The sequence below is a fragment of the Toxorhynchites rutilus genome, chromosome 3 (assembly GCF_029784135.1).
Source record: "Toxorhynchites rutilus septentrionalis strain SRP chromosome 3, ASM2978413v1, whole genome shotgun sequence".
In the NCBI taxonomy this organism is placed as follows: domain Eukaryota; kingdom Metazoa; phylum Arthropoda; class Insecta; order Diptera; family Culicidae; genus Toxorhynchites; species Toxorhynchites rutilus.
The window spans coordinates 5,909,909-5,976,385 of NC_073746.1; the positions used below are offsets into that span (position 1 = coordinate 5,909,909).

General features: G+C 36.2%; 2 pseudogenes; both read right to left on the bottom strand.

Annotated features, from left to right (window-relative positions):
• Positions 1-46,882: 46,882 nt before the first annotated feature.
• Positions 46,883-48,046, bottom strand: LOC129779408 (NADH-ubiquinone oxidoreductase chain 5-like; annotated as a pseudogene).
• A 553-nt stretch (positions 48,047-48,599) lies between these two features.
• On the bottom strand, positions 48,600-49,861 carry LOC129778551 (NADH-ubiquinone oxidoreductase chain 4-like; annotated as a pseudogene).
• Between the last annotated feature and the right edge of the window lie 16,616 nt (positions 49,862-66,477).

Here is a 66,477-nt window from a genome sequence, read left to right on the forward strand (position 1 = left end):
TCTGAGGGCATAAGCTTCCCAAAAATGCAAAAATCAAAAATTCTTTTTTTTCGATTTTCCAGATCGGGGTCCCTCCTTAAACCTGCGGGCTGCGACTCTTGTGATTGGCACATCTGGTGTTACTTGTGTCATCCACCTAACGACCAAACGGCAGCGACTTTTTCAAAGCCAATTTCGAATGAGCTGAGAAATTATAAGCCTTTACAAATTCAAACCATGATGATCATCATTACTCAAGTCACAGTCTTGCTCCAGCTAGCAAACAGCAGTATTTCTCATTGCTAATGTCATATATCGCGCACAGTGCAGAGTTTGACGAATAGAAGCACAGTAGAAGAAAAATATGAAATAAGACGACCGCGTTAGTTTCCAAACCGTTATGTGGAGAGTGGCTGTGTATGATCGTATCACACATACGAATACCCGCGACATCATGACTAACACGTGTTTGTAGCTCCTCTGAAAAAAAAGTTGAGTACCGCTGGTGTAATCAGTGACAAATAGTTTTTGAATGTTATCTATAAATACAGAGTATTCGATAGCTGTGTAGAAAGCTTATTTTTTCATAGTGAAGTTAATGATTCAATCACTCAGAAATCTTAGGTCAGATTTGTCAACAAGAACGTGTCAACAAGAAATCCAAGAAGCATTTCTGTCTATTTTAGCATTGTTCATTTGATTCAATCCAAGACCAGCTATCTTTGTGTTGTTACAGAATAACTACGTCCACGCAACAATCATCAGCGATTGAGATAAGATCGAAATAAGATCGATTCATCCATACAACTGCTCTGCACTGCAAGACACATCGGGCTGCTGTTCTATAAATAACTCAACAATGATCAATCAACTGTCTCCGCTGTCCGGTCTACCTGGATAATGGAAGAACAGAAGGAAGAAAACTCTTACGCCTAAATGGCTACTGTGTAAATGTGTACCATATGAAATGGTATAGAAAGGAATGCTCTAACGCCGAAAAATGGCAACTTCGTAGTGTGCTTATTATAGATATGATAAACATGTGACACGTACACGATTAAAATTCGGCTCTGTTACAGATAAAAGGCTAATGAGCCTAAAATAAACAAAAAAGGGATAAAAAATTAAAAAAAAACAAATTCACAATTTTTTCAGTGGTTCTGAACACAGCATTTCACGCTATTTTATATGTGTGAGTAATTTTCGTGTACGATACAAAAAAAAATCTAGCTCACCTGTAACATATATCAAACCACGTTGAACTTAAACAAAAATACATGCATACGTGATACATGAGAGACAAACGAATTCATCTTGGAGAAATATGACTTTGCCGAGTCTTGCCGAGAGTTATTGAACTTCTTATTTATTTCGGGCTCTGTTTGCCTTAAACTGGCTCTACTTCAACAAATACGCTACCTAGGACGATTCTTTCATTTGAAAGATGAGAAAATTTTGTACAGGATATAGTTGTGAAACATCAAAATTAGTAGATTTCAATAACATTTTGGGAATGAAAAACTTTAAAGTCAATGATTTTTATAGAGTTACTAGCTGACCTGGCAAACGCTGTTATGCCATATAAATTATTTCTAGTGGATATTTTGGTTGTTAAATAAAAAATAACCAAAGTATCTTAAGCGGGTTTGAAAACATTCAAATGATCTGTAAAATTGATCGAATGAAAATGATTTGAACGAAAGCGTGTTTGGTGTTTATGCTGCCGGAAACGACGCATTGTCATTCAATAAACAAATCGAATACATCGTTGCGGAGCAATTCAGAAATATCAGTGTAAACAAGCATGTCATGTAGTATTTTTCCGAACCCGGGTAGGACCACGCAGCGGTTTACGACATCTCATTCATACCAAGTTTTTTGTGTATTATTTCATAAGATTCCGTCGAACCATTTCGGACGAGTTCGGCAACGAACATCGTGACACGAGATTTATACATATATATATATATATGGATTATTAAATTTATCCCGAAAATCCATAATAAACTTGAATGTATCAAATTAAAGCTCTCTAACCACTCTACAATTTCATCTTTAATAGGCAACTTCTATCTTACTTAATTTCGCTGCAATATCATTTTAAAAAATACTGGTGAGCCTTACGGTTGAAGTTTCGGTTGTATACCAAAATGTCAATTGCATTCTGTTGTTGAGATGAGGAAATTGGTTCAGTATCTACTACATGGTACGACGATGCATCTGAACTATTAAAACTTACGACCTCTCCTTGGTGTGGAGCTGTGGACAATTCCTGTATATCGTTAGATGCGTTAGGTGCAGTGAAGTTGTCATCATTCGGATTCTGTTTATCTTTGCTCTCGTTGATAGTTGAACTCACATTATCTTCAGGAACGTTTAACTTCGTTAATGATACACCTCCTCAAACAAAGTGGAAACACCTACAAAAACAATAAACAATAAACAATTAACAAGACTTGTGTTACGCCGGGATGTTTTCATTCCGGGGAAAATAAGATTTCCTGCATGAATATCACCCCTATTCTGCATTACGCCGAATCTCATTTCGATCGAGTTATAAGTTGACATTCTCTATTTGTTTTGCCCATTTAATGACACCCGAGGCGGACCGCTACATCCTTTCGAGGTCAAACCTAATTTTATAATATGGTGTAAGATTCGCACGCATTTTCGCAACAGTACCATAAACACTGGACAGCGTAGTCGTGTAAAACCAGTGTCTTAGAATATCAACAAAAATTCACGAATAACGAATATGATTTTGTTTCAGTGTAAATAACTTTTTATCAGCTTGAAACACACTGCCCTCATTATATTGATGACAATGAAAAAGAGTTCATTCTGTTCATATCGCTGAAGCATGAACAAATTTGCTATAATGAACGAATGCAGCATTGAGTGGGGTTCATAGCTTCGCTGTTATTTATACTTTGAATATCTAAAGCAACAAATTGATATTCATTACATTCGAAACGATATTCGTTCTGGCATTGATTTTGAGTCAAAATTCAAAAATAAAAAAAAAATAATCAGGCTGGACCATTTAGAGAACAAAAACGCCAGAGTTCGAAGAAATCACGCATGATTTTGTTTGGCGAGACGGTAACAAAGGCATAAATAAAAACCAACCGCACACGGCTGCCTCAGGTTAAAAGTAATCATTTGGCTAAAATGAAATTCAATAATGGAATCTTGAAGAATCAAGATGAAAATGACACTGGGTGGAAGAATAAACTTCAAAACATATTGAAGAACAAAAGTTCATTTGCTTATATTCACTGGTTGTCTGGATCTGTCATTTTGATTTTCGTTTGGAATGTATAGGTTTTCGATGCAACCTAGCCCGAAAATCTATGCAGTTGAGCTTAGCGAAGATGATTTTTTTTCAACACCGTGTAAAATAGCCCTAAATTTCAGCCGGCCTCGTTTGATCCCTGCTTGGCATCGTATGGAATTTATTTTTTTGTACAATTCCAAGCTGGCTCTCAGTCTGAGAGCAAGAAAAGTCTGCTCCCATACATACAAACATTTTGAAATACTTTTTTGAATTTGTTCGAAAAAGCACTTTTTCTGCCAAAGATGATATTTTTTTCTACCAATGTAGCCATATTTCCAAGTACACCTCCGTTTTTATGCCGTTTCTGCTATTGATGGGGTTGTTACGATTGTTATTCCTGTGGTTGTTGTTATTGTTATTGCTCCTGTTGTTGTTGTTGTTGTTGTTATTGATTTTTTTGAATTGTTGTTACTGTTGTTATAACGGTTGCTGTAGTTGTTGTAACCGCTGTTGTCGTTGTTGTTAAAATTGTCATTGTTATTGTTACGGTTGTTGTGATTGTTCCTGCTCCTGCTACCTTTGCACAATGGTCCAATAGATGCATTTAAGTGGAAATTGGCATTTAGAGCTCGAGGGTTATTCTCTAGACAAAAACTGTCTTCGACAAAGTTGTCACATATGATAGAGCGCTCATTTTTATGTTATCAAAATTAGGTTGACCAAAACTGTCGATGAAATAAAAAATCTAACTTTCTTATCTTTATAGATATAGTTGAACATAGTTAGGTAAAGTTGTAGCCCCAATTATTTTAAATAACTTTGTGGAACAAAGTTTTTTTTTCTTTTCCAAATTCTACATCAACAGTGTCTTCATGCGACTTTTAGAGCTTATCAAGACCAACATTTTGCGATGCATAACTTGTTTATTTCTTAATTCTACTCAAAGTTATTGATGCTTTTTTATCCAAAAACTCATGATTTCAATTTTAATTACTCAAACACGAAACATAACATATTTTTTTAAATCAAACATCATGTAGAGTGAACTATGGTCTTTCAAATGCCGCCATTAAAGTTTGCTTTTTTTTGCCCCATAAAGAATGACAAGCAATTCAAGAGAGAGTATTTTCTGGGAAGAAATATTAGTTGAGATATTGACATGTATTACATCGCAAAACGTTCGTATTAGTAAGCTCTAAAAGTCTTTCGAGGACAGTTTGTATGTAGAATTTGAAATATAAAAATTAGAATATAAAAACCGTTTTTTTCTTGGTGACCCTAACGCAACTAAGAAAAAAGGCGGTATATCGGTTATTTCAAGAGATAGAAAAAAACTTTGTTCTACAAAGATGTCTCAAATAACTGGGACTACATCATGTTTACAACTATGTTTACCTCTATCTATAAAAATAAGAATGTTAGATTTTGTATTCCATCGACAATTTTGGTCACTTTATTTTCGATAAAATTAAAATGAGCGCTCTATCATATGTAACAACTTTGTCGAAGACAGTTTTTGTCTAGAGAATAATCGTCGAGCTCTAAATGCTAATTTCCGCTTAAATGCATCTTCTGGACCATTGTGCATTGTTACAACTATCGTTGTATCTGTTATTGTTTCTGCCTCTTCTCGCCGTTTTAGTATACGGAGTGCGTCATACTCAGACCAATCTGGCTTCCATCTCCTTAATGAACCCAGAATATTCCAGCCTGAATTATCTATAGTGTAAAATGGGGGATTAACTGGAAGAGTGAATTTTGTACATAATTCCTCAGTACTGAACTCCGGTGGAGGTGGTAGCTTATGTTCAATATTGTTTCCTTATGAAATGATAACGGATGACAACGTACTTAATTCCTCTAATATTTCAATTTCGGCTTGACTCTATCTTGTGGGGGTTGATTAATGTTTCCCACTGTTTCCATATGATTCTATATCGCGATCGCCGAGAGAGCGCTGTTTTTATTTGCGCACAATTCGTTTTTTTAACACGACGAACTGACTTTCAAGTCTGCCAACGGCTTCATGTACAACACTTGCATTTTGTTGCTGCAGTGTCTACCGATGGATGGATCACTTCCGCGTTGTATAGCAATTATTCGTTAATTTTTTTTCTGCACACTAAAATCAAACTCGGTGCTCACATTATCCTGGCCCTTATTACAACATGGCAAACCATATGACAAATGACAAATGACAAATTTCTTTAAGTCCAATTTTGTTTACGTTTGAGTCGTCTGAATTCAAATTAACTTATTTACGTTATCGCAGTTCTTCATTAATATGAAAGCTATATTTTTATTTAAAAAATACTCGTCGCTTTTATGAACATAACATTCATATGCATAACATATGCATATCGAGAAAAATATGCCGAGCAAATGATTCCATACATATGAAGTTCATAATACTTTGTGCGCCATTTTGAAGACAGATAAATGAGCATGAAAAGTGAATCACATCAACAAACAAAAAACCACATTACAATTCATCGCAAAATCCTGTCCAGATTCTCATAAAAAAGCGGATAAAAGGCCACCGACAATTGTTGTCCAATATTAACCGTGAGTATGCAAAACAAGCAGTCTCGAAATAATTAAATAATAGCTACCCCAAGTTCCCTACATTGTTGTTCGCACTTCGCTCTGGCGGGGAATCATTTTCCTCCCAGCGAAACGTAATCCTTCCCCCGCCGAAAGGAGGATGGGTCACCCCGACAAGCCCAGCGTCGGAGCATCGTATTGTCCCATCCCCAGCCGTATGCCGTCGAGCAAACAAAAAAAATGTTCCCAATTTGTTAAGAAATCGGTGTTTCCTAACAACATAAAAGCCTATTAAGGTGAATTCGAGAAGGAAAACAAAAACACCACATCTCGGCACGATCACGAGCGGAGGATATCTCATCTCGGCTGTCCGGCTCGAAATTGTTGGGAAACCTTTTCTCATTAGGGAAATAAGCCAATCCACAGCAATTCGATGCTTTATTTGGTCCACGTAATCCGACTCCTTTATTTGCACACACATAAACCTAGGACAATTCGATCCACGTCGACTCACGTGGTGATGTTTATGTGTTCATACCGGGCCAACAGAATGGAACAGTTTTCCTGCTCTGTCTGTCCATAACATGATGCCATAATTTGCTGCCGTCGCTGACTTGGCTGCAATTTGTTCCTGCTCCCGAATGGAATAAAGGAGATCGACAGCGCTCGAAACTAGCCTCAGGACATGCAGCATTTTTTTCGCAACCGGATCCGACTGTAATTTCAAACCACAAATGCGATTGCTTCCCATTGCGATTATCAGGCAACAGGAATAAGCAAGCAAAAAAAACAACATTGCTTTCTGGTGTCGACAGGCGGAAGGTAAGATTTCCTTGTTTCACACTTTTTTGCTCCTCAGTTCGAACGCAGCAGCATTGTTTCACAGCGTGGAAGCCGGATGGCCATTTTTGCGTCAGATTGCACTAAACTTTCGTGGAAATGAACGCCAGATCCGATACGATTCAGCTGAAACCTCAAATCTGTTCGACTTATTCGACTCTGTTCCTCGGAAATCCATTAGCAAAAGTTTGCACTTTATTGGTTTACTGTTAGTGCTGCACTGTGCAAAAGATGGTTATCTGTTTATGGGTCCGGGAATGGTGTGAAGCTGGAATAGATTGTGGAATCTACCACGCGCATCGCCGTGACTTTGCGGGAATGACGCACGTCATTCATAATGGCTACCATTGCAACCGGTCCTGTTGGTAAACGATGGCAGCTGTGTTTCATTGACCTTGCACGTGTCGCGATCCACGAATGCACGAAAAACGTGTCGGCGATGATATAAATAAAATCATAACCATTACAATTCACCATTGGGTGATTTGCTTGCGAGAAGTGTAAATTGAGAATAAATTGGAGCCAATGTTGTTCAGGCAAAATGTGTGCGACTTGAGTTTCCATAAATTGTTGTTAACATAATAAACAAACGCGGTTTGCAAGATTCGATCAATTCAACGTTCAGAAAGAGATCGATCAACATGATCTCAGTATCTGTCCTCCGATCGTGTGCTTTGAGAAATCCGCAGCAATCGGACAGATCGAAAACGAAACATCCATCCTCGACATCACACAGATCGAAGGCGTTTATTTACATTTATTTTTCTCATGAGCACAGTTTGATATCATCGATTCATCATTTTCTACTCCTCCTGTTTCGTCTCCCGTTCCACCCCGGGCTGGACTTCCTTTTGTCGAGCGCGACAGGAAGCCGATCCAAAGGAGTGCAGCAGGAGTGCTGCTTCGTTCCACGAAGTCTCTCGTGCATATCTGCTGCTATCATTCCCAATAATGTAGATGTTACCTTCTCTATCTCTCGCTCGCTTTTTTTTTCCATACTCATCGACAGAACTCAGCCAAAGAAGGAGAAATAAGAATACAGACGTCTCAACGGGACGGGGGACAGGAAGAGCTTGCAGCAGGCCATTGAATCGTCGCATCCACGAGTGTATGCAAGTGTCACTCCACCAGAAAGTCTCCCGCGGCCTGTGCCGAGAATCCGGACGGAATACACGCTGCACACTCGGGATGTTGTCATGTCCTGTGGGGAGGAGGCACTTTCTAAATGATACATCATTCGGCTGTCACAACTTGCCATTGTTTTCCGGTGTTAGTGGGTCCCGAGCGTGTGTTGGCGCAATTGTGATTTGCTCGCTGCATATGGTCTCAGGACATTCCTCCAGCGAAGGAGAGGACAGGCGCAGTGTGCATGTTCTGTTTCTTGTAGCAACACACCAGAGACAACACTGTCAGCGGTGGCTCTTGGGTCATTTGCATCGGAATGGAGTGCTCTGTGGCATACCGTTTTGACTTTATTAGGAATGCTACCCACCGAGCGGAGACGAACACAAAGCCTTGTTTTGGACATGCTTCAAGATGGATTGCGGGAAGAGAACCAAACAAACAAAATTCATCAACATCGTATGTTGCGTATCTCTCTACCAAACAAATTAGCATTTTTACTTACACATATTTCGCTAAACATTTGATATTTAATAGTTTAGAGAACCATTTCCCCATTTCACAAACATGTTATTTATACGCTATGAAGGCTTGATACTTCACCATTCGAAAACAGTTTTACCACTGTACTGATAATTAGTTTTGTCTATTAGATGATATAGCTCCGATAATTTTTTTCCCGTTCGTATTCTTCATGTGACACGTAACAAAATAACATTTTTGTTAAGAAATCAACCATTTTCTGTTAGCCTAATCAAATAACTCAACTTCTGGTGGTAAAAAGTCAGTTGTAAAAATGTTACCAGATAGCGTGTTTTCGTATTTTATTTCAACCTATCTACAGTACCGACAGATAAAGTGCTTTATTTTGATATCTATCTTATTCACAGTGCTAATACATTGATGTTCGGAGAAAATTTGTTGTTTGAAGCAAAAATAAAATACCCCGAACGAATTCACTCTGTTACAATACAATTAACGTTAATCTTAATTTCTAAAATGGCAGACAAAGGCATTCGAAAAAAAAATAAAAATTCTTCAAAACAATACACGTTGAATTCGATATTTGATTTGATCTACTTTTTGCACACATTGCACAATGGCCCAGGAGATGAATTTAAGTGGAAATTAGCATTTAGAGCTTCACAGTTATGTTCTAGACAAAAACTGTTGTTACTCATGATAGATCACTCGTTTTTATGTTGTCAAAAATAGGGTGACCAAAATTGTCGATGAAATGAAGATCTAACTTTCTAATTTTCATAGATAGAGGTAAACATAGTTCGACAATGTTGTAGCTCCAATGTTTTGATACATCTTTGTAGAACAAAGTTTTTCTCTATCTCTTGAAATAATTGATATAGCGCCTTTTTTCTATGTTACGTTAGGGTCACCATGAAAAAAACTGTTGTTTTGCTCTAACTTTTATATTGCAAATTTTACCTACAAACTGTCTTCGAAAGACATTTCGAGCTTACTAATACAAACATTTTGCGATGCAGAACTTGTCTATATATCAACTTTACTCAAAGTTATTGATATTTCTTCCCAAAAAAACACGCTCTTTTCATTTGTTTGTCATTCTTTCTGGGGCAAACATAAAAAATGTTTGTTGACGGAATTTGAAAGAACAGATTTCACTCTATATAATATATGATTTACAGAACTATGTTATTTTTTTGTGTTTGAGTAAAATTGAAATCATGAGTTTTTGGATGAAACCCCATCAAATAACTTTGAGCAGGATTAAGACATTGACATCTTCCGCATCGCAAAGTTTTGGTATTGATAAGCTTTAAAAATCGTACGAAGACCATTTTGATGTAGAATTTTAAATATAAAAGTTAGAGCAAAAAAGCTCGTTTTTTCATAGTTACCCTAATGCAACTCAGATAGAAAGCGCTAAAAACAACTTTGTGGAAGATATTTATTGTTTGAACAAAAACTGACTTAGACAAAGTTGTTACTCATGATAGAGCGCTCATTTTAATGTTATCAAAAATAGGGTGAGCAAAATTGTCGATGAAATGAAAAATCTAACTTTCTAATCTTTATAGATCGAGATAAACATAGTTCAACAATGTTGTAGCCCCAGTTATTTTAAACAACTTTGTAGAACAAATCTTTTTTCTATCTTTTAAAATAATCGATTCAGCGCTTTTTTTCTAAGTTACATTAGGGTGACCATAAAAAAAAACTTGTTTTTCTGCTTTAACTTTTATATTTCAAATTCTAGATCAAAACTGTCTTCGTACGACTTTCAGAGCTTATTGATACCACCATTTTGCGATGCAGAACTTGTCTATATCTTAATCCTACTCAAAGTTATTGATGGTTTTTTACCCAAAAACTCATGATTTCAATTTTAATTTACTCAAACACGAAAAATAACATAGTTTTAAAAACCACACATCATGTAGAGTGTAGAAATATGCTTTCACTCTTTGTTTATGTTTGCCCCAGAAAGAATGACAAACAATTGAAGAGAGCGTATTTTGTTCTACTCAGATGTCGCAAATAACTGGGACTACAGCATTGTCGAACTATGTTTACCTCTATCTATTAAAATAAGAATATTAGATTTTTTATATCATCGACAATTTTTGTCACCCTATTTTTGACAACATAAAAATGAGCGCTCTATCATATGTAACAACTTTGTCTGAGACAGTTTTTGTCTAGAGAATAACTGTCGAGCTCCAAATGCTAATTTCCACTTAAATGCATCTCCTGGACCATTGTGAATTGGTATCGTATAGCGATAGTTCTACAAAAATGCCGGATTTTTGCCAAAAGGATCTCATGTTTATGTTTTGATATTGAAAACTAGCTGATCCGGCGAGCTTCAGTATAAAAAACGTACCAACCCTTTCGAAGAAATACTGTATCTCAAAACCTAATTTATAATTTCCAAATTTTAGAATTACAAAAAAAAATGTACCGCACAACTCTCTAAAATTCTTTCGAAATACCAAAAAAAAATACTATGCTGAATTTTCGATGGATTATTTCCACAATATGTCGCGGTGCGCAATAGTAATCATTGAGAATGGTCTGTCTGTCTGTCTTTCTGTCTTTCTGTCTTTCTGTCTTTCTGTCTTTCTGTCTTTCTGTCTTTCTGTCTTTCTGTCTTTCTGTCTTTCTGTCTTTCTGTCTTTCTGTCTTTCTGTCTTTCTGTCTTTCTGTCTTTCTGTCTTTCTGTCTTTCTGTCTTTCTGTTTTTCTGTCTTTCTGTCTTTCTGTCTTTCTGTCTTTCTGTCTTTCTGTCTTTCTGTCTTTCTGTTTTTCTGTCTTTCTGTCTTTCTGTCTTTCTGTCTTTCTGTCTTTCTGTCTTTCTGTCTTTCTGTCTTTCTGTCTTTCTGTCTTTCTGTCTTTCTGTCTTTCTGTCTTTCTGTCTTTCTGTCTTTCTGTCTTTCTGTCTTTCTGTCTTTCTGTCTTTCTGTCTTTCTGTCTTTCTGTCTTTCTGTCTTTCTGTCTTTCTGTCTTTCTGTCTTTCTGTCTTTCTGTCTTTCTGTCTTTCTGTCTTTCTGTCTTTCTGTCTTTCTGTCTTTCTGTCTTTCTGTCTTTCTGTCTTTCTGTCTTTCTGTCTTTCTGTCTTTCTGTCTTTCTGTCTTTCTGTCTTTCTGTCTTTCTGTCTTTCTGTCTTTCTGTCTTTCTGTCTTTCTGTCTTTCTGTCTTTCTGTCTTTCTGTCTTTCTGTCTTTCTGTCTTTCTGTCTTTCTGTCTTTCTGTCTTTCTGTCTTTCTGTCTTTCTGTCTTTCTGTCTTTCTGTCTTTCTGTCTTTCTGTCTTTCTGTCTTTCTGTCTTTCTGTCTTTCTGTCTTTCTGTCTTTCTGTCTTTCTGTCTTTCTGTCCTTCTGTCTTTCTGTCTTTCTGTCTTTCTGTCTTTCTGTCTTTCTGTCTTTCTGTCTTTCTGTCTTTCTGTCTTTCTGTCTTTCTGTCTTTCTGTCTTTCTGTCTTTCTGTCTTTCTGTCTTTCTGTCTTTCTGTCTTTCTGTCTTTCTGTCTTTCTGTCTTTCTGTCTTTCTGTCTTTCTGTCTTTCTGTCTTTCTGTCTTTCTGTCTTTCTGTCTTTCTGTCTTTCTGTCTTTCTGTCTTTCTGTCTTTCTGTCTTTCTGTCTTTCTGTCTTTCTGTCTTTCTGTCTTTCTGTCTTTCTGTCTTTCTGTCTTTCTGTCTTTCTGTCTTTCTGTCTTTCTGTCTTTCTGTCTTTCTGTCTTTCTGTCTTTCTGTCTTTCTGTCTTTCTGTCTTTCTGTCTTTCTGTCTTTCTGTCTTTCTGTCTTTCTGTCTTTCTGTCTTTCTGTCTTTCTGTCTTTCTGTCTTTCTGTCTTTCTGTCTTTCTGTCTTTCTGTCTTTCTGTCTTTCTGTCTTTCTGTCTTTCTGTCTTTCTGTCTTTCTGTCTTTCTGTCTTTCTGTCTTTCTGTCTTTCTGTCTTTCTGTCTTTCTGTCTTTCTGTCTTTCTGTCTTTCTGTCTTTCTGTCTTTCTGTCTTTCTGTCTTTCTGTCTTTCTGTCTTTCTGTCTTTCTGTCTTTCTGTCTTTCTGTCTTTCTGTCTTTCTGTCTTTCTGTCTTTCTGTCTTTCTGTCTTTCTGTCTTTCTGTCTTTCTGTCTTTCTGTCTTTCTGTCTTTCTGTCTTTCTGTCTTTCTGTCTTTCTGTCTTTCTGTCTTTCTGTCTTTCTGTCTTTCTGTCTTTCTGTCTTTCTGTCTTTCTGTCTTTCTGTCTTTCTGTCTTTCTGTCTTTCTGTCTTTCTGTCTTTCTGTCTTTCTGTCTTTCTGTCTTTCTGTCTTTCTGTCTTTCTGTCTTTCTGTCTTTCTGTCTTTCTGTCTTTCTGTCTTTCTGTCTTTCTGTCTTTCTGTCTTTCTGTCTTTCTGTCTTTCTGTCTTTCTGTCTTTCTGTCTTTCTGTCTTTCTGTCTTTCTGTCTTTCTGTCTTTCTGTCTTTCTGTCTTTCTGTCTTTCTGTCTTTCTGTCTTTCTGTCTTTCTGTCTTTCTGTCTTTCTGTCTTTCTGTCTTTCTGTCTTTCTGTCTTTCTGTCTTTCTGTCTTTCTGTCTTTCTGTCTTTCTGTCTTTCTGTCTTTCTATCTTTCTGTCTTTCTGTCTTTCTGTCTTTCTGTCTTTCTGTCTTTCTGTCTTTCTGTCTTTCTGTCTTTCTGTCTTTCTGTCTTTCTGTCTTTCTGTCTTTCTGTCTTTCTGTCTTTCTGTCTTTCTGTCTTTCTGTCTTTCTGTCTTTCTGTCTTTCTGTCTTTCTGTCTTTCTGTCTTTCTGTCTTTCTGTCTTTCTGTCTTTCTGTCTTTCTGTCTTTCTGTCTTTCTGTCTTTCTGTCTTTCTGTCATTCTGTCTTTCTGTCTTTCGGTCTTTCTGTCTTTCTGTCTGTCTGATTCTTATCGACTCGAAAACTACTGAACCGATCGACATGAAAATTGGTATGTAGGGGGTTTTTTGGGATCGGGGAAGGTTCTTACGATAGTTCGAGACCCCTCCCCCTAATCAAGCAAATGGACTTAAGTTTGGCATGTAAAGGTTTTAGAGGGTAAGAAACGTTTCTATGGTGATCAGACACTCCTCCCCCTCTCGACAGGGGGGCTGCCCTACAAATGAAACACAAATGTCTGCATTATTCGAGAATTAATCAAGCAAACGAAACCAAATTTGGCACGTAGAGGTTTTGGTGCACAATGAATGTTTCTATGGTGATTAGACTCTCCTCTCCCTTCTCTAAGGGGGGGCTGCCATACAAATGAAACACAAATTTCTGCATAACTCGAAAACCAATCAAGCAAATTTGGCCTCTGAAGGTTTTAGGGGGCAAGAAACGTTTCGATGGTGACCAAACACTCCTCTCGAAGGGGGAGCTGCCATACAACCGAAACACAAATTTCTGCATAACTCGAGAACTAATCACGCAAATTGAGCCAAATTTCGGTATATGGAGATTGTAGGGGGCAATACACGTTTCTATGGTGGTTTGACACTCCAAATATCCTCCAAATCCTTTGTATCATTCTAATTCGGGTGAAGACAAACTCACAAAATACATGGAAGACGCAGGTCTGATCAGTCGTTCTCCAGTGATGATGGGTTATACGTACGTGGGAAAAACTTTGTTTTATATATAAGATGATTTTTTTAGGATTCAACTAATTTTTAGGTATTTCGATTTTTTTTTTTTTAATCGAACATTGAGCTCCTAAGGATTTCAGGAATGTGTAAAGTCGTTTGGATGAAACACCTGACAGGTCGTGTCCGAACGAATTGAAGTCGGTTGACAGTATAAGAAGGGAAGCTGATCGCAAAAGTTGACTCGAAAAGTTGCTGAATCTCGACACTCATGTACAACGGTTGAGTGATCTGGCAAAAAAAAATTGAGAAGTCATACTGAACGTACGAAATGGCCTGCCGATAATCGTATGTTCAGAAGAAGTTCTACAGCTGCTTCAAATAAAAAAAAAACAAATGAGCTCCATACATACAAATCAAATGTAAAATTTCGTAGTTCGTCATTGTTCGGTTCGTTTTAGGGAGTTTTTCTATACAACTAAAGATATTCAGGCTAGTATATATAAGCCCTTTTCAGAATAATATTGCCACCAGTAAAATAATTAGCCAGTGACATACATCAGAAATGCGTGCAAAACTTCATAGTTTCATTCATTTTGAACAGTTCATGATGATGCATGCAAAATCCCAGCTCGTAAACAAAATGTAGATAAACGCAATCAAACGATGCGGATCTAACATATAGCGACAATTTGTAACGGTCCATCTAAAATCGCAATAAATAAGCATAAAATCCTAATCTCCACAATCGCTCATCACCCGTCTCGGTTGCAAAGCGGAGCATCAAACGCCGACTGAAAGTGAATACCCAAGGATTTTATAAATGTCCAACAACACACAAACGCACACCAGGAGCCCCGACTTTCCATAGGGCGCCGCGCTGTAATGTGATACTTTATTACAAACATTGCCATTTTTTGCTTACCTCAGTCGCGTACACTTCCAACGAGAGTCAAATACTGGAAAAAATAAAACAAGATTACCAAGATTCTCTCATATGGGAGTGTGTTTGTGTGCGCGCTTTTGCGTTTGAACAACTTCCTGGATCCGGAAAGTGACAATGTGACATTGTTATTAATTTGTAATTTTTGTTGTCCCTCTCCCGAACGCGAGGAGGGTACTTTGTACTTCCTCCTGCTTTCGAGGGGTAACAATTTTGACAACATCATCAGGGGTGATCGGATCCATTTGCGCGACTAAACAAGAGGCACAACTTGTACTTTCTGCTCTGAATGGAAGGGTGGCTCCGAATTCAAACAGATATTTACTTCTTGCAGAACGTGTCGGAGCCACCCTAGGCAGATCGTCCATAAGTTCGTGACGTTATTGTTGTTTGCAACCATACCGAACAGACGCAATCCCAGGAGGGAAGAGTAAGTGAATAGTTCGGTTTAAGTAATAAATATAAATTTGATTCAAATAGTTGATTAGGTGCATTTCCATCCCTCCGAACCAGATTCGCAGATACGATAAGCGCGGGTACCAACCGACTGAGAGGGGACCACGCGGTTGCCGAGTTCAGTTTGGACGAAGAAGAAAAACAAACAATTGGTTCGATATCAGATTACAATCAGGCTAGTTAGAGTAACGAATCACTCTCTCTGGTTCAGCAGATTTTCGCTAGGCAGCCAGCAGATCTGTTTGTTTTCGGTTCGCTATCCTGTAGGCAGGACATTGTTCCGATACTCTTTGGTTTTCATGATGTAGAAACAACACCACACAATATTGTCATTCCGGGCTGAAAACTTGCCTTCGCATCCCCTTCCCACCTGGAACAGCCAGCACAACATTGTAGCACTTTGTTCGGGAAGAAAGTGCATCGGCGCAACAAGGTATCCTTGCCGCAACACAAAAATATCGAATTTCATATTTGCTCGCCGTTTTTCATTTACTTCTGGATGCTACTGCTCCTGGATTCTGAGATGAGGACGGCGGAGAATCCAAGGATGTTTTTGAATAATTTTCACAGAAGCTCTCCATATATGTATGCAGGTTTCCCTTCTCAAGTTTATAATGAATTATCTCAAGTTGCAATGATTCAATCGTTTAAAACTGCGGTATTCAACATTTTTTTCAAAGGTGCCAAAAACAAATGTTAGTCATGGTGTCGCGAGCCGCAAAAAAATAAATATTTAGTGCAAAGATTTGGTAGCACTCACACGGGTCGATGAATAAATATATTAGATGTCAATTTGAGCAGATTCGACGCCAAACACAGATTTGACACTGAGACACTAGACTTACTGAATATTCAAGTAGTTTTTCAGTATCTCTTAGCGAAATTACATTTCCATGACTCCCAAATACAAAGTTGAAAAAACACTCAGAACTGCATAAGAATATCCCTGTGTGGTGAGGTGGCGGCGTCAACAGTATCCGCTGTGAGACAAATTTTTCCTTTTTTCAACCGAAGTATGAAGCTTTCACCGCTGAAAAATATCTTCTTCACTTCCAGCTTGAAATGTGTTGCAATTTGACACCACTTCGAGCCCGGAAACAATGCTCGGATTCACGAAAATTGATAAATCGTTCGGAAAAAGTCACCAATATGTCATTTACGATTCATCAGTCACCCATACGGCAGCGGTAACGAGGCTTCCTCAATAGTGCTTAGTTAGGTTACTTTTCCAAATTGGTCTTTTTTTAAGGCTACAGGCCAATGCACAATGGTCCAGGAGATGTATTTATGTGGAAATTAGCATTTCGAGCTCGACAGTTATTCTCTAGACAAAAACTGTCTTCGACAAAGTTGTTTCATATGATAGAGCGCTCATTTTTATGTTATCAAAAATAGGGTGAGCAAAATTGTCGATAAAATAAAAAATCTAACTTTCTTATCTTTATAGATAGAGGAAAACATACTTCTACAATATTGTAGTCCCAGTTATTTGAAACATCTTTGTAGAACAAAGTTTTTTTTCTATCTCTTAAAATAACCGATATAGCGCCTTTTTTCTAAGTTACGTTAGGGTCACCATGAAATGTTTGTTTTTTTGCTCTGACTTTTATATTTCAAGTTCTACATACAAACTGTCTTCAAAAGACTTTTAGAGCATACTACTACAAACATTTTGCGATGCAGAACTTGTCGATATCTCAACTTCACCTAAAGTTATTGATATTTCTTCCCAAAAAATACGCTCTTTTCAGTTGTTTGTCATTCTTTCTGGGGCAAACACAAACAAAGTTTATTGGCGGCATTTGAAAGACAATATTTTACTCTACATGTTGTGTGATTTTCAAAGGTATGTTATTTTTTGTGTAAATAAAAATTGATATGAGTTGTTGGGTAAAAAAACATCAATAACTTTGAGTGAGATTAAGATATTGGCAAGTTCCGCTTCGCAAAATGTTTGTAGTAGTATGCTCTAAAAGTCGATAAGCTCTAAATGTTGTACGAAGACAGTTTTAATGTGGAATTTGAAATATAAAAGTCCGCTTTTTCATAGAAAAAAGCTTTGTTCTACAAAGTTGTTTCAAATAATTGGGGTATTGTAGTATTGTCTCACTATGTTTATCTCTATCTATGAAGATAAAAAAAATTAGATTTTTTTATTTTATCGAAAATGGTCACCCTATTTTTGATAACACAAAAATGAGCGCTCTATCATATGTAACAACGTTGTCGAATACAGTTTTTGTCTAAAGAATAAATATCTCCCATAAAATTGTCTTTTAACTAAGTTGCATTAGGGTAACCACGAAAAAACGGTTTTTTACTCTAACTTCTATATTTAAAATTCTACATCAAAATTATCTTCGTACGACTTTTAGAGTTTATCAATACCAATATTTTTCGATGCAGAATTTGTCAATATCTTAATCCTGCTCAACGTTAGTGATTGTTTTTCACCCAAAAACTCATGATTTCAATTTTAATTTACTCAAATACAGAAAATAACATATCTTTGAAAATCTTTGAAAATTATATAGAGTGAAATTTGTTCTTTCAAATTCCGTCAACAAACATTTTTTATGTTTGCCCAGATAGAATGGCAAGCAATTGAAAAGAGCGTATTTTTTGGGAAGTAATATCAATAACCTTGAGTGAAGTTGAGATATTGACAAGTTCTGCGTTGCAAAATGTTTATATTAGTATGTTCTAAAAGTCTTTCCAAGACAGTTTGTATATAGAATTTGAAACATAAAAGTTAGAGCAATAAAACAGTTTTTTTTTCGAAATTCGAAAAAATTTACTATGCATATCTTCATAAATAAAAGGAGGATTTTCCCACGTACGTATAACTCATCATCACGGGAGAAATGCTTGATCAGATCTGCGTGGTCCATATATTTTTTTTGAGTTTGTTTTCACCCAAATTAGAATAATAGGATACTTTGGAGGCTATTTGAGATAAATAGGAAAATTCAAAAAAATTGACTATGCATATCTTATATATAGAATAAGGATATTTAAAAAAAAATAGGAAGGTTCGAAAAAAAGAAGTACGCATATTTATGTTTCACATACAAACTCTCTTGAAATGTATTCGTTATGTTTACCAATCAAAATATCCTCTAGAAATAAATTATATGGCAGAACAACGTTTGCCGGGTCAGCTAGTCATTCATAACTGTACTATATATGTCAAGGCTTTCATTGTTCAATCATTTATAACTTTAAATTTATATTCAAAAATTAAGTGTTCGGAATTTGAGACAAAACTGTAGTCATGGCAGAATTCCGACGATCTTTTGAGCTTTTCATATTGTTTAGTATCCAACGCGCCTCATCTGGAGGGATATGACATAAGGACCTCCCGAGTTTGCGAAGCACAAAAATTGTTTATGTGCAGATTCAATTCTGTCTTCGTGTAAAGTTATGTATGGAGACCATATAATACTACAATATTCGAGAATTGACCGTACAATGTTTTTACTGTGTAATGATTTTGGTAATGGTAGCTAAAGCGTTCATTACAGCTCAACATATTATTTGCATTGTACTTTGATGATCAACGAAGGTTAGTTTAGAATCTAAGACAAAATCTATGTCTCTTACTCGTTGACTTTGGTTTACGCCTTGCTTATTCCTTCTTGTTTATTTATTTAGTGCTAATGAGCTTTAGCTGTAACAGAGCCGGGTTTTAATCGTGCTACATGTTACATTTTTAGTTTTCTATAAATTTCAAATTACACAGTAGTTAGTAGCCGTTTAGACGTAAGAGTATTTTTTCTGTACCATTACATTACGGTAAATTACACAGTAGTAGCCATCTAAGCGTAAGAGTATTTTTGACGTAGAATTACGTCTTTCAGGAAGGGTGCCTAATCAGAAAACAGGTCACGTTTTTATGAAATAAAGTTAACATTAATAACTAATATCACTGTGAACGAATTCTCATGATTTGCATACCAATCGAATCGAAATTCTCTAAATTCTCTTGATATGCTATACATTACAATTCGCTAATCTCTAAACGGTTTAAATTGAAAACTGGAAGAACTTCCTTTTTATCCTTACATTTGTTCTACCGATTTGTGTGCTAACCCTACCCGTATTTCGAATGCTTATAACTCGAACATTTATTAACAGATCGGAAAGATATTTGCATCAATTGATAGGAAATATTTCTACGCGTCTATCACAATTAATAAAATATTATTTTTCATGAGATGAACAATTGAATAACTGTAAAATTTCAAGCGTTATCTAAACGCCCTAACTGCCAAGGGTTGATTGGCCCGATTTACGGTTTCTTGATTGATTTGGTTGATTGGTTGATTGGCCCGAATTTACGGACTTCAAATTCAATGTACCTTTGGAAATCCGCTTTGCAAACATACATGCAAGTCGGGGGTATTTTTGTTCCCACCGAGCTGTGTTTCCCTAACACGGACTTCAAAATCAATGTGCCTGAGGGAATCCACTTTGTCAAAACATGCAAGTCGAAGGTATTTTTTGCTGTTGAGTACTTTTGTACTCGCTTGGCGTTGTGCAGACCGGATAATGTTTCCCTAAAACGTACTTTAAAACTGAGAAGTCTGGGAAAATCATCATTTCAGATACTACAGGTGGATGAACTTTTGCGGTTCGAGAACTACGTAAACATAAGATGTGCAAGGGAAATGTAAAATACAATGATCGTTTGACAATTTTTCCGTTTACATATTTTGGTGGTCCTAGGCATCATATCAAACGTAAAACGATGTTCGTCAAATTTATTTGTAATCAAGAACATAATTTATGACAAAAATGTCGATGCATTCTAAAATAATATTCGGAATGGTAAACAAGTGGACTGCATAATATAATTGAGTAGTTCTACGTCGAAAATATGCGGTCGTGTCCTAGATACAACCACTTACAATTTTTTCTGTTCGTCAGTTGTTCAGCAGACCAGATAGCGGAGACAGTTGATACTGATCATTTTTGGGTTACTAATAGCACAACAGCCCGATGTTTCTTGCAGAGCAGAGCAGTTGTATGGATGAATCGATCTTTATTCCACCGTGGATCGATCTCCCTCGTTGACGATGATGGTAGCTTGGACGTAGTTATTCTACAACAAAGATGGTCAATTGAGGGCACTGAGTTATGAACTCACGATCGATCGCTTAGTAAGCGAACGCGCAACCAATGTGGCTACGAAGACCCCCTAACGGTTTGTGCCCTTAACTAACAGAAAAATAATTGTAAAAAGTCATTTTCTATTCTTCAAATTCCTCTGCTCCATGAGCATTATAATTTACCAAACAATTTTGAGCCAACGGTTGAGTTTGGCTCATTGACGAATTAAACTTATTTGGATGAAGGAAAGATTTTCCTACAAGTTCAAATTAAAGAATGGTTGTAAAAATTAAGCAGACATGAAAAAAATATTGTGAATTTATCAAAACTGATTTCGATCATCGAGCCAGAGTAGACATCCATTGAATAAAATGTGCAATCGAGTATCCCTGATGCTTACAAAAGTATGTCATAAAAATGATTCACTCGATCCAACAGTATCCCAAACATATAACTCATGTAACGTTTATTCTCTGAAAAAACTTGTATATGTCACTAAATTCATATAGACACGTTCCACATTTATCACTTTCCCAGTTTGACCCAGATGACTTTGCGAAAGGGTTTCATTCTCAAAACTCAACCAACCGGCATCACGTCCGTCAGTGGGAGGGGACGCTGTCATCTTTATCCATTACCAGCGCAAGAGGGGGGAAACCGTTTCCATCCCGATCGAATCGGAGCAATGTAAATATTTTATCAAACGTTTGGATTTATTTAACGATCATTACGTGTGTCAAGTCGTAACAAACATGGGAAGTTGCACTGTTCAGGAGCTACATCGACCAGAAGCCGAGACGTTTACCCTTTCCTTTTCCGCTCCGCTTCCCAATCACCGGTGCTCCGGTCTTCGATAAATGGTGTTAAAATATAGGAGTGTCCCTGTTCCCGGGATGGGTTTCGGAAAGAAACTTTTTGGGGTGAGAGATGTGTGAGTTTTGCCTAATTTTATGTGTTACTCTGCCGTCAATTAAATGTTTGCGAAGCGGATTACGGTCTGCTGCGTGAATGGCGAGACAGGGGCAGAGGCAGATGATGTTGTCGTAGCTCGTAATAGGGAGTAGAGCTCCCGGAACAAACAGATTGCGTTGTCCTAGGGTACGGCGTAATCAAATTAAGGCACTTGATTTATGTTGCCGCAGCACGTCGGAACCCTTCGGAATGGTGCTCGAATTCGTTCGCACGTTTTTGCCAGCGCGATAGATATGGCCGACGGCATTGTGGCGATTTGGGAGATGACGATTGACAGCTTTGGATGAGAATATTGTTCACTGTAACGTAGATCGTACCGTTTCGTTTGTATTTATTGTTGCAAAACTTGAAATATGCACCGTAGGAAAGTGAATCTTTTTTCTGGATGTGAGGACAACTTGTTCTGGCGGTCATCTTTGACCAAAAACTCTTTGACTAAATCAGAAAAGTTCTAGATTTATAGTGTCTAATATTGAATCATCAATCGAGGATGTTGCAATAATTCGTAGCGGAACTGATTGTGAAATATGTATCAATCAGGTTTGAAAGAAGAGTAATAGAAAAGCAACATTTCCTGCCTTTGAAAAAAAGGCGGTCAAGCCAATCCTCAATTCTAGTCAATGGTTCGTTTTCATCTGAGAGTAGAATGGCAGTTCTCCACAAGTAATTACAGTGAAAGTAGCACTCTGCCAGTAGCAGCACCCGTCCGGTAAGCAGATTTAGATTCTAACCTCCAGATAGACCACTATCCAAACATGATACTTTCGTTTTGGTAGTTAACATTTCAAAGGAAAAAAAGGCAGCTCAAGTGTGGCAAGAAGGGAATAGTCAGTTTTTGGGCAGTTTCCTATCGCGTGGGAAATGAGCCATGAATGAGATTGCAAAAAATTCTCTGCTTGAAATAACATTGCACATTTGCTGCTGTCTGAATTCTTCGACGGATTCCTGGCTAGATTTGGTAAGCTGATAATTGAGGGTAGGAAATGCAAAGAACAACAAATGGAAATGCCAATGAAAAGGGATACTTTTCGAATCTTTTCTTCCTTAACGGGCAGTGACATAAAAATGCGCAAGTAATTAGATAATTACCGGTATGTTGCTATTTTTACTGACCGGTGGTTGAATTTCTAGAAATGAATAAAATGCTATGGACTCGATCTATGTTCCAACGTCTCAATTTCAAACTGTGGGGGAACCCAGGAACAGAGAGTAGCAAACTACTTCAACAATGGTTTTCCATAACTAGTGCTCTGGATACGAAATATTTCCATCTAAAAATAAACAAATAGCACATATTCATGACAGATTTGACGAGATTTACAATGCTCTTAAATTTATAACGATACGCTTTTCAATTAGCAGAATTCGGCTTTTCGATATTTCTTTCATAAGATGTTTTAAGCCGATTTGCTGGGATCTTTCACAACAAGACAACGCGTATCTTATGATATATATAGCGTGTAGAATAAAACGTGCGGGAACATTTTATGACCCCTTTGTCCATCACTGTTTACCAAAAACAGGCTCCAGTAGATCATTCTCAGCTAGTCATCCGATGCCAATAGGAGACGATCTTTTCTGGGATCGAAACCAAGTCACGTGGTTGTCATGGCGAAGACGATCTTTTCAAAGTAAATAAAGCTTCACCAACAACAACGGCAGCAAAAGGAGACAGGTCCGTCACTGGCTTCGTGACGGGAAGATGAAGAATTTATGTTTGATAATCTGTCATTTCAACAAACAAATAGATATAAACAACGCGCAGGGTCAGCCCGGAAGGGAGCTGCGAGGGAGCGAGCGCTTTGTTCGGGGACTCATCTCACGCCGAGAGTCATGAAAACCCGATCGAAAGAACCCAAACAATGCTGTCTCGACTTCGGCCGGAATGTTGCCGGGACGACGATCGGCTTAGAGTAGAGGTGGTCAAACGATAATCACTGAACATATTTTAGCTGGGAGAAAGATAGTCCCTGCCGAGGGTTTCTTGAGCATTCCTCGGCCAGCAACGGCCAGTGGAAGAATAAATCGTGCGACCAGATAGCGAGACATGATTGAACCATCAAATCCACCAAAAAATCTCGTTGACGAGCGAAGATGACGAGCCAAACGACAGAAGAGAAATATCGAAACGAAAATATCGTATATTATGACATGTCTCTATTGTTAATTTTAATATTTATTGTGTGTAATTTATCTTTTACCCGCTTGATCCGTCGTTTGGGAGAGTCACCATGTGTTCCCATCCTTTTACGAGGTTCGAGGTTTATTGATAGCAGCAACCTATTGCTCGCATTGCTAGGTGTTTTCGTTTGAAGGTGAATTAATTCTTCAATGGCTGATCCCGCGGCTTTCTTTCTCGGGATGAATTATGGGTGAGAAAACAGATTTATTCGGGATTCTATGGTCATTCAGACTATTGCACGGGCAGAGCAGCAGGTTGTCATGGCTATTTGATCGGTCCGCTTCGAAAGAGGAAGACTGATTGTCGTTCGAGATGATTTAAGATATGAGATCACATAAAAATTCCAGAAGCATTTGAGGGAAAGCAAGAAGTTGGAACTGATCTATTGTGATACCGACTTTGGAGTTTAACTGATTTGTCGTCGTAAAACTGTCAATCTTAATCACGATTTGATGAACGTCTGCGTTAGCAGCTGTTTTTATTTAATTAATTTTGATAGCCATTATAAATTTCGGATAGGAAGATCAGTAACTTGATACATATCTATTTTTCGAAAAAACTTCAAAACAAAAGCTATTAAAACAAGGGTAAATTGTTTCGTGCACAAAGTGATTCCATACAGTCAAGATATTACACACTTCCGGCAATAAATTAATCATCAAGTACATCACATATTGGGCCTGATCATGAACGTCACTCCACGGTGAAAACGAAGTGAATTGTATACAACCTCATTATGGCTGTCACCGTGTGTATAGAATCCAGAAGAGTTCATCCGTCGTGACAACTTTGATGAACTCGGTGTTATTATGAACACCACGATACTTTCATGTCACGGAGAAAAACTGGTATATTTGTCACTTGTGTTTTAGATCGGAAAGCTAGTCACGCGGAATGGAGTATGGTTAATTTTGTACATATTCAGCTTTTTGCTAACATTTTGAATCTTGTCTTGTCTTGTTTAAGAAATAAATCATAAACAAACAGCAATTTACCCGCCTGGTGGCATTTTTAGAACGAAATTCTGACGTATCCAGAGGATGTAAATTTGTTTATTTGGATTCGGTAAATGCGCTATGGGATGTAATTAAAGATTAAAAATGTAGTTCTCGTAGTCCCATTGAAACATGGCGAAGGTCTACTTCCGATGGTCCTGAATGAACAGAATTTTTTTGTTTCTAATTTTAGGATTATACTAAGAGAGAGTTGCAACATAATAAAATGGCAATGGAGGCCACTGGCCCAAATACGATCATTATGATTGATTATGTATAATATTGATTTGTTGATATTTTGAATAGAAAATAATAACTGTAAAGTTTTTCCAACATTGCAGAGCTAGTTTTTTTTTGTAATTCAAACATTTACAATTGGCGGATCAGACCAGAATCAGGACGATAGTAATAACTTTTTACGTTATAGATATTTTCAACGGTATTGTTTTGAAGACATACTTTGAATGAAAGAATATTAAAAAAGTGATAATAAGTTTCAAACAAGAAAAAAATGAGTCTATCATTGCGAAGCATTCACAAGATACTGTTTTTAAATTCTTTTCTAGTTTTTTTCCATAATTTTGATATCCGTCTAAAGAAAATCTGAATCCGCTTTAGTCAAATTCCTTGAAACCCATCAGATGTTTTCTATGCTTCTGACCGACGCTGCTGACCAGTTTCTGTTTAAATAATTAAATCAAACCACATGTCCCGTATATCAAATTACACGAGAATGGGGAGGATAAGAGGATTAAACTTCAGAATCCCATATAGGAGTAGCTCAGATTATACTAATCGTGAGGTGGATAAATTCGGGTTTTGTTCTGAGATATAGAAGATAATAGAGGAACTGGTACAAATTCGGTACCCCGTGGGTAATTTGGTACCCATCCGGATCTCCGGCGATAATAAGCGCACTCTGGTGGTGAATAAAAAAAGCGTTCTAGTAATGTAGTAACAAACGTCAGAAGCCAAAATATATGTGTTTTTCAAAAAAAAACAAGTTTTGTTGTTTTTGAAATCTCGACCCCTTCGGGCTCGAGGAAGGCAGCCCAATGTGCCGGTGAGAGATGTGTTGGCTCGGTTAGACCTTGATTACATGTCCCAAATATATGTTTTCCTTAAAGATATCGATCTTCGAGTGTGATTGTTCTTACATCCTTTCCCCCCCCATTTTCTCCTCCTTTTCGTCCTTCGCGAGCTATCGGTTCCCTAACATTAGAATAAGTTAAATTGTTAATACATATTAGATGTAAGGATAGTTTAAGAATTCAGTGTGATGTGTGAGTATGAATGTGAAAGTGAGTGTGAGTGTGAGTGTGAACATGGTTACAATCTCCTTACATCCCATCCTTTTCCTAAAGAAAATGTGTCACCCTTCTAAACTCGAGTCGACCGCGAGTAATCGGTTTCCTATTTCATTAACCGTAGAATTAAGAAAACATGTTAATAGTAAAAGTATAGTTGAGAGTTTGGCTTCTTTAAACCTATGTAACTGAGCCTGTACAAATAAACGAATTATAAAAAAAAAAAAAAAATCTCGAAAAAAAATTTTTTTTTTCATGAGCCGATTTTAAATATTAAAGCTGATTTGGATCCAGAAATTGATGTTCTTCAACGAATTCGAGTAAGTGTATCGAGATTTTAATCACAAATTTCATAGATTTCATCCCAAAGTGAAAATTCGGTATGCGGGTACTTTTACACCCCAACGTAAACATAGTGTTGATGATACACTATGCTAAGTATTACATACCCATGCAGCAAAATTAAATTCCGCCTGATTTAGGGATTGATTCGTTTTTAGTTAGAAATAAATCGAGATGAAATTTGTTCACTTTTTCTTGAATAAATCGTTTTTTTTTGTTCTTCTTTGTTTTGTAAAATTGCATGCTTTTTCGTCAAAGTTGAGTTAATTTACGTAAGATAGTATACTTCACTTCTATTTTGTATGAAAATGTCAAAAAATACATTTTCCAGTGATTTCAGGACGATTCTTTTAATTTGAGAAAATTAAAAAATGGGGTGCCAAATTTATACCCAGGCATCTCAGGTACTCGAATTTGAGTTATTTCACTTCTATGCTCAACTCTCCGAGCCAAATCAAGATTTTTGAAATCGGTTTGCGGGGAAATGTCCGCAATAGATCCCTTCATAAGCTGACGTAATATGAAGAAATTCCGAGCATTGGCCAAGAGCTAAGTCCAAAAAAACAAAATGGGGTACCGAATTTGTACCAGTTCCTCTATTATTCATCAAAATTGTAGAAACGGTTCATAAAAAATGATTCTAAATATTTCTCACTATTGAAACGAGTAAGACAGAGCTAAGTACAAGAGTATGCGAGATTTCGATTATTAAACTCCATCATTCCCGAACAACCAAATATTCCTCCTCATTTTTGAGCCAGCATTTGATTCAGCAAACTAATCATCGAGATATAATCGCAAACTTGTCATTCTAAAATATGCGATTAATGAAATGGAATATTATCTCATATGCTGTATTTATTTTACCTACATAACGTTCAAACATCCGACATTATACAACCAACATGTCTCTTATAAACGGGAATGAACTCTTTCACTTCACGGAGTTCATTTTTACACGCAACTGTCCGCGACAATGATGATAGACACAAAAAAATTAAGTGAAGTGTAAATGACGTGAAAGCGTGCGTGGCAGTGATGTTCGTGATCAGGCCCATTATCTAGTACATCACTCCATTTTTCGGAGTTTCCATTGTTTCTGTTGAATTATTCTAATTCGTAGGTCATCCTTAGCTCTCAATCAGTTCAGATAATCCATTCAAAGTGGTTTCGATCAAGCTGCGCCATGCTGTAGTATCTCGTACTACGCAGAAAATACTGCTCGATTAAGCTCTTCAAATCACTCATACTGCTTGTAAGCTGCATTTACTATTCGTTCCATCACTCCTCATAGGACCCATTCCATGAGGTTATGCACCAGAGAACCAAATTTAGTTTTAGGAGAAAATTGAAAACTTTATTTGAATACGCACTAGTCGTATCATATATTCTTTGAAACGAATTTGATGCAAAAAAAACTTCTAGAGAGGCGAGTTTAAAAAGCTACATAATTGTATTTAAAATATTTTAGGTTTTCACTATTTTTATGTTTCTTTAGATATTTCTGCACTTGCTTAACCAAACTTCAATGTCTATATATCATTGGATGGATAATTAAATACTTGTTTGAAGAGCCGTTGGTAGACCTAGGTTTCATTTTGTAATTTATGAGAAACAAAGATTTGAAAAACAGGTCTTTTAAAGCGTTGTCACGTCACAAAAATTAAACATTTAAACATTTTTATACTTGGGTTTCTCTGAGCAAACAATGAGGGTCAACAACCCACAAAATTTGGTTAATTTTGCTCCACAAATAGAGGAGAAACAACTGTCTCCAGAAGTTGTTGTCACGTCACGCAAAGTATACGATCCAATCCAGCGTGATGTGACAAAATTTTGCTTCACCTCAAACCATTTTTCACGTTTTCATGTATAAATCACACAAAATTAAACAATGTTATAGTAAAATTAAGCAACTTTCTTACAAGAGTCATCAGTTGGAGAATATTTTATAGTTAGATAGGTTTGTTGTCAGTCAAATACTTTTGTGATGCTGCAACACCCGGCTTTTAGCTGTTTCCGACTTTTGAACATTAATGTTGTATTCTCAGTTCCGTTTCAAAACATACACACGAAAGTTCTTCTTTGTTTTGCTATTGTTGGCACGTTGATTCAAGAATATAGATTCAAGAATATAGAATATAATCTTGTTTCGACTTCCGGTTTGCTGATAATGGTATTGAATGACAAAAAAAATGAAAACCCATACGATTTGGGTGTTGGTTGCAGGTGTCTTACCAGCGGAAGTCGAATATCGTATTCCGATGTCAGTTTGAAATTGAAGATGGTGACTTCCGATTCATTAAAAGCGGATCTAAACGATCATAGCATGAAATCCCACATTACGAATGGTAAATGGTAACGTTGGCATATAACCGTGGGTACGCGAAGAAGAATGAAAACGAAGAATAAAGTTTGACAGTGAGCAGATAGGATTCAAACGAGAGGGAGATGATATTTAAGTGGTAAGGGGACCCTAGAGAGACGCGTGTGGAGTTAGACAAAGAAAGTGCACATACAAATGCACACTCAAACGTCAACAGTCAACGATCAAAGTCAACGTCTGATAGCAAAATCAGATGCGTTCCCTCGGTGGTGAGCGTCACTCGATGAACCAGGCGTGTGCGAGCCATTGATGGCAAGCGCCAGAGAGAACGTGTAAACAGTCATGCTGTAAAAACTGAGGGTCGGTTTAGGTCCACCCTGACTTTTCCCAAGTAACGACATGCCGTGTACTACAGGTAACAGGTAGATTCAATTTATATAGCTTATTTTGATAATCATACTATAAGCAATTAAAATGGCCTTATTTTTTTCAATGTTCCGCAATCTAAAAGAACATTGAACTCATTTTCTATACAGGTCAAAAATATTTTTCTCTGTTTTCGAAGCAATGAGAACGCAAAATGGCGCTAAAACGCTAGCATGAAGAGAGCCAGAAAATAGAATATTTTTAAATTGTCAGCGTTATGAAACCTTTCATTTGACATCATCGAAAATACGATAGGAAACACCGTTCCTGAGATACAAAGGGAGGTAGGTTCAGGACCACCGGTTGCGTTAGGACCACCTTCCCCTATGAGATGGACTTTTGGAAGGGGAAGGGGAGATCTCTGAGAAAAGTGAGAAGTATTCAGAGTAATAAAAAACACAACAAATAGTATATAGCTTCCCACAACACGACGAAATTCTTATTTAATACAACTTATTGATTGTGTGACGCGACAACGCTTCATGGAGACTGTTTTTCCGCACAGAGCGCGTTGTCACGTCACATAATGTATGACGATTTTTTAAAAGTTCTTGCATTTTTTTTTTTTTTTTTGAAAAACTCAATATACAGGAATCCACGTTCATCTTTTGTTGACGAATCATAGAACAAAGTTTATTTGTATGTTTTGAAAAGGAACATCATTAATGTTCAAAAGTCGGAAACCGCAAAAAGACAGGTGTTGTCACGTCACAAAAGAATTGGGCTGGCAACAAGCGAATTAAACTGTAAAATATTCTCCAACTGCAGATGCTTGTAGGGAATTTTCTCAATTTTACTTTGATATCGTTTTCTATTTGGAAATCGTGTGATTTATACATGAAAACGAAAAATACCCTGTTTTAGTGAGTCAAAACGTTGTCACGTCACGCTGGAGTGGGTCATAAGTTGTTGACAATTTTTGGCATTTTTCAAAATAATTTCCTCAAACGCCTGTAAAGTTACGAGTTGAAAAATTACATGACACCCACTGAAACCCACGAAGTCCTGTCTGTAAAGTAACGACCAAGTATGGAAAGTTCATTCGCTCATTTCTCCACACCTAATCACACATAATCACTGCTTGGAATAATCATGGCGAAAAGAATGCAGCAAGCAATCGTGAGATTGCACGATGAATCATGTTTCACTCTCCGACCATCTTCATTCTACCTATATTTTACTGTGAAAAACGAATGATTTTACAGAGACACTCGCTGGCTCAAGCAAAAGTTTCAAATTTGATTCTCTCACCATCTAACCTAATTTCGAGAGGCAAATGAGGGAATGCAAAATTCTGTGAGAATAGATGAGCGGAATCGAGACAGTATTTTTCCGTCGAGAATGAACTTTGCGAAGATGATAGGTGAATGTTTTCTGTCTCAAATAAAGTGAGGCATAAACGGAGAACAGAAGGGTGAGTTTTATATGTGAATGAGTGTTGTTGAACGAATTTCGATGCGATTTTGTCCATACCTGGTAACGACTGCCGCCAGCAGAGAAATTTGAAGCGAAAGAAGTGGCCGTGTCGCGTACTCGTGCTAGTGTTATGTCCCTCTTTCACTTTCATTAAGTTTCGCGGTCGCATCTCAATTTGTTCGGTTTCCTAGCAACGATGAAGTCCGGTCTGTACGAGAAAAGTAAGGCAACTGCCGCGTGTTATCTAAATGCGGGAATACATCCATACCGTCCGTGGACACGTTCGGCACAACCCTCTTCGCAAACGAAAGCATCCAGCAGTGGAATGAACGTGATAGCAATTGGTAGGCCATCATCTTAACCCAGACCCCAACCCACTGGATTATTCAAATGAAACGAAATAGGAGGAGTGTACCAGCGCACATTCCTCTGGAATGTAATGTAATCGTTGAAAAACTCGGCCAGCGATTGGCATTTTGTCCACGCTTTTACGACTCTGTGTGAAGGCGAAGGAGGACCATTTCAAATTACATTGTCAAAATGAAATAATTTAAATTTAGATTTAGATTAGATACTTTTACAAATTCAATAGCTTTTTTATTTCATTTTGTTCTTCTGTTGTGAATTTTCGAACGACCGCACTTATGGTTATACTAGATATTGTTTTGGTATACCATTTGTTTTTTTATTGGGTTCATCAGCATTTTAGCTGTAACAGAGGGTCCAAATCCCCTAAGGAGGATGTTTGTAATAGATGTTATCCATTACGCAGAGAAATAAATGGGTAAACCCCTGAGCCATTTGGGGAATATTCGAAAAGTTTCTCGACGACCTTCTCAAGTTGCCAAAAATAACCTCGGTCGCCTCGATTTAAAAAAAAATTGAATTGTAATACAATTGTTGATTAGTACAGGGTCTTTCAGATTACACGCTCACGCAAAAAAAATCGAATAGCTCCTTATAATTTTTTTTTCGCTCCGTCGATGCAGCCAGATAGAATCCTTGCGGCGATCCTTGAGACTTCCAGAGATTTTCTCATTGAAATGCATTGCACAAAATTATTTATTGATCCAGTAAGGCTACCCTGTGTTACCGTTTAGAAATTAGTTCTTCAATTAATTAAGTTAGATATAGAATTAAATAAATTAGAGTATAGGAAATTTCAAATGAACTAGGATTTAAGTTAGCTATAAATATAATTACACACACATATACTCACACCGAACACATAAACCTGTTGTCGGGCGAAAACGCCATAAAAGCCGTGGATTGCGCAATAGATATTTGATAAGCGACATCCGAAAAAGGGAACGATGGGAAAAGGAAAGCACTATTGGGTCTACAATAAAAGCTCTTTATCCAAGGCACAACAAAAGCTATTAAAGTGATCCCGATTATAGAAATTCAAATAAAACATTTGAAAACTGCAGTTCGACCTGAAAGGACGGAAGGATCAGGTATGGTTTTGGATAAAGAGCAAGACCCAGTAGTAACTCTGGACTTTCAATTTTTTCCCATCAGGACCCAATATTTTTGCCCTGAATTCAGATTCCCCGGAGCGAAACGATTTTGAGGAAGATTGCTGCCGTCCACGAAGCTCTGCAGCAACGAGCAACTTGAGTTACCAACCCTATAGTAACTCTTCGAGCTACGGCAAAGCTCGCGGCGCCCAGGTTTCGCTCGACAACATCCGGCCGGCCACATCACACTGACATATACACAAATGTAAGTTGAATAAACAAAAAAAAAGGAATCTATCTGTGTTTTTACTTGTGAACTGAATCCTTGATTTGTGCCCAAAAAGAGAGTGAGCCGATCTTGAGCCTCCGAGTGTCAAGCTCGAGCTAGCCGAGTTAAAAGAGGCAGTTGAAAGCCCACCCTCAATGGTCCCCGTGGCTTAGACCAGGGATCGAGGGCTTTTCTAGGATTAGCCCTTCTGGCTAGTCTGACATAAATAAGAGAGAGTAACAAATGGCGCCCAACTAAAATATATGCAAATCAAGTTTTCAGTAATCAAGTAATACACTATAGAAAATAGGGTGATAGTGAGATAGGGACGGTTGTTTCAAAAATCGATTAGAATTTCGAAACGGTAGCGTTGCACGAGCGACTCCAGTAGAATTATCTGAGTTTAGGCTTACTAGTGCGCGTACACTCATAAAAGTGAACAGGTTCTGCTGTAATCACATCAAATACCGGGAGTGAATATTCGCATTTTACTGAGAGGGAATAATGATTATTGGGTCTTGATTCATCTGAGGCAACTCAAATCCATTCTTGTTTTGTTTTGTGGGAGTTTTGTTTATTGTAATTGAATTTTTGTATATATATATAATAGTTTTATTGTTTAAGAATAATTTTGTCCATATACGTTGAACCTAGAAAAAAAAATGTATTAATAATAAAATGGATTTGCTGGAGTTGTACAGACACATACATGTGTCTCACCTTCCAATTGAAGAGGTCGAACATGAACTTTTAATAAGAAATGTTTATTTCGAGTCTGATGAACATGAGAGTACCAAGAGAAGGAAGTTAAAGGATAAAATTAAATTAGAAACAGAATCAAAAACATTTACAGCATCCCAAACACGAAGGGAAATTACTGAGGAAATATTTATAATCAAAACGAAGTTGGAAAGGATCGAAAATTTGCTTGCGCAATGCAAGGTAGATAACTGGCAGCGTCAGAAACTGAAAACACGCCTCACTCATTACCGAGTTAGAGTGCTGTTGCTTTTGAAAGCTCCTAGAGCAGAAAAATATTTGTCAGGGATTGAGTCATTGCAAAAGCAGACTACATGGTTAATGCAAAAATATTATCCTGATATAAGTGTTACACATAAAGCTTCGGAAACAACACAAATAGAGTCAGAAATACATGAGGTGTTACAAGAAGTCAGGAGTGAAATAGAGGAGTGGAATGAAACAGGTAGGAATGTCGGAACTGAAGACGACGAGACGAGTGAGAGTAAAGAAATAGGAGCCAATGGCAAACAACAAGCAGGTGAATCGTCGAGAAAGAAACCCGAAGAAATTTTAGGCATATTGGATCAATATGAGCAGGGAAAATTAAACAATACAGAAGAGTTGATAAAAATGTTTAAATCATTTGTACTTCAGACCTCAGAGCAACAGAAACAGATGAGAGAGAAAGACATTGCGGAGGAGGAAAGACGGAAGAAAGAGTATGAGGAGAATAGGGATCGAAAAAAGAAGTTAGAAAAATTACTGGTGAACTTAAATGAAAAGCTTAAAACAGAGTCAGATCAAAACAAGTGCTCCGCTAGCCGAAATTGTAGTAAGCAAGTTGAGGAAAAGGGAGAAACTATAGCCGAGAGCAGTATCGAGAATACCTCTGGCCATATCGAATCGAATAGTAACATGAAAACTGAGAACAACAAATCGATCCTCAAAAATCACCATAATTCTTTTTCCGGAAAACATGATGGAAAGCATCACCGAAAAATGAGCTTTTCGTCATCCTCATATTCAAGTTCTTCTTCTTATGAAAGCTCTGATTTTTCCTGTTCTAGTGCTGAGAGCATCTGCTCAAAAGCTCCGAAAAAAATACATAAAACGAAACATAGAAGTTTGAAGAGAATACCCGTTTCGGAATGGAAATTGAAGTACGACGGGAAAGATCAAGGTCGACGATTAATCGAATTTTTGAAGGAAATAAAAATGCGCTGCAAAGCGGAAGATATCTCGGAGAGAGAATTATTCCGATCTGCATTCCACTTGTTCTCAGGGCGTGCTAAAGATTGGTTTATGGATGGGGTTGCAAATCGAGATTTCCGTAGTTGGTCTGAACTTAAACGGGAGCTCAAACGCGAGTTCTTGCCACCGGATTTAGATTTCCAAATTGAAATCCAGGCCACTAATCGCCGGCAAGCGCGTGGTGAGAAGTTCTCCGATTATTTTCATGACATACAAAAACTCTTTCAGTCCATGACTAGATCAGTGTCGGACCGGAGAAAGTTTGAAATAATCTGGCGCAATATGCGTTTTGATTATAAAAATGCATTGACGGGAGCGGGAGTAAAATCAATGTCAAGATTGAAAAAGTACGGTAGAATAATCGATGAGAATAACTGGAACATGTTTCAAAAACCTGGTGATACTCTCAACCACCCAAAAAGTAGTCATGTGAATGAAATAGAACTTGATAATATTCCGGAAAAACATTCGAAAATGGTCAATTCCGAAAAAGAAAAGAGAAGTTTTTATGGTAATAGACCTAAAATAGGAGAGAAGAAGAAAAATTTGCAACAAGAAGGGGAAAGACGAGAACAGGAGAGAAGGAAAGAACTAATTATGGATCCCATGGAAGGTTCAGCTAGAGGAACTATGCACACTTTGGCCGCCCAGTATAAACGTCCTCCGATAGGAACCTGTTACAATTGTAGGCAAGCAGGTCACCATTATGTCGATTGTCCCAAGGAAAGAACAAAATTTTGTCGAATATGTGGCTTTGCAGACGTAAGTACATTTTACTGTCCGCATTGTCAAAAAAACTAGAGGCATTCAGCTTGAAGAGGCAATCTGAAGCACAATCGACAAATCCTCTAAATTCAAACAGCGTTATACACAAGTTGAGTTCAAATGGTTTTCAACCTGTACTCGATGAAGATTATTACTCAGGGCCGGATATAGAAGAATTGCGACTACCAGTGAATGATGATAGCCGACCATTCATAAAGATAGAGGTAATGGGGAGAGAATTAATAGGACTGTTGAACAGTGGAGCACATAGGACCGTCCTGGGGGTAGGGTGCAAGAAATTGTTAAGAGACCTTAACTTGAAAGTGTTTCCAACGGAAGTTCAGTTGAAAACTGCCTCCGGTACGCCGGTCGAGGTAGAAGGCTACGTTCACTTGCCAATAACCTTCAACAATGAAAATAAAATCATTCCTGCCTTCGTTGCCCCACAGCTGAAGCGCAGACTGATTCTGGGTTATAGCGATTTTTGGAAATCGTTTAATATAAAACCGACTTTGCTTAGCGTTCAGCAGGTTGGAGAAATAACTGAGACTAATGTAGAAGAGATAGTTGTTAACGAGGGAAATTTTAAGTGAATCCCAGAAAGCGATCCTTGAGAACGTAAAGACTCACTTTAAAGTTGCTATCGACGGTGAAACTCTTGACGTGACTAATTGGATATCGCACAAAATTGAATTTAAGGAGGAATTTCTTCACGCTCCCGCCGTCCGAATTAATCCCTATCCGACTTCTCCTGAAATGCAAAGAAAAGTTAATAAGGAACTGAATGAAATGTTGCGACAGGAAGTTATTGAACCCAGCCAGAGCGATTGGTCGTTGAGCACGGTACCAGTTTTGAAGTCAACGGGAGAAGTGCGTTTATGTTTAGATGCCAGACGTTTAAACGATCAGACCAAAAGGGATGCTTACCCTCTCCCTCACCAGGATCGAATTCTGAGTAGAGTAGGTGCGAGCCGTTTCTTGTCTACGATTGACTTAACCAAGGCGTTTCTACAGATTCCTCTCGATTCACAATCACGGAAATATACCGCGTTTTCCATATTGGGGAGAGGCTTGTTCCAATTTACCAGGTTACCTTTCGGACTGGTTAACAGCCCAGCCACATTAGCAAGACTTATGGACAAGGTCCTGGGATACGGGGAACTTGAGCCTAACGTATTCGTTTATCTCGACGACATAGTTGTCGTTAGCGATACATTTGAAGCTCATATCCACAGTTTGGAAGAAGTGGCTCGGAGATTGAAATCCGCCAATCTATCGATTAACATCGCCAAATCGAAATTTTGCGTAAAACAGTTACCGTACTTGGGCTATATACTGTCTACCGAAGGGTTGCGCCCCAGTCCAGAAAGAATAGAGGCAATAATAAATTACGAGCGTCCGGGTTCTCTCCGTTCGCTCCGTAGATTTTTAGGGATGGCCAATTACTATCGGCGTTTCATCCCTAATTTTAGTGAGGTGTCGGCTCCTCTAACAAATCTCCTTCGCAAGAAACCCAAAACTATTGCCTGGAATTCAACCGCTGAACAAGCTTTTATCAGTCTAAAGGACTGCCTGATTGCTGCTCCAATTCTGGCCAACCCGAATTTCGAGAAACCATTCCAAATACAGACGGATGCTAGTGATAGTGCTATTGCCGCTGTTCTCACACAGCAGCATGAGGAAGGTGAGAAAATTGTGGCCTATTACTCGCAGAAACTTTCCCCAGAGCAACAAGCCTATGCTGCTTCCGGGAAGGAAGGTTTAGCTGTATTATCGGCCATAGAAAAGTTCCGACCCTATATTGAGGGAACCCACTTTCTAGTGGTCACGGACGCTTCCGCCCTCACCCATATAATGAAGGGAAAGTGGCGCACTTCCTCCCGATTAAGTCGATGGAGTATTGCTCTCCAGGGGTACGATTTCGAAATTCTCCATAGTCGCGGTAAGGACAACATCATTCCGGATGCCTTATCGCGTTCCCTGGAAATTGGAGAAGTTGACCTCAAAGAGGATAGATGGTACTCCGAATTGTATAAAAAAGTACTAGCTGCTCCGGAGGACTATTTAGACTACAAAATTGAGGATGAGAAATTAATGAAATTCATCCCTTGTCAAACTGAGGTATTGGATTTCAGATTCGAGTGGAAGATTTGTGTGCCGGAGAAACTGAGGGAGGTCATTCTTCGAAAAGAGCACGAGGCAAACTTCCATATTGGGTATGAAAAATTGTTGCACAAAATGAGAGGGAGATATTTCTGGCCGAGGTTGGCCGCTTCAGTCAAGAAGTTTGTAGGCCAATGTCAAGTGTGTAGGGAATGCAAACCAGCCTACAATTCGCAACATCCAACCATAGGACAACCCCGAATCGCTCGAAAGCCGTTTCAAATATTGGCCATCGACTTTATTCAGTCCCTACCCCGCACTAAAACTGGCAATACTCACTTGCTCGTACTACTGGACCTTTTTTCCAAATGGACTGTGTTAGTACCCGTCAAGAAAATTTCAACCGAATCCATAATTAAAATCCTCCAGGAACAGTGGTTCCATCGCTATTCGGTCCCAGAAATTCTTATCAGCGATAATGCCACTTGTTTCCTTAGTCGCAAATTCCAGGAATTCCTTGAGCATTACCAGGTAAAGCATTGGGCCAATGCTCGATACCACAGCCAGGCAAATCCGGTGGAGCGTCTTAATCGTAGCATTAATGCTTGCATGAGGACGTACGTCAAGACCGATCAGCGCCTTTGGGATACCAGGATATCGGAAATCGAATACACGGTCAATAATACGGTCCATTCATCCACGGGATTCACTCCGTATAGAATTTTGTTTGGGCATGAAGTTGTAGCTGATAGGGAGGACCATCGTCGGGACGTTGACACGTCCAACACGACTGCAACGGGTAGAATTGGTCTGAAAATAAAAATTGATCGGAATGTTTTCGAGGCTGTCCATAAAAATTTGGAAAATGCCTATGGAAAAGGTGTGCGAACGTACAACTTTCGGCATCCTAAAGCGGCACCGACATATGAAGTAGGACAGTGCGTTTATAAACGCAATTTTTTGTTGTCTTCTGCTGAAGATGCTTATAAGTCCAAATTGGGTCCATTGTACACACCGTGCACTATTGTTTCTCGACGAGGGACGAGTTGCTACGAGCTCGTCGATGCCCAGGGGAAGTATCTCGGGGTTTATTCGGCTGCCGATCTCAAGCCGGGTATACCAAAACAAGGCTGAAAGGGATACAGTTATTATTTTTGTTTTATTTGTATGTTTTAAGTACCAATACGTTGTGCGCTGCATCCGAGTCGAGCGTCGTATTAGAATAAGCAATGGAGGTATACCAGCTATAATTTTATAGTATAACTGGGCGAACTGATATTGAATGAAAGCACTATTTTTATGGATTATGGTTAATTTTAGATTAGTCATGTTGGAATAAACGAAATGAGAGAGAAATAGTTTGCATATTATAATGAGAAGCCTGTTTGAGGTAGTAGCCCGCGAAAAATGAAGAAAAACTGATCAGTGGAAAAAAGAAAAGCAATTGAAATTCATATCGCGAACTGTAGATGATTAAACCGGTTTTGTCTGCACTACAACTTTTCAACGTTTTCATCTTATTATGAGCGCTTCAGCAATCAATGATACCCAACACTGTAAAATAATGTTTTCAGCTAATATTATTATATATCAGGAAGAATTCGCAAATTCGATAGTGAGAATAATTCAATGAGATAATATATGTTTTGAGATTCTGAGAGAGGAGAAGGCCAAATAATTATTCGTAGAAGTAGAGACGTCGAAAAATAGTTTCCATTACTTGTATGGAGAACAAACTATTTGCTGTTTTGACGCAGATCTGTTAATTTTTGTTTGTCTCGAATGCAATAAAAGTTGCGACTCGACCCTGGGCTTATTTGAGATAATTCAACTAGATAAAATTAATCTCAAACATTGTTATCGATTAATTTTTAGGGGGAGTATGAGGTAGTGTTACCGTTTAGAAATTAGTTCTTCAATTAATTAAGTTAGATATAGAATTAAATAAATTAGAGTATAGGAAATTTCAAATGAACTAGGATTTAAGTTAGCTATAAATATAATTACACACACATATACTCACACCGAACACATAAACCTGTTGTCGGGCGAAAACGCCATAAAAGCCGTGGATTGCGCAATAGATATTTGATAAGCGACATCCGAAAAAGGGAACGATGGGAAAAGGAAAGCACTACTGGGTCTACAATAAAAGCTCTTTATCCAAGGCACAACAAAAGCTATTAAAGTGATCCCGATTATAGAAATTCAAATAAAACATTTGAAAACTGCAGTTCGACCTGAAAGGACGGAAGGATCAGGTATGGTTTTGGATAAAGAGCAAGACCCAGTAGTAACTCTGGACTTTAAATTTTTTCCCATCAGGACCCAATATTTTTGCCCTGAATTCAGATTCCCCGGAGCGAAACGATTTTGAGGAAGATTGCTGCCGTCCACGAAGCTCTGCAGCAACGAGCAACTTGAGTTACCAACCCTATAGTAACTCTTCGAGCTACGGCAAAGCTCGCGGCGCCCAGGTTTCGCTCGACAACATCCGGCCGGCCACATCACACTGACATATACACAAATGTAAGTTGAATAAACAAAAAAAAAGGAATCTATCTGTGTTTTTACTTGTGAACTGAATCCTTGATTTGTGCCCAAAAAGAGAGTGAGCCGATCTTGAGCCTCCGAGTGTCAAGCTCGAGCTAGCCGAGTTAAAAGAGGCAGTTGAAAGCCCACCCTCAATGGTCCCCGTGGCTTAGACCAGGGGTCGAGGGCTTTTCTAGGATTAGCCCTTCTGGCTAGTCTGACATAAATAAGAGAGAGTAACACCTGCAACTCAGGTAACTCTATGTGCAGCCATTCCATGCTAAACCGATATAGTGGTTCTCAGATAGTGGTAGTTTTGTTCTTTATCGCAAATTATTAGACTCGTATTTTTTTATTTTTTTGTTAGGGTGATCATTTTTATTTTAGGGTGATCCGAAAAATCCAATCCAATCCTCTACAGCTGCAGAAAATTTGAATTATGTTTTCGTTATCATTGATTGTATTTGTTTTTTATAGTTTTCATATAAGAAAATTTGAATTATGTTTTCGTTAACATTAATTGTATTTGTTTTTTATAGTTTTCATGGTCTCGGGTTTTCATGGCCAAAGGTGCTATATTTTTTTATATTTTTTCGGGAAAGATGGGGATTTTTCACATAATATATCTCGAAACCAGGGAGGCGTTTGTTTTCAAACAAAACTAGGCTTTAATTTGATATATCGATCATCTGAATCGATCCAGTAGATCAAAAGTTATGATTTTCTGTATTGGAAAAAATGAGAAAAAAATATTGTTCGTACCATCGGTCAATTTTGAAAAATCATAACTAAAAAACGAAAAACAATTTTTAATTTAATTTAATATGTCGAACATCTGAATTGGTCAAGTGGTTCCAACGTTATGAATTTTTGGCAAAAATGAGAAAAAATGGATTTATCGGACCACCCAAAAATAAAAATGATCACCCTAACAAAAAAATAAAAAAATACCAGTCTAATAATTTGCGATAAAGAAAAAAACTACCACTTTGGACGATAATCTGAGAACCACTATATCGGTTTGGCATGGAATGGCTGTGTTACTATGTGGTGTATGTATTTGATAATGGAAAACATTATCAAGCTTACATCTCGAAGAATTGCTAGGCACATAGATTGTGCTAAGTTACCTTCTTCCAGATGTAGCCGTCTATTGAGATCTGTTATGATAATAATTATTTTTTGTCAAATATCTATGATAACGATCTACAAGTCATCCAGGGGTGAGAATCTCATCCCCATAGTATGATCGATAGATCTTACCGGAAATAACCGCAATATCGAAATCTACAACATTCTACATCTACATTATGAAATAAGAAAAAATCGGGTGAGTGCAAATTGTTAGTATTATTATTATTATGTATTAAAGGGGTAGTACACTATGAACATCATAAAAAGAATGTGATTTTCGCGATTTTTTTCAACGAGAAAATAAATTACTCTGATCAATCTGATATCACAGTTTTATTAGGTATATATCACTGAACAAATAAAAACAATTGGTGTTAATAGGACTGTCTCCTGAATAGCCGGTTTGTTGAACTCTTGCAGACAAAACCTTGTAAGCTAGTGGGAGTTCTACGAGCTTTTGTGGACCGATTTCAACCAATGATTTTTTTACGTAATCTTGGATATATTTCCTGTCAACTCCGCCCAGTTTACAAAACTTAGTTTCGAGAAAAACGTGTTTTAAATTTTGGATCCGCGCTCCTTACGCATAGACTTAGGTCCACTAATTGGCTTGAAACTTTGGAACGGAGCATCGGACAAACCTTGGACAAAAACTACAGTAAAGTAGACGTCCAAGAGAACGTTTTAGGCCATTTGAAAAAAAAAATCAAGTTTCCATAGTGTACTACCCCCTTAGTGATGCTTCGATTAGGTTTAAAATTATTGTGACCTTGATGTGCTTTTTAACGTAGGATTACGCTTCCGGGCACATGTTGGGGGTACAAATTGAAAAACGAAAATCGATCGCATCGTGTAATCGACGGATTCATTAACGCAGTTTTTCAAACATGTCCAAAATCATTATGCAACAGATAGCCTAACGTAATCCGTAACCATTCCGTCGTGACTCGGACACAACTCTCCTGTGACTTTTTCTATTTCACAATAAAAAGAAATCACTCACGTCAACTGACAGTAAACTGCATATAACCAGATCAAGATTAAAAGTACAGCATCTCTGAGACGGAAGTCATCCTATCACATGTTACGTTTTCGTTTTTCGTGTCTTCATCTGTTACTTAATTTTGCCCATTCATGATGCACTTTTCTTCGGTCAGGTGCACGGGTTAATTTTTTTTTTGTTTTTCCAAGGTGCTTCCGAAGTGCCGGAAAATAACAAAAAAACGGATTCAATCCTTTTAGTTTGAAATTTTGAGATGTCGTAGGTAGCCGATTTTCCATCCATGCTGCGATCCTTGGAAGATGAAATTTTTGAAGTCATTGTTTTCGTTTTAAATTTTGAACACTTCAGAAGCAATCTAATCCGAAAATTGTGGCTTCCAACGATTATTGACTGCACGAGAAGCATTGTGCAAAGTCTTTGGAAGTGGAGTGGAACCTTCTGGTACGATGTGATTGTACATAATGATGTTCTTCTTTAATCGGAGATGTCAATCTTCCCGATTTTTCGGCATATTCCAGACCCGTTCCCCGATATACTATCAAACACTCGATTATGCCTGATTTTACTGAAATGATTCTATTTTTTCCTGATTTTGTGTTTTTTACATCATCAGAATAAAAATAATACCTAATAAATATACCTGCCAAAGTTGTCTTGGTTGAAAATGAGAACTCTCATAATAGCTCTCCGGTCCGCAATTGTTTGTTATGTACTCAAGTTGTATGGAGCAATTGAAAGGCCCAATTGAATCCGCTAATTATATGGCTACAAAAATATTTTCAATATTTTTAACAAATCCTACGTACGATGACAGGAAATATATCCTGGATTACGTAAAAAATTCATTGGTTGAAATCGGTCTACTAGAAAAACTTATAGAACTACCACAAGTCTACAAGGTTTTGGCTGAAGTGACTCAATAAACCGGTTGCGGCTATTTAGGAAACAGTCCAATTGACACCAATATATTTTTTGTTTGTAAATTAATATATACCAAATGATATCAGATTAATCATAGTAACTTATTCTCGATACAACCGCATTGTTGACGTAGAACTACGCTGTTATTTTATATCAGTCGCTTGTTTATAACTTCGGATATTTTGCTGTGTAATTTTAGAAATAACTATTCAGTAGAATGGTTTGATCGCCCTGATTAATGATTCATTCTTGCCCTCGTAGAACAATTCACTAACTGATCGTATGTGGTAATTTGTTTCATGGCAATGCATTGAAAATTTACCTCGAACACTATTCCGGTGGCCTTTTTCGCAATTGACATACACTCGGTTACCAGCGATTATATACTTGTTGCATCAGCACCATTATTCCACATCTCATAACTACATCAATATATCTTTGATACCGCATGGAAACAACAACAATGACAATATTCGCAGGTATCAAATACCGTGCTACATTTTAATTAGTATTGCCTCAGTGGAATCACACCTTTAGGCATCGTTCGTACAACGTAAACCAAACGTTCGCCATAGCATGCATACAGAGCCATACATGGGTGGCTTGAAGCTACTAGAAATATAAACATTTCTCATCATTTTGCGCTATTCTCAAAAGAAACGCTTCTGTTAATATTACTGATCTCGAAAACAGTTGCATTACTTTCTCATGCTCAAAATAAGCGCAGGTGTTAGGCGCAGGCGCTTAGTGGAGAAAGTTTTGCCACTGGCAAGCGAAACCCAATCTCATGCAAAATTCTAGAACGACATTTGCTTTCTTGGTGACTAAATAAAAGAAATAAACTCTTTCTGTTAATCTCAACAATCAGTAATCTCTAATTTAGCGTAGCGAACTTTTTATACGTATGGGTTATGAAGCACGCACATATACACACAAACATCCATATATCGATGGCTTGAAGTAACTAAATATACAAACATCTAGATTAGCTTAGCCAAATCACAGACAAAATTACAGAACATTTATTTTCTTGGTGAGCCGACGATAGCTCATATTGGTGATTTCCCCACACAATTGTATAGCTCAAAACATTAACGCAATGGCGTCAGTTTGATGCAATGATTGCAATGCCAGAGACATCAGCGAGTGATTAATTTGGTCGCGTCCACAGCTCAATCCGAAACGAAGACATGTGATGGCGCAAAACAGAACAACAAGCGATGTTCATTGCTTCGTATCTAGAACGATAACGAAAGCTTGCCTCATTCTCTTATATAACTCCTACCAATGAACTTAATATAGATGGATTCCGCTTATTAGATGTAGATAATCGAATTATTTTACCTTTTAATAATCAAATTCGAATTTTAGTAACAGCTACAGATGTTCTTCACTCATGAACAATCCCAGCCCTAGGTGTAAAAATTGACGCAACTCCAGGACGATTAAATCAAACTAATTTTTTAATTAATCAACCTGGATTATTTTTTGGACAATGTTCAGAAATTTGTGGAGCAAACCATAGTTTTATACCAATTGTTATTGAAAGAATCCCAATAAATTTCTTTATTAAATGAATTTCATCTCAAATCAATTCATTAGATGACTGAAAGCAAGTAATGATCTCTTAAATCATATTATAGTAAATTAGCAATTACTTCTAATGATATTAACATTTCACTCAAAAAAATTTGTTTAATCAAAACCTTAGTTTGTCAAACTAAAAATATTAATAATTTAATATTTTTTAATCCCTCAAATATCTCCATTAAGATGATTAACTTTATTTTTCATTTTTTCATTTACTTTAATAATTTTTAATATTAAAAATTATTATTGCTTTTTTTATTCTTTAAATTCAACCCCCCAACTATTAAATATTAAACAATCTAAATTAAATTGAAAATGATAACTAATCTATTTTCAGTATTTGACCCTTCAACAACAATTTTTAATATATCCTTAAATTGAATAAGAACTTTTTTAGGTTTATTAATTATTCCATCTTCTTATCGATTAATACCTAATCGATTCCAAATTATTTGAAATAATATTTTATTAACTTTACATAAAGAATTTAAAACTCTTTTAGGTCCAACTAATAATAATAAAAGAACTTTAATATTTATTTCTTTATTTTCTTTAATTATATTTAATAATTTTTTAGGACTTTTTCCTTATATCTTTACAAGAACTAGTCATTTGACATTAACTTTAACCTTAGCTTTTCCTTTATGATTAAGAATTATAATTTATGGATGAACAAACCACACACAACATATATTTGCTCATTTAGTTCCTCAAGGAACTCCCGCAATCCTAATACCTTTTATAGTATGTATTGAAACAATTAGAAATGTAATTCGTCCGGGAACTTTAGCCATTCGATTAACCGCAAATATAATTGCTGGTCATTTACTTTTAACCCTTTTAGGAAATACTGGACCTATATCTACATCTTACATTATCGTAAGAATTATTTTAATTGTTCAAATTGCTTTATTATTAGAATCAGCAGTCGCTATTATTCAATCTTATGTATTTTCAGTTTTAAGTACTTTATATTCTAGAGAAATAAATTAATGTCAACAAAAATAAATCATCCCTTTCATTTAGTAGACTATAGTCCATGACCTTTATTAGGAGCAATTAGAGCAATAACAATAACTACAGGATTAGTTCAATGATTCCATCAATATAATAATAATTTATTTATTTTAGGAAATATTATTACTCTATTGATTATATATCAATGATGACGAGATATTTCTCGAGAAGGTACTTTCCAAGGACTTCATACTTTCAATGTAACTTTAGGCCTTCGATGAGGAATAATTCTTTTTATTATCTCTGAAATTTTCTTTTTTGTTTCATTTTTTTGAGCATTTTTTCATAGAAGATTATCTCCTACAATTGAACTGGGAATAATATGACCTCCTATCGGAATTCATCCATTTAATCCTTTTCAAATTCCTTTATTAAATACAGCTATTCTATTAGCATCAGGAATTACTGTAACTTGAGCTCATCATAGATTAATAGAAAATAATCATACTCAAACAATTCAAAGATTATTCTTTACAGTACTTTTAGGAATTTATTTCTCAATTTTACAAGGATATGAATATATAGAAGCCCCATTTACTATTGCAGATAATGTTTATGGCTCAACATTTTTCATATCAACAGGATTCCACGGACTTCATGTTTTAATTGGAACTTCTTTTTTATTAATTTGTTTTTTACGTCATATTAACCATCATTTTTCAAAAAATCACCATTTTGGATTTGAAGCAGCAGCATGATATTGACACTTTGTAGATGTAGTTTGATTATTTTTATATATTTCAATTTACTGATGAGGAGGTTAATTTATAAAGTATATGTATGTATAAACGACTTCCAATCATTAGGACTAAATAATTTTAGTATAAATAATTTTAACACTTACTATTAAAAGTCTAATTATTTTAACTATTTCTATTATTATTATTATAATAGCAACCTTTTTATCTAAAAAAAACTATTACTGATCGTGAAAAATCTTCCCCTTTCGAATGTGGATTTGACCCTATAAATTATTCTCGTTTACCCTTCTCTCTTCGATTTTTCTTAATTGCAATTATTTTCTTAATTTTTGATGTAGAAATTGCCCTTCTTCTCCCAATAATCTTAATTTTTAAATCATCAAATTTAATAAATTGAACAATTACTAGCCTTTCCTTTATTTTTATTTTATTAATTGGTATAATCCACGAATGAAACCAAGGAGCATTAGAATGAAATAATTAAATCTCAACCAAATATGAAGCGATATATTGCAATTAGTTTCGGCCTAATCTTAGGTGAATTACACCCATATTTTTTAAAAATGAATAAATAGGATAATAGTTAATTATAACATTTAACTTGCACTTTAAAAATATTGATTCAATCAATTTATCTTAAATTAATTGAAACCAAAAAGAGGTATATTACTGTTAATAATATTAATGAATTTTAAATTCCAATTAAGAAATATAAATGGAATTAAACCATTAAAGATAAAAGTTAGCAGCTTTTTCTTGATCACCATATTTCTATTAATATTTATTTATATAGTTTAAAAAAAACATTACATTTTCAATGTAAAATTAATAAACTTTATTTATAAATATTTCCAATATTTAAAAATTAAAATAATTTCCTTAACAACTTCAATGTTACACTCTAAATATAAGCTATTTAAATTAATTTAAAAATATTATTAATAATAAAATTACAATTCAAATAAAATATCTTATTAAATAAATTTTCAAATTATTATTTTGAAATTCTTGAATATATAAAGAATACTTTTTTATTTGATAATAAAATATATATCCACCAAAATATTCTTGATCTTGATCAAATCTTTTATATGAAAATAATCCTATTTTTAATGGCAATTTGATAATAATTAAAGTCGAAATATATGGCATAAATCATATTACCCAACAAATCTTCTAAATTTATAAAATATAAAAGATTTATTATTACTAAATAAATTTTCATAATTTAATAAATAACATATTAAACCTCCTAAAACACAAACCATCAATGTTAAAAATTTTATCATTTTAGGTAAATTAATTATCTCTGGATTAAAAAATATTAATCATCTAAGAAAACTCCCTCCAATAATAGCTATAATTATTAAAAAAAAAATTCTAAAATTTATAATTCGTCTCTTATCATTTAATATATTTAAAACTATATTTTTAAAATCCCCAGTTATAGAATAATAAACTAATCGAAAAGAATAACAAACCGTTAACCCAGTTGAAAAAAAAGAAAGAAAGAAAAAAAGAAAAAAAAAATATATAATCCTTTTATAATAATATAAAGAAGTTTAACAATCTCTAAAATTAAATCCTTTGAATAAAATCCAGCCAAAAAAGGCATTCCACACAAAGCTAAATTAGCAATATTAAAACATCTACAAACAAAAGGTATTCTTATAAACAACCCTCCTATATAACGAATATCTTGTATATTTTTTATATTATGAATAATTACTCCTGCACATATAAATAATAATGCTTTAAAAAAAGCATGAGTTAAAAGATGAAAAAATGCTAATTTAAATTCTCCAATAGACAAAATTCTTATTATTAATCCTAACTGTCTTAAAGTAGACAAAGCAATAATTTTTTTTAAGTCATACTCAAAATTAGCTCCTAATCCAGCTATAAATATCGTTAATCCTGAAATTAATAGTAAAATTTGACCAAATAATGAATCTACTAATAAAATATTAAAACGAATCAATAAATAAACCCCTGCAGTTACTAAAGTTGAAGAATGAACTAAAGCAGAAACAGGAGTAGGAGCTGCTATAGCAGCAGGTAATCAAGAAGAAAAAGGAATTTGAGCTCTTTTAGTTATAGCTGCTAATATCACCAACCCCCTGATTATACATATTTCAAAATTTTCCTTATTAATTTCTAAATAAAAAATATAATTTCAACTTCCATAATTTAATATCCAAGCAATAGCTAATAATAAAGCTACGTCAAAAATTCGATTTGATAAAGCTGTTAACATCCCAGCATTATAAGATTTTACATTTTGAAAAAAAATACTAAACAATAAGAAACTAATCCTAACCCGTCTCATCCTAATAAAATTCTAATTGAATTAGGACTAATAATTAATATTATCATTGATATAACAAATATTAAAACTAATAAAATAAATCGATTTTTATTAAAATCTCTAGATATATAATCATCTCTATATAAAATTACTAAAGAAGAAATTAATAATACAAAAGATATAAATATCAATCTTATTCAATCCAATAAAAAAGTTAACAATTGAAATCGAATATAAAGAAATAATTTCTCATGCAATAAAATAAATTAAATCATTTAATAAAAATTTTAAACTAGATATAAAGAAACTAAATCTAATAAAAATTAAAAAATAAAATCTAACCTTACAATAATTAATTAAAGAATTCACGATTTAAAATGAAAATTCATATCATTGACACCACAAATCAATATTTTTTTAAACTATTTAAATTAAATTCATAATATACAAATATCACTTTTTTAAAATTAAAAAATTTAAAGGCAATCAATGTAATATTAATAATAAATATTCTCGACTTGTCCCAAAAGAAAAAAAATTAACTCCAGAATAAATTTTACCATGTTGACTATATGAAAATAAATAAAGAGTATACGCTGCTCTAAAAAAAGATAATAATTTTAAACCATTATAGTTAATCAAGATCATCTTACAATTCTATTTATTAAACTAATTTCCCCTAATAAATTTAATGTTGGAGGGGCCGCCATATTCCCAGCACATAATAAAAATCATCATAAAGCTATTCTAGGTATAAAATTTAATATCCCCTTATTAATTAATAAACTTCGTCTATTTATTCGTTCATAAGAAATATTTGCTAAACAAAATAATCCAGAAGAACGAAACCATGAGCAATTATTAAAGTATAAGATCCTCTTAGTCCTCAATAAGTTATAGTTATTAAACCTCTTAAAACAATCCCTATATGAGCTACAGAAGAATAAGCAATTAATGCCTTTAAATCCATTTGACGTAAACAAATTAATCTTACTAACACACCCCCTATTAAACTAATTCTAATTCATCAATAATTAAATTTTATACCTAAAATTTGTAAAAATGAAAAAACACGTAATAAACCATAACCTCCTAATTTTAGTAAAACACCAGCTAAAATTATAGAACCAGAAATAGGGGCTTCAACATGAGCCTTTGGTAATCATAAATGAACTAAAAATATTGGCATTTTTACTAAAAAAGCAACAATTATACATAAATATAAAAATTTTAAATTATAATATTTTAAATAATTTAATATAATCAAATTTATAGTATTTAAATCATTTTTAACAATTAATAAAGGTAAAGAAGCTAATAAAGTATAAAATAATAAATAAATTCCTAAAAAAATAAATTTCTCAAAAAATAAGTAAAATATAAATATTCTTAATGAACTAAAAGTAAATACTAATATCAATAATAACAGTAAAATTATAAAAGTAAATAATTTTCTATAATTAAAAACACGATAAATTATTTCTCTAGCTATTAATATTAAAGCACAAATCCAAAATCTCAATATAATTAAACCATAAGAAATTAAATCTAGTCCAAAATAATAAGAAATATCACAAAAATAATTTATTATTACAATTTTTAATATAAATATAAATCTCCCTAAAAATAATAAACATTGAACCATTCAATAATTTTTTTTATATAATAATATTAAACAAATAATAAAAAAAATAAATTTTAACATTGTAAAATTGAAAATCTTTGAAAATAATCATTCCCATGAGTTCGAACTATAGAAACTAAAATAGATAACCCTAATACCCCTTCACAAACACAAAAAGTTAATTTATACTCCAGGCAAACATTTCCCTTCGTCCTTCTTCTTTTCCTTTGCTCACGGATACTTTATATCTTGCGATTTCCCCTCCGTTGCTCGTCGATAAGTTGCTCGTTATTTACGGCACGGGTAGAAAAGTTCACAAATCAGCAGAACAAATGTATGGGAAAATGGACACGCTTATACTTTTCATGAATTTTAACCATTTACACATCAGAGAATTGTAATGTATAGCATTTCAAACGAATCTTAGGAAATTTCTGATTCGTTTGGTATGTAAATCGCCAAAATCCAAATGTTCGCGGCAAAAATAGTTATTAATGTTTACTTTATTTCATAAAAACGTGACCTGTTTTCTGATTTGGCACCCTTAATGAAGAGAGATCAATGGCCTCATGGCCTAAGATGCACGAACAGGCTCTTGGTGACACCGTTCATCAGCGCTTTCATGATGAACGAAGTTAGCTTCACCACAACAGCGACAACATGCTCCAATCGCTGTTCAATTATAACTGAGCGGATTTTCGAGTGGCGCTCGCTTATATACCGATTGGTGATATCAATAGCCTGTTTTGAAAGTAATTTTAAGACCATTGAAACAAGTTTTTGGATCAAAAAGTAACAAGTATATAACGCGTAGACATTTTATCTTTCGAATGAAGTGTTTATCATACCATTTCGTTCAGTTGTTTAGGAGCTATTAACGCTCAAAATATCGGTCTCCGGCGTAACGCTTTCGTTTTCGAAACTTTGATTTTACACCCCGGTATAGAAATGAAAGACGTAGTCCTACGTCAAAATTGCGAAGTAACATACTTTTTTGACGTTCGTACACTACCTTAGGTAATATTTCCACCTTAGGTAATATTTCTTTCGGTGATAAGAAACCCAAAGCTCGGAATTCGACGAAAATTGTTTATTACGTCAGTATTGTCAATCGAAACTGATCTGTATATCATCAGATCAAAACTTGAAATATAGTCATACCAAACCAAACGATTCAAAGATTTTAATTCCTAATCAATAGCGAAAAACTCTATCCACCACCCCACTTATAAGACGCGACGCGAGACAAGACATAACACTTATTGTTCTTACTTAATTAAACGAATTAAAATTTACCTTATGTCGACAGGTTTCGGGCGCGAAGCTGCCCATCTGCGGGACAATGTCCGACTGATTACATCTTCGTACGTGTTGCGTAGGCGTCCGAAATTTAATAATAAAAGAGATAAGTTACTGAATTCTCAGCTCCCTCTATCCACCACCCTTTCCCTGCAAAAGCATTATCGAGTTACATGTTATGTTATTGTTCTTCATTCACATTTTCATGAGTTGAAATCTTTTAAGCTATTTTTTGTTCTAGCAGGTAAATCAATGCACATCCTCTGTTTTCCAGCATGCTTCCGAAGTGCCGTAAAATAACAAAAAAGTATAATCCTTTTAGTAAGAAATTATCAGGTGTCGTAAGAGCTGATTTATGCAACCTGATAGAATCCATGCGGCGATCCTTGAAAGATGTAGTAAATTGTAGTCATCGTTTTCATTTCAAATTCCTGAACCCTTCCAGAAGTCGACTAATCCGAAAATTATGACTTCCAGAGATTATCTTTCGATGAGGTACATTGTACAGAGTCATGGATTGAGCGTCATGGACCTTCTCGTGAAGATATAAGTTTACGTAACAAAAATGTATGTTGCCAGAAAATGTTTCTTTTTATAATATTATTTTCGCTGTATGTCTAATGAAAATTGTAGGTCGAACCATTATTCCAGAATACTGATTCGATTCATTGGCTGACAATTCTAATACGGTAACCCAATGTAAATTAGTTAATACAGGTCGGTCTCGATTATCCGGAGCATTTTATTTTTGATTTTCGGAAATTTTGAATAATTTGTACAATAATTCTGTATTGAATAGCTAATATGGGTATCAAAAGAAAGGGCTTGACTAGTAGAATACAGTTATTTATGAAAAATGCAAATCTAAAATAACGGCCACTACAAAATGGTGGATTACATATTTTCTCAGAACCCCATCAAATATGGGTATCAAATGAAAGGGCTTGACTAGTAGAACACAGTTATTTATGAAAAATGCCCAAAAATGTATCAAAAGAAAGTTCTCGACTAGTAGAACATAGCAGATAATGAAAAACCAATTTCAAGATGGCCGCAGTCCCCAAACAACTAATTACTTTTTGAATGGTTTCATACAGCTTGACCAGTTTCTATATATGTTTGGATGTTTGTTGGGTTGTCCCTTCTTCTTCTTCTTCTTCTTCTTCTTCTTCAATGTCACTAACGTTCCTAGAGGAACTTCGCCGTCTCAACGTAGTATTACTTGCGTCATTTTTATTAGTACTTAGTTGAGATTTCTATGCCAAATAACACGCCTTGAATGCATTCTGAGTGGCAAGCTCTAGAATACGCGTGATCACAGTGCAAGTCGGAGGAAATTTCTTTGACGAAAAATTCCCCCGACCAGAACGGGAATCGAACCCGAACACCCGGCATGTTAGTTATGACGCTAACCACTCGGCCAAGGGAGCTCCTTGGGTTGTCCCACATTAATAGAAAATTGACCCCGTTCCTGTTGATTCATTGATCTGAAATTTGGAACATACATTTAATTCTACTGTCATTATAAAACTGCGTATTCCATGATCTTGAAAAATTCAATTTGGCCGCCGCAAAAAAATGTCTGAATGGCTTGATTTGGAGAATACACTACACTATAAACAACATAAATTCGAAAAGGTCGCCGCCACAAAATTGTCGACTTTGTATTTTTTGCAATCCCCTCAATATTGGTATCAAATGAAATGATTTGACTAATAGAATACAGTACAGGTCGGACTCGATTATATACAGACTTGATTATATGTTATTCGATTATATACAATTTTGGTCTCGATTATATACAGTTTGGAAAAAAATATTTTTTTTATATTTCAAAAATGGCGTGATTTTTGAAGATTTTGCTTGAATTTTCACCAGTAATTGTTCATATCGATATTGCAGCCAAATTAAGAAAGATAGAAGTTGTGCGTCAAAGAACAAATTATGGAGCGGTTAAAGAACTTCATTTTAATTGATAGAAATAAATTTTGAGGTTAAAATTAATAATAACACATTAAAAATTATGAACTTCTAACACATTGCGGACCGCTCACGAGTTTTCTAGTGTTTCGCGTTCCGTCTGTTACAAATGGATCACGAAATAACCCGTATTTTCTACACTTGATGGTTAGATCCTTGATTTGCCAAGAATCTAACAACACCTACCGATGGCTTCACCGAAGAAAACGATCTCATTCGTGGAATCCGAACAAATGAAGCGCTCAAGTTTGTCCCAAAACGTGCGGTCCTTAATGTGTTAAGTGTTTCACTTCCAAAATGTTATTAAATTTCACTAATTTAGTTGTTCCACTACTATATCGTGTACTAAATTTTTTGTCATCTTTCAAATGATATCATCAAAATCGTCTTCCGTAGCGTACTTTTCAATGTATAGCCAGTTTGAAGCAACAGAGTCCGAAACAGAAAAAAAAGTTCTGTTACTATGTCATTGTTGAAATTCGAACATATGCGTAGGAGGATTTTTTTTCATCAAATATGATCGTCTATCACCTCCTGAGGGAATCTGGATAAATTATTTTTTTTCATGTGAGAAAGGTGTTTTCTGACTTTAAGGGGATGAATCAAAAATCAAATTCCTCTTTTATTTTCAAAAAACCAAAAATACATGCAAAAAAAAAACAAATGAAGAAAAAAAAAATGTTTTGACTCGATTATCCGGAGGATTCGATTATCCGGAGTGAAAAAAAATCAATACTCCGGATAATCGAGTCCGACCGGTATTAGAAATCTTTCCTCACAGCAGATTCGCATTGGATATGGACATCAATTTCATCTACTGTTCGTCGACTGTACCGACAGATTACTTGACCCATTATCCGAACATGCGGAAACAACGTGTTCACCGTTACTTGCAGAACTCTATCTTTCTGCCCATAATGAGTACAGAAGCGTTGTTATCCCAATAATTACAGCTTCCTGAAGTTATCTCCCGTCGAGTTGAAGAATTGAAGTTATTGGAAGTCATCTTCTACCCAGTTTAGTTTCCGAACGTATTTTTAGGCAATGAGAGACACACTGAGAAGAATTGCTTGTCAGAAAATCTCAAGACTTGTCAGAAAGAAAGACATTTTGTTGGTCTGATTTAGGTATCCTCAAGTCATTTATCCCTTGAATGGCGTTAACGTTCCCTGTGGAACTTTTGCCATCTCAACGTATGCATTAACTAGCGTCATTTAATAATACTTAGTTGAGATTTTCTAAGCCAAATAACACGCCTTGAATGTATTCCGAGGGGCAAGCTCTAGAATACGCGTGATCACAGTGCAAGTCGAAGGAAATTTCTTTGACGAAAAAATCCCCCGGCCAGAACGGGAATCGAACCCGAACACCCGGCATGATAATGTGAGACGCTAACCACTCGGCCACGGGTCAAGTCATTTATACGTGAAATGAAAAAAAGGAATTCGCTGTGGAATTTGTGTTACCGATTCAGATACATATCTTTGTGCTATAATCATTTCAACAAAGCTTACATTTTCCCCATCGATATTTTCAACCCCTATGCGCTACAATATCAGTAACAATAAAGGCGTAAAAATCAATATCGCAAAAGGTTTCCAATGTTCCACAAGCAGGATCTCGAAAAGAACCGAGAAATGAAGAGTATAGTAATAGGTAAAATTTTGAACTGAATTGTTGAATTGAATATTGAAACAAATCATGGTACAATCTAAATTAAAGTTTTAACTGATAACAGAAACCAAGTAATGCAAACTAAGTATTATCACACGAAGAGTAGATCAGCAAAAAATTTATCTGCTGATCTTTCAATTATTTTCCTACATAGATCCGACCGTATCATTATTCATCCCGCTCAAACGGTCCTCAATAAGACCGCACCACTCAATTCAGAAAACTCATGAATGAATACTCGAATTGTATTCTCTTTGGCTCAAAATAATTACGACTTTTCCCACTGCGCTCTACGTAGAGAGACCTGGTCGTACAACGACTTTCCGTCGGTGCTGCTATCGCCGCCTCTGAATATGTAAATTTCACCCGTGAAGTTTTGCACACAAGCTTCACCAGCACAAAGCATTCCACCGACTCACGATGCTAAATATTGGGCTCGAAAATTCCAATAATTTTCTAAACAAACTTAAAAAAGGAAACCCGCTGCCCCCAATAATACATAATCACTAAGCACAATCGCCGCGAGTAACCTCGTCGCAAGCGCGAACGCAGCGCGCGATTCGATGTCGGATGCTGTGATTCAGCAAAACCCACAACCCGCCAAAACAATAAAGCGCCAGCCCCGTGTTCGGCCTGGCCTGGTCGGAAACATTGAGTGATCGCTGTTCCACAGAACATCACAAAGTTTCATCCCTCTAATTATCCACTGATTTGCCGTTTGATACACATCGCATCTGCCGGTTTTTGCTACCTCGTTCCGAAAGTTCCGACGTTATGATTTTCACCGATTGTATGGATGGCTTTTGTTTGGCGGGCTCGAGACGTCATGCTCGTTGGCCTTTGCTTTACCAACATGGTCCACAAACAGGCCGCGCGGCCAGCAGCGGCGTTCCACTACTGTGCTTCTCAAAATCCACGCCTTTCGCTGCCGCTGGCCAGGCCGAGCTTCTTCAGTTGTCTTCCATGCCGTTTTGATGCCGAGAACCGCCCGTTTCGATAATTACACACCTTTTAGATGGCAGCGCCTCCGACGTGGCGAACAGTAATATAATGATGATAATTACGTTTTGTGAGAGTCCTAAGGTCCTAAATAAATACGGCTGAGAATTAAGCAAGATGACGAGGTGCTTTGACGGTAAGCTGCCTTTTTAGCGGGCTTTTTGGGTTCAAAGATGCATATCTGCAGAATTAAATACACTATTGTCCCATTTCATGGCGTTATGCATTATTAACCAAATTTAAAATCAAAGAAAAAGAGAGAAAATTTATAATGTTATCTAAATCAATAGTAAGGTAAATGATTTTGGTTTGTCCAGTCGAAAGTATGATCATGGTTTGTCCACTTTTTTAATTGCTCTAATTCAACGCGTATTTCAAAACATATAAATAAAATTGTCTTTTTCATGATTTACAGTAATTTTACAGTATATTTTTAAGGGTTCACATGTTTTAAAGAACTATGAATTCCATCTTCTATTGGTATCAATGCGCCCCTCATTTTTTTACAGTAGTTTTATAGTATATTTTTACGGAATCAAATGTTTTAAAGGATTACAAAATACACCATCTATGGGTGTCAATGCGCCCCCCATTCGAGCTAGCTTTTAATCGATCACCAGATGATTATGAAGAAAAATCGATTTGCATTTAATAGTTGCGTGAAAACACCCTAAATCGGACAAACCAAGATCATTTAGGGTGGATGCAAATCGATTTTTCTTGATGAAAATCACATATAATCAATACGAGTTTGGGTTTGTTGAAATTATTCAAATTTTTATGTTTTTTAACGATTTTCCTCAAAGAGGAATTATGATCATGGTTTGTCCAAAAAATGATCATGATTTGTCCGGCTTTAGAAATCACAATTTTTTAACGAAAGCATTCGAATTCTCAAGTAGACCAACCGGTTACCATAGAAATCATGTGGACAAAACAACATTAGTGAATCGGACAACTCATGATCAGAATTGAGGTCATCGAAATGCGTTAATTACATGGTTTAGCTATGTAAATCTGATACAAATGGTGTGCAAGAATGATGTTTACAATATTTGTAAGTGTTATAATCCAGAAATGGTCTTAATACGTGCGAAATAATCATCTGGTGATCGATTAAAAGTTAGCTCGAATGGGGGGCGCATTGACACCCATAGATGGTGTATTTTATAATCCTTTAAAACATTTGATTCCATGAAAATATACTATAAAACTACTGAAATATCAAATATCATATCATGAAAAAAAAACAATTTTATTTATATGTTTTGAAACATTCGAATACCTGATTTGACAAAGGTGTACTGAATTAGAGCATTCAAAAAAGTGGACAAACCATGATCATATTTTCGACTGGACAAACCAAAATCGTTTACCTTACCATACATGCAAGTAAAAAATTCCAGACATATCAACATCAAGCTTAGGAAAGATCCTAACTTTCCTTTTTCTCGTGGTTCATTGGCTATTTCTGCACTTGTTTGAACAAATGGATTTATACAATGATTAAATACCTGTTTGACAGGTTATCAATGGAATCAGGTTTGATTTGAAACTTAAGGAAAACAAGCATATGAAAAACAATGAACAAGTTTTCATGCGTCTGAAAAGCTGGAGTGATCCATTTGCCACACATTTACTCATACCGTCAGTTATAATTTCAATTATAGCTGAGGGTATGAGTAAATGCAATTTTGTAAGCAATTTTTCTCATTCAAAATACAAATAATATTTTTGGTCAACTGGTCTACCCAACCAATTGTTCCATAAAATCATTAACAGAATGATCGTTTCCTATAAATAGATGGTTCACTCGGCAATAATTATCATAAATGTATTTCTCTTCGAGCAGGTGGCCACCCTTCCTCATCCTCTGTTTTTCCAGCGTGCTTCCGAAGTGCCGGAAAACAACAGAAGCAGTGTGTAATCCTTTTGGTGGTAAATTATCAGGTGTCGAAGAAGCAGATATTTGCAACCAGATAGAATCGATGCGGCGATCCTTGGAAGATATGGTAAATTGTAGTCATCGTTTTCTTTTCAAATCCTGGAACTTCACCAGGAGCAATCTAATCCGAAAATTATGACTTCCAGAAATTATCTCCCATTGCGCTACAATGTGCCGAGTCATGGAATGGGCATCATTTGGCGTCAGTACAACTTTTCGGAAAGATGTAATTGTACGTAACAATGTTTCTGAATAAAAAATCTATGGAAAGAATCAGCAGACAAATATTAAAGGATTTTAGAAGATTCTGAACGATGAAAGTAGGCTGGATACACAATTTACGCTAAGTGGGGCTTTTTCATAGCATCCCGATTTCAACAACTAGGAGTTTATGTTATTAGGTAAGAATAAATTTAGTTTGAATTCAGCAGGTAATAGTCGCGATTTTATTGGAAAAGTTATGTAGTCTCGAAAGTTGTAAAGATTGCTAAAAAGACTCTAAAGTGACTGTGCGGCCGTCACCGTCACTCCTCATTATAATCCAATGTACTATTATGAGATGAGAGAGGAAATCCGATGCAAACCGCCAGATTTGTGGAGTAATAACACTTGGATTTTGCACCACGATGATACCAGCTCATCGATCGATTATTGTGAACGAATTTTTGACCAAAAATGGCACGAATGTGATTGAATAAGCACCGTACTCTCCAGATATGGCCCCGTGTGACTTTTTCTTATTTCCGAAACTCAAATTACCACTTCGACCCAGTTTGACCCGTTTTGTTAACATTGAAGACATAAAAACGAATCGTGAAGTGGCAATTCCTGAATACAGCTATATAAAGTGTTTGAATGACAGATTTGTTCCTTGGAGAAAGGGTATTGCCTCAGAAGGGGCTATTTAGAAGGCGGTAATATAAACTTAGATGATAAATAAAACATTTTCTGCAAAAAAACAAATTCCCAATATATGTTTCACAGAATGTATGCCAGTCATGTGTATTCATATTTATAGGATTCAATATCATGTTATAAAAATTTGGACGAAACTAAAAGCATGTCAATCATAGAGCACATGTATGGGTTACTCAATGTAGAAAGTATTATAGGAGCAGGAACAGAAGATAAAAATATCAAAATAAATTATGCATTAGAAAAATCTGTAATATATTTTATCAATTGAAAGATGTGTTTACAAAAAATACAGTATGTTCCATAGGTCGATTAATATGTACAGGCAAATAGAAATGTGTACTTGTTATGCATTTTTTGAACTTCTCATTCGAAAATTCTCCAGATATATTCCAAATTGAAATATTGAAATTCAAATTCGAACACTATAATGTTCATCTATGCGACCAAGTTGTTCCGATTTGATTTTAAAATTTATTGGGAAAACTATGCACCATAAATTGCCCGAAAAGTAATAGCCGATTCTTTCATCTATATAAATAAGATTGACTTGGTTTCCGTTCCTCACGATTTAGCTCGAGAACGGAGCAACGGATTTGAAAAGTCAGTATCAGGTTTGATGCGTCTTAGTCTGCGTCAGGATTATATATAGACAACCTCGCTATTGTCATCAATTATGTTTTATCAGGAGCTGGAGAGAACGTGTGGATATTCAAAATGCAAGTTTTACTTAAACCATTGTAAGTGACTGCACAGTGACGCGAGTAATTGTGATTGTGAAAAAACAAAAAAATTGAATTCATCATTGACACATACCGTTCATACGCCTCTATCCTTGATCTTCTTTAACTAACGTTCTGAATGTTCGCCTTCTCAACGTAGTATTACTTGCATCGTTTTTATTAGTACTTGGTTGATATTTTTATGCCATGCTATACACGTTCGATGTATTCTGAGTGACAAAATCACATGTGTAACTACAGTGCAAGTCAGAAAGGTTTCTTTGACGAAAAACCCTCCAGCCGTTTTGAAGGGACAAGACGGATATTGCATAAATATTAAACAACGAGATCCCGTCATTTGCATGCATTGGCAACAATTTATGGTCGACATGTACGCGAAGGTAGAGAGTGATTCCTACGACACAATCAACAAACGGGGCGTGAGGGTATTCTTCCTCACTTCCTTCACTTCCGAGACGCTATCATGAGCAGAGTCAACCCAGCCTTTGCCATTGCCATGCCAAAGCGCAATGCATTGTCATGACGCGTGCTTGAAGTCCGGTCGGATTCGGTTCCACATACTTCTGGATGTATTCGGTGGAATGAAAAAAGCAAGGATTTCCTCATACACATTTTTTTTAAATTCGATAGTGTAATTGCCTCAAAAATTCCAGATCTGTTTACCGATCAATTACTTACACGTATTCTGAAATCCGATCGAGTCAGAATTACCCGAACGGATCACAATTTTGCTCTCTGTAACCCATTCGACTCAAGTCCAATCGCGTTGTTCAAATGTGGCACCCTTGCCACGCAATTCCATATAGACGGAATTGAACTCCGTGTTGATATGATAATGGATTGAAACAAAAATTATAAACAAAAATTAGCTCTACCGTATCAAATATGTATTCTATGTAAAAAAGTAACACATTCTCCGCAAGTGGGGAAAAATATTCTACGAAAATTATGTCTGATGTAATTTTATATTATGGATAAAATGTTGGTGGAAATGCAAAGAAATTTATAAAAAAAACAAATTTAGGGACCATATCTTCTATTTATTCAAATGACATCGAGTAATTTTTTTTCAAATTTTAACAATTTGAAATTGTGTTCGGGTCTGCCAATCCGATAGAGAGTAAATTGCTCCACGAATACGGATTCATTATTTTGACGTTTGATTTGTGGCAAGTCATGGTTGCCACAGTTGCATAGAACGATTGAACTTGAGTCGCACGGTTTTGGTTTTAAGAATGCAAAAGTCGATTTCACCAACGACACGGCTGTGCTTGAGGTTGTGGTAATGTGGTTCCAAATAGACCGGTACATCGGCTCCGTTGAAATTGTCTGGCGTATCGTTGGTTTCCCAATTTATCAAAGGGACCAGCAGACATATATTTAGCAGCCCATCTTTAAAACGGCAAGCATGTATGCACTCTCGATAGAATCACTTCTCTCAAACCACTGTGGACTTTAGCAAGGAGGCTACGAAACACAGCTATTCCTGATGTTATAGAAGACGGATTCCACGCGAACTCATCTATGGGATTGGCATGACCCTCTCAGAACGTAATGAAACTTTCTGAGCGTGAAGACCTTACCTAATCAAGCCATTTGGAAAATAAGTGAAAAAATACTGAAAAAATATTTTTTCAAATCCTACACTGAAAAAAATTGATTTCAAAAACTAAAAATCGATTTTTTTCAAAATGGTCATCTCAGATTTTATTGAAATGATAGATAAATATTAGGGTGGCAGTGAAAATGGTCATGTCAAATTTCAAAAACCGACCATGTACATTTTGTTTATTGGCCCAAAAAAATAATCCGTGCAAAGTTTCAGCTCAATCGCATATGATTTAGGGGTGCCTCAAAACACTCAAAGTTTTGATTTTTTTATCCTCGAAAATCTTCCAAGGGGAGAAAGGAAATTTGAAAAATCGTTTTTTTTCGATGCCGAATGAAGTGTTCAGCACCCTAATTGTTAAAAAAGAAATTAAAATTGCTGACAAGAGATGAACTACCATGAAGATGCTCTAAAATCCAAACATAGTAATAATTAAAATATTAATTCTGATATAAGAAGAAATAAAAAAAATTAAACATTTTGGTTCGTGACATGTTTTGTTTATTTTTTAAATGATGAATGCAATGCGAAAAATATTTTTTGGAAATATGTAATTATTTTCTGTATATCCTCTTTCAACGTTATTCGTTGATACATTCATTTTGTACCATTTGAGTAACTTACTGTTATGCCTGGTATGTGAACTTCCTATATTCCTGGCTACTAATACAATCGAAGTTTAACACAAGCAGAACCCGTGAATCTTCCCAACTTCTATTTTTCATCTCGGCGGTAAGGGACTGGAATTATCGTCACATGATGATTGTTGCGAGGACATAGTAGCTAGAATAACACACAAAGATGGTCAGTTGAGGGGCCCTGAGTCACTTGATCGATCGGTCAGGTATCGAATTGTTATTGTAGATTTAGGTATCTATTAAGAGTCACTGTAGATATGATAATAAGAAATGGATTGTATACCTAAAGGATGAAGAAAATGGCTCTGCAGTTGTTTGAGAATTAGCAGTCGTGACCGGCAGCAATTGTAAAGTGACGGGAAATGCGTAATTATGAGGGTTGTGCAAATCCCATAGACGACTATGTGCGAAATCCATCAAAATATTTTTTTTCATAAATTTGTTTGATATTTTCTACCCGATGCATGGACGATGTATCAGCCACACCAATCCAACATGCATGAGATTTTATGGTTTTGGTATGATATAAAATATAATAAAAAAAATGTCCGGATTTAAAAGATTTTCAAGATTTATTATTTATTATTTCGTATACTATCGAAAACATCGCATAGATCTTTATAGTTTCGGGAAGTTATTAAGAGTACAGCTATAGTGGAAAACAGTTTTGCAATCCGTGTTAAAATCAAATTTTGCGTACGTCATTCGTATATATTCACGTAATTTGAGCATTACATGTAATTCCACTGGTGCTTTATAATGAAGTCATCAATCGTTCGCCGTTCCTCCAATGACAGCTGTATGTTTTGTTCCGGGACTAACATCGCATTCAAATCCGAAACGCAAATTCATAACTTCATATCGGAACTAATTCTCGATTGCGCAGCACATGCACACTGTTTATTTATGTTTATTTCAACCAAATCAGTTCCGCCGTAAATTGTGTCGCTTCATCATGGCACCCCTTTTTTTCGCGTGGCCTGAAAATACGTTCCATAACTTTTTGTTTCCATACGTTGATGTTATCATTCATCTATTTTTTTTTTATTTCTCGCTCTCCCAAACTGTTTCAAATGCCCAGCAACTGAATGCGCGCTTCAAACTGCTTACGTATCGTGTTCCCAATCGTGACGACGAACCCTTTTTTCTCTAAATTTGGGAAGGGGCACCCTTGCAGCATGGCAAACAAAGGCTCTTCCATTGAAGAGTAGTAGTGCAATAGTGCACGAAAAACTTAGTTGAAATAGATTTTTTTTTTGTTCACGGTTTTGACAGTTTACACAACTTTTGACAAAACTAAACGGGATCTGATTGTTCGGTAGGTCGGTTCCGCAGAGCGGATCAGGGAAAGAAACAGTGAATGTTAGATTTTTTTCACTGTTAAATAACAGAATGTTTTAGCTGCATTAATGGCCGCGATAAATTTGTTTTGGAAGGTGGGGTAAAAGAAAGGATGATGTTCCTCGCTTGGCAAGTATTGGAAAATGTCTGATGAATTTATGTCTCATTGTTTTGAACGATCCTCCCCAAAAAGGGACTTTTCTAAAGTATTCCACTATTATGAGAGGTACATCATTTTCTGAATATTTCATCTCTGTGCATGAGAAATCGCTCGATTGCTGTTTGACAACGACTATAAATGGCTGCACGGTAATTTGCATATTCAAATGGCTGTTAAGGGAAACAGACGGCGCCGGTCTTCGGTCGATCGCGCTCGAAGATGATACGATTGTGGAGGAACCTTTACACTCGAACGGGGTTTACCCGTGTGTCACACGCAGCAAAACAAAAACCAACCGTCACGAAAGCGAAAAACGGCGCACAATTGATGTGAATGAATAATGCAATATTTACATTTATTTCCATTGGCAGACGCCTTTGTACGCGCGATGAGGTGAGAAAATGGTCGCGTATCCCATTTGCATATGAGTGCACAACCTTGCTTTGAGGTGGTACAAATATTTTAGATCGTGGAAAATGGTTAACCCAAACGCGACGACAACGCTTTTCTGATTCTGTTGAGATATTTGATTTTGCCGCTTCGGGTTTTGTTACCATTGAAAGCATGGTTCCCTCTTGTTGTACATTCGGACAAATCACTTATTGCCCATTTAGTTTCCGACCACGATTTCTTCCACCATTCAGGGCTCAATAATAGCGCAGCTTTGGAATGTTTAGAAGAAGCTTGCCTATTACTCCATATAGATGACGTATTGTTGTTTTTTTTCTTCTTCCAATTGCCGGCTTTCTCACCTTTGAAACCCTTCGGAATGACTTGTAAGTATTTCAATAAACTCAAATAAATGAAAACATCTCCATTCAACAATGAAAACTAGCCTGTAAATGACTTTTCTCCTCGGTTATTCGCTTCGTTTGATGTCCGCTTTCGGTGCGTTTGGTGTCAGCGATTTTCTTCTAGATTTTTTGTTCCGTGGGATACGTGGGACCGTTGACAGATTTCGGCTTTTCCTTCAATGGTTCGGAAGGGCGACGGAAAACGAGAGCATGTTTTTTCCTGCTATTGATACCCATAATCGCACATAGTTTGGTTGACAATTTGACTTTGACGTTCGGCACGGTATTTCGGAAGATTAAAAGAAATTTGCCGGCATGTTTGGAAGCAGGTTTAGTGGCATTGTAGCAGATCGGTTGAAAGGATACCGACGTTTCATTGAAAAAAATTGAAACTCTGACTGAAGTGAAAAATATAGGGCCTGTCTAATGACTAACAAAAATGTCATCCCTGCTTTTTCGCGAAAAAAAATGTGTCAAACAGAATAACATATAATATCAGATTTTTTGAATCATCTGAAACTTTCCAAAAACAGCAAGAAACCCCGACCGATGAGATTACCGATCCACTGTTTGGAAACGTGCTCATGCTAATCGTACCCAATCCGTTTGAAATTCTTTCGATCAATTCTCATTTAAATTAGGCTACCTTTTGGATGAAAACGACAAACTTGTTATTCACACCGTCCAGGATGGGAACCTGGAGGACCTCAAACAACCCAGACCGACCAAGTTCGGGCGCTTTCTTCTTTGACTTCCGCGGTTTTCCTTTTTTCATGATCGATGAACCGACACAAAGAATTCCTCTTCTTTTCATTCAGCGCTTGTTGCTGTTGATCGCTGTATTCAACAGAGCCATTCATCCTATGTCCCAATCCTGTAAGTTATGATATAGAGCGAGGCGGTCGGGTCGAGAATAGTAGATCCGACTGGTGATCCAGGGTGAGCACGTTCGATTGAGACCGGGAAAAATTGAATAATTTTCGATAACTGGGAGACCAGGTGACATCATTATGAGAGAAATTAATTTCCACGTTTGCAGTTCTGTTCTTTAAATATTTTTCTCGTATTTGTTCCGCAATTACCTTTCAACAATGTCATGAGCTAGTAGTTTTTTTCAACGACATTATTGCCACAAATATAAAATTACGCATATATATTAATAATTTTAGTACGCATGGTATATTCATAATGAGTTATCCTTCGCTCTTGAAGTAATTCAAGAAAGTTTCTATATAACATTAAATATTATTTTTACAGTACTAAACTAACTCTTTTCAGCGTCATAATGATCTGTCACTCCACTAAAGTTGAGACGACCTTAATAATCGATTTTATATCCTATTCACTCTAGAATCAATAGAAAATGATAGTATATAATAGTTTTATAAATATAGTTTGTCTCCTTAAAATCTTTGTAAATGAGAATGTAAAAATAAACAAATAAACAAAAATGCTCTTGCATGCTAAATTTTACTCGCAAAACATTACGTTCAATGATAGCGATTTGATGCGATTTCGGAATATATTTTAAAAAAGGGAAGAAATGGGGTGGGCATCAGGGTTGCCATAAAAAAAAATCTGTGTCTCTATTCTAAAAAAATCTTTTTATCTTTGTTAAACTGTTTTCTTGCAGACCCGTTCTCAAAGATTTTATATTTTGATATGGATCAGCTTTAGCTGAAAAATAGTTTTTATTATAAATTTTCTCCTTTCAGGCATGTGTTTTAAACTTACAGTTTTACAGTATCTTCTTTGAATAATAAAGGGTGTGTCACATCAAATTGCATCACGGAAAAAACGCTGTAGACATTCGCCCAGTAGACCGATCCTTTTGAAAATTTTAGACAGTAAAATAAAAACTATTAAACAACTTTTGGCATTTTCTTTTTATTCATACTTCGAGCCCAAGCCCGTATGCTCGCAACTTCCTCTTTACCCCGTCTATAAGGTTCTGTACAACGTCAGGTTGTAGTTTTTTTTTTGAACAGAAATCCATTTTCTCTTGAAGTCCGCCTCCGATTTGACAACTTTTGGGTTCTTCCGGAGGGCCTGCTTCATAATCGCCCAATATTTCTCTATTGGGCGAAGCTCCGGCGCGTTGGGCGGGTTCATTTCCTTTGGCACGAAGGTGACCCCGTTGGCTTCGTACCACTCCAACACGTCCTTTGAATAGTGGCACGAAGCGAGATCCGGTCAGAAGATGGTCGGGCCCTCGTGCTGCTTCAATAGTGGTAGTAAGCGCTTCTGTAGGCACTCCTTAAGGTAAACCTGCCCGTTTACCGTGCCGGTCATCACGAAGAGGGCGCTCCGCTTTCCGCAAGAGCAGATCGCTTGCCACACCATGTACTTTTTGGCAAACTTGGATAGTTTCTGCTTGCGAATCTCCTCCGGAACGCTGAATTTGTCCTCTGCGGAGAAGAACAACAGGCCCGGCAGCTGACGAAAGTCCGCTTTGACGTAGGTTTCGTCGTCCATTACCAGGCAATGCGGCTTCGTCAGCATTTCGGTGTACAGCTTCCGGGCTCGCGTCTTCCCCACCATGTTTTGCCTTTCGTCGCGGTTAGGAGCCTTCTGAACCTTGTATGTACGCAGGCCCTCCCGCTGCTTGGTCCGCTGGACGAATGAACTTGACAAATTCAGCTTATTGGCGACATCCCGGACCGAACTTCTCGGA